This window comes from Rissa tridactyla, chromosome 1, assembly GCF_028500815.1.
Source record: "Rissa tridactyla isolate bRisTri1 chromosome 1, bRisTri1.patW.cur.20221130, whole genome shotgun sequence".
Lineage (NCBI taxonomy): Eukaryota > Metazoa > Chordata > Aves > Charadriiformes > Laridae > Rissa > Rissa tridactyla.
Window position 1 is genome coordinate 141356887 of NC_071466.1, and position 56675 is coordinate 141413561.

At 38.7% G+C, this 56675-nt stretch overlaps 2 protein-coding genes across 7 annotated transcripts; one reads left to right on the forward strand and one right to left on the reverse strand.

Annotated features, from left to right (window-relative positions):
- Positions 1-1938: 1938 nt before the first annotated feature.
- C1H12orf4 (chromosome 1 C12orf4 homolog) lies at positions 1939-25305 on the reverse strand. 2 transcript variants are annotated; one of them, XM_054210206.1, is made up of 14 exons: positions 25150-25305; positions 23667-23861; positions 23243-23388; positions 21660-21841; positions 19870-19969; positions 19654-19775; positions 18682-18788; positions 17773-17970; positions 14235-14363; positions 13041-13109; positions 11277-11479; positions 6349-6406; positions 4978-5045; positions 1939-4011 (listed from the first exon to the last, which is right to left on the reverse strand). In XM_054210206.1, exons 2-14 carry the CDS (start codon positions 23842-23844, stop codon positions 3919-3921), a joined length of 1653 nt encoding a protein of 550 aa, XP_054066181.1. In that variant the 5' UTR covers positions 23845-23861; positions 25150-25305; the 3' UTR covers positions 1939-3918. The 2 variants fall into 2 exon arrangements, with proteins under 2 accessions (XP_054066181.1, XP_054066172.1); XM_054210197.1 differs by having other exon boundaries at positions 14256-14363; positions 25150-25282.
- On the forward strand, positions 25294-35796 carry RAD51AP1 (RAD51 associated protein 1). Of its 5 annotated transcripts, none has more exons than XM_054210216.1 (10): positions 25301-25411; positions 26125-26174; positions 27536-27677; positions 28486-28595; positions 28932-29006; positions 29667-29819; positions 33065-33220; positions 34111-34257; positions 34786-34952; positions 35115-35247. In XM_054210216.1, the coding sequence occupies exons 1-9, from the start codon at positions 25392-25394 to the stop codon at positions 34944-34946; spliced, it is 1014 nt and encodes a 337-aa protein (XP_054066191.1). In that variant the 5' UTR covers positions 25301-25391; the 3' UTR covers positions 34947-34952; positions 35115-35247. The 5 variants fall into 5 exon arrangements, with proteins under 5 accessions (XP_054066219.1, XP_054066227.1, XP_054066191.1 ...); XM_054210226.1 differs by having other exon boundaries at positions 25340-25411; positions 26065-26174; XM_054210244.1 differs by lacking the exon at positions 29667-29819 and having other exon boundaries at positions 25294-25411.
- The last annotated feature ends 20879 nt before the right edge of the window (positions 35797-56675 follow it).

A 56675-nucleotide genomic window follows, 5' to 3' on the forward strand; every position in this document is an offset into this window, starting at 1 on the left:
CAGACGAACGGGTCCCATCTGCTGACCACGCTACCTGTAACCGCTGGACTTCTTTGCCTTCTGGGTTTAGTCCAGCTTTCCAAAGTAATTTTGCTAACGAACAGCTTAAGCTCTTCTAAGGACTCCTTCATGCACGGAATACCTCCCTATTGCTGCAGGCAGTCTCTTTCCCTCAAGCGTAACAAGTTTTACCAGGGTACTCGGTTCATCACTATCTTGCTTCTGATGACTGTTGCGGCTGGTCTCCGTGTGCTGATCCTTGTGATGTGCGCTTTCTTTCTTCCACTTGCTTCTGTGCTTTGGGGTTAGATTAAAACTTAGTGTTTAAACACTATTATAGCATAAAGTCAAGCCCTTGAACTTACACAACCAGAAATGAGGTTGTTTGTATTTGTGCATAATAATATATTCTTGCAATTCCGTGGTCCCATGGGAAAACAATTCTGTGGTTGCTACTGACTTCTACCACATCCAGTATACAGTATGAAGTAATACAGTTATTTTTATGCAGCACTGATGGCCTGTCCTGATACCTCAGTGAGGCAAAGATACAAGAAGAGGGTAGGCATCTCTTTACACTTCTGACCTGGTGTGAATACCAGGGAAGAGCACGTATTTTTGGATACAGTACAGGCAAGAAATAAGAGTAAATGTGGCATGCAAGACTGATGCTCAAAATACTACACAAGCATAAATTAAACTTTCCTCTAATGAGGAGAAAACAAGGTACTGATCAAACGAACTGATCAACTCTTAAGCTCACAGCAATAACAGAACTGGGTTAGAACTCATAATCTTAGTCATAATTTCCTCCTTTAAATTGTATCCCCTCTCCCTAATCACCTCCTGTGACTTCACTCATCTCTCATACAATGGGAAAAGTTAAAAAATAACATCTTTCAGCTGCGCTTCATTAACTTAGATTCTGCTATCCAGGGTGAACTATTGCAGAGGGAAAGACTTGAGATGCGATTATAACCTCTCCAGGCAGAGACGTCTACTAACAGTGAAATTTCTGGAATTACAACAGGGTAAAAGCAGCCTGGCCAGGACGAGGTCTGTAAATCTGTTTCTCAACTGTCTGTATTCTCCTCCTCCTTCTGTTTGTTACCAGTCACCATGTAAGCAAATGGACACAGATGATGTATCTGAAGACAACAGGCCGAAGGTCAGTTAACTATGTCCTTGACAAGATGAGACTCTCTACATTTTTTTTTTTTCTTGTAATAACTTCAGTTCAGATTCTGTAGAGGGCACCTGCGGTTTGTACTGGTCACAAGCAGGTTAAAAAGAAAGCTAAACAGTGACTTTCACTCCTCATTTCTCCTGGTGGCAATAGCAATTTATTCAATGCAAGCCACACATACAATTTTACTCAACATTTTCAAGGCATTAAATACTGTCATCCTTCCAAGGAACGCTGCACTGTATATACAAATAGAAAACCTCATGCCTATTGAGTCATTTTCCTCTTAATCTCAAATAGCTTCTCATGACCCAAACACGATTTCTCACGTGGCTTTACTCCATAAATTGCAGTCTGTAGGCTACCGTTCTGTACGGCTGCCAGGTACAGATCAAACAGAAAGTACAGTTGAGGTCATCCCACCTCTATATTCTGTTTTTCTACAAAGACAGCTAAAAATCCGCTGGTAGCACTACCTCCTCAGGAACAGATATGAAAAATGGGAATAACAGATGTTGTATCAAGTGTCCTTTAGACAACGGTTCAGTTTGGCAGGCCAATTCAGATTTAACAAGGGGCAGGCTTCAGTACGATTTTAAGCAGAACTAATAGTTTTCCCACACCATTCCTACCACTTTGATTTTCCAAAACCTCACCACTAGAGCTTGCTTGTTCTTTTTAGTATCGAAGACCAATTCGTTATTATGCTGAAAAATACATACGTAACCCACTGAGGACTGAAAACACACAGATTCAAAAAATTAATTTTAATTTTTCTCACAAATTACTGGCAGTTTTACACTGGTGGTACTAAATTAAATGGTGTCTTTGGGTTTTGGCAAAATAACAGGAGAATTCAGGCATTATTTTTATTAATAGAGTCTAAAAGTGTAAGCTAGATGATTTGCTCAAGATTTTTTGCTGTTTTACAGGCTACTTCTTGATAGATGTCCTCACTGAAGAAAAAAAATTAAATAAATAGAAATACCAAGTATGTAACACAGAACTCTTTTATAATACAGATAAGTCTTAAGACTTATAAAAACGAATACTTCTGCTACCGCACCTTTCACAAACAGAATAGTGGTTAGAGCATTTGCTTTTCTGGGACCAGAGTTTGATTTCAGCTTAAGGCCAGCAATGTAAAATGAGCTCTAACAAGATTAATCCAGCTCCTTCTAGATGAATTTACATCCTTCTTTTCTAGAACACCAAATTAGGTCACATTACTTGCATGGTTCAGCAATAGATGTTTGCTGGGTCACTTACATAGCTTCTCTACAGCATGCAGGACTCGATAAAAATACTAGGCTAAGAGTTCGTTAATTACGTAGTAACTTTATAAACATCTTGAACTGCTTAATATTCCTTTGATTCTCTGTGAGAATTTTAAATTATGCCGTTTCCCCTGAACAGAGATTTGCAATCTTCACATTTATCAAACTAAATGATAATATTTAAAAAAAAACCAAACTAACACACTGAAAATAGAAAATAATTTGATTTTGAGTTGGCTTCCAGGACCTCCAGTTTTCAAGTGCGGAATTTCAGCAATACATAGAAAGAGACTGCAGATTCTGAGCCAGTTCTGCCAGGATCCCCGAGCTTCCTACAGAACAGAACCGTGGACTTCAGAAAGCTACCTGGGACCTTCACCACCCCAGCTGCTTCGCTGTGAGCCTGACTCTTCCGGCAGCCCTGAGAATCACAGTTTCAGACAGGACTTTCCCTGTGGCCAGTCTCAGCATTGAAGGATCGATCCCAGCCTCCTGCCGGGTCCACAGCTGAGCTTAAAAGGCTTGACTGTCCAACATGGAGGAAAGGTAGTTCCCGACCTCCCCGCTACCCACCATCATGGGGAGGCAGGGGCTTTTTTTTTTTTTGGACTGGATTCGTTTGTCCCAAGAAATTTCAGAGCTGCATCTTGAGCTGCCTCCCCAGCATTTCTGATTAGATTGCTTAGTCATAAAACATTAATAATTAATAAGCAGCAAAATATACCTGTACCACAAAGTAATGAGAACACCATTGTGTTGTTATTAAGTTGTTCACGTGACAGACTTGTCCATGTGAAATCTTGAAATAAAGCAAAAAGTTAACATACTAGATCAAAAAATAAGAAAGGAAAAATAATTAAAAAAAAATTAACAATTCTGTGATTTACAAAGTGCAGCAGGCTAAATGCTTGTTTCATTCATTTTGTAATAGTAAAATGGTAAAATGAGGCAGTGATACATTCTAGTTTGTGGTCACTGTGACCCTGGAAAGACAACTGTGACAAATTACGTCAAAGTTATTCTAAGGAGACACCTGACATTGTTCATAGTTTTTTAAATGTCACTGAGTAAATTCAGAAAATGTTTTTAAAACCCAACAACCTGAAGTCCACCCAGAAGATCCTATTCCTACCATAAGCTCTTATTCCTACTACTTAATTATGGGAATGACTTATATTTCTGTAAATCACATACAATAAGTTACATTGAACATCTTTCAGATAAAGGTGAGGAATTCAACATTAATACTCTGCTGAAACAGAAAGCAAGAGGCAAAAATCAACTGCTAATACCCATGTACAGACAGCTTTTATCTTCTATTATGATGACATGATTCTTGAAGTTGCAACAAATACCATTTCAGGGTCATCATCCCTCAGAAAAGAGACATTCCAATCCAGAATCTCTGTAACCTCATTCTTTGTCAACAGCATGCATCTTACGGATGCAAAAAATTCAGTGCTTAGAGGTCAAAGTCAACGTAGAGGACACTCTGAAGATTTGTGGAAGCATATTACTCAGTTGGTAAAACATTTCCTCAGAAATTGTCTGGAAAAAAGAAATTAAAAAGATACACCAGTAAGCTTTGGCTTTTTGCTGTAGTTTGGAAGAATTAAGTCTCTCTCAATTTTGTTTCTTGACATTTAAGAAAATTGCTGTTTTTCAGGAGAACACAGAGACCATTTTCAAACTATATGTTATAATTCTACTTAGTTTAATCAAAAGAAAAATATTTACCTAAAAATACTGTTTGGCTATTTGTGTGACATATCTGTTTCCAGTAGATTTCTCATTTCAGTAATTGATTACTTCTGCCTAGCACAAGCAGGATGGTGCTGTTTGTTATCTACAGGACTCCTGCTCTCCAAATTCCAGAATCAGATTCAACTTCAGTACTTGGTTTATTCTTGGCTTCCTCCTTGCTCAACCCTTTACTATTTTGTCACGAAATACATGTTATTTCTTTCCTAACATAACTCTGATTTGTATATTACTTCCAGTACCACTTTTTAGAACAAATAAAATTTAGTGCTGGCCACCTTTGGAAAACTTTCTGTTTCTCAAGATCAGCTAGAACACCAAATTAAGTAGTTTCAGAATCTTAATTTCAATTAACTTCAAATAGCTAGAGTCATCAATGAGTCTGTGGAAGCATGACTGAACTCAATGCATTGCAACTTTCCAAGCTGTTAGACAATATAACTAATTCACATCTAAACTTATGTAATGCAGTTAGGCCTTCTCCTCAGAGTAAATAATAGCAGAAAAGTATCTTTTTCAAAGGTCAGATATTCACCATTTGTAAAGGTGAACTTCCCAGTTTGAAATTCTAGCATCCTCAGAAGATACTACAGGATATCCAAAAATATAACCCCCTCTATTGCTGTTTTATAGGCAAGGGACCAAAACCACAGTGATGAATTTAAGCTTACTCGAAAAGAAATCAAAACTGCTAACATTTAACTTCTTGTTCCAACAGTCTCCTAGGCTGGCTATGAACTCGGTTTAACCTACCTGTGGTACCAAGAATTGTACAGTTCGAGAAATTCCTCCATCCCACGAGGCCATTTCCATCATGAACCCTAAAAAACAGCATTCATACTGTATGCAAAACCTACGCAATCTTCCCTGTCAATTACACCATTATCAAGCAGTGAGTGAGTTTTCACATACAATTAGGATTTTAGCTGCCTTAACTAGGGATAGAATCATAGAATCATAGAATGTGTTGGGTTGGAAGGGGCCTTTAAAGGTCATCTAGTCCAACCCCCTTGCAGTAAGCCCGGACATCTTCAACAATGTCATTAATGTCATTAATCACATTTAAATCAGACTTGGCCAATCCCCTGACTGAAATCTGCTTTAACTGGAAAATCTGATGAGTTCTAGAGAAAATCAATATACCATTGAGGAGCAGAATAACCAGTGCTACTGTATGGCACACTGCTAGCCAGCAGAAGCGAGAGATTTCTCCAAATATGACGGTTATGAGTTCTTTCAATGGCTTGCTTTCATTGAGAAATAGCTCTTTCCTTTAGCTCTCACATGATCCCATCCACATGAATAAGTACAAGCCTCTCACCAAAAGTACACTGACAATCTGGCAGCAACAGAAACTACCTGGACTTACTTGTATGGAAAAAGCTCAGCACTCATTTACTGCTCGTTACAATACAGCATTTTTATGCTAGCATTTCCTTACTGTAACAAATGAACTACAAGGTCCACAGGAAAACACTCGTGACAAATATACTCAGAAAAATACCTGTTTAATGAAAATGGCTATGTGGATGATATTTCATTGTGAATTACTAAATGTCACAATAGGAAGAGATTCCTTGAGTAGGTTGTAGAAAGAACATTAACACTACTAACATTTTAAATACTTGAAAAGACCGGTTCAAGTATGTAAGTGCAGCACACAAGAACACAGTAAGTAGTAACACCACTTGGAAAAACAGAAAACCAAGTTGAGTCATGACAACCTTCCAGCAAAGACATTAATTAGGGTATAAATTTGTCTTGGAAAAATGTGGGGAGTCCTCATTGTTTGAGGAAACCAAAATACAAGAGACACCAGAAATTACACTATAGAGAACGACCAGCTTTTGCTCTTCTTCAGAGATGGCTCAAAGCAGCAGTAAGGCAGTTGCTGCTATGTTTAAGTTGAAAAGATACTTTTGAAACATTTTTAGTCTCCATTCTAAGTGTCTGAGACTATTTCCTGGTAGGACAGTTACTAATTTGAAAGAGAAAAATCTAAGTGTATATCTTAACAAGCATTAAATTATTGAAACCACCTTTTTTTTTGTAAAATATACAGCCTGAGCTAAGGCTGGGTGTCACCAGATGCAACACAAACAGCTGAAGCATTCACTAACATACCTTTGACGCACTTGAACACAAGCTCCGCCCTCTTTAAGCACCACGGAATGGTCATTTCCTAAAAATTAATAAAAGAAAAGCCTCAATGCCCAATGGATCTAACCAGCCAGAGTAGCAGGGAAGTTATTAAAAATAATGCATTCTTGCCTTAGAACCACATTTTTCCATCAGGTATTCAGGTAGCATTACAGGCCACGAAGAGGGATTCAGTTTTCCAGACTATTCTAGGCAGGTGGTATATACCTTATAGGTGACCATAAAAGCACTGCCACTGCTTATTGGTAGGAGAGCCCAGCGTCAGAACAGTCTATACTTTTTTAAGCTGAGATCTTGAATAAAAATATTGTTGACGACCCTATTAACGTCACTGGAAATGGGTCCATTCAATTCCCCTGCGGACCTTCTGAAAAATGTGTAACATCCAATGGATAACGGTCAGATTCATGCTTCCGCTAGCCAAAGATAGGCTCCTGACCACATCTTAACAGCAGTAACCAATGATTCCTAGCTGTTCTTGATGATTCTAATTAAGGTTTATTGGCATACCCACTGCCTTCAGTAAAAATCTTTTCTCTAATACTGAAACTGGAAGAAGCCCTTCTCCCCTATAGATGCATATTAACAGACAGCAAATTCTTACCTAAATATCAAGATGGGATACGAAAATCACACTGGTTTAAGATATCTTAAGATATGGCTACAAGCACTGGTCTAAATAATTTAAGTAACAGTTTAAATGCTTCAGTACACCAAACATTCTTTGGCTGTACACTACAAAGTGAATATTCCCAGTCAAGGACAGAATGACTGTCACTGTAAACACTTCTCAGAAAGAAAATAATACCTATTTGTACTCTTCAAAATCAAAATGAGCCCTTCCTAGTCTGAGTACAGGAATATAGACGTGGAAACAAATTTATCATTCTATGTACCTTTTCAAATTTACACTTTATGTAATTTTATATTCAGTAAAGCCAGCCTTTATTTGGCAATGCCAAACACCGTGCAATCTGTCATTTCCAAAGAGCTTAATTTCAGGATGAAAAAAAGTTACTTGAGAACCAAGGTTATTTAAGAATGCAAACTGATAATACTGAAACAGTATATTGAACATGGCTGCATTAAACAACTGCTGAAAGCCAAAGTTCCTACTTAGGTGGGAGTGTCTCCTGCCATGCCCAAAGTATGTAATGTGTTAAAATCAGCATAAGCTAGAAATCAATTTTCAGAAAACTTTCCTTCATGATGTAAAACACTGCATAAATAGATGCTGCTTGTAGAGTCTACAACACAATAATCAGACAGAACAACGCTGGACAAGATTTTTTTTTTTTCCCATTTCTAAGCTTTCTGGAAGAAATATTTGGTCTTTGTTATAATTTATTTGCCTATGTGTGCTTTCTGTCACAAGTAACGTAGGCGTTTACTGTTAGCTTTGATCACTGTTATGGCTTAGGTAAAAGCCAAGTGTCTAAAAAGAAATGTCCTGTTGCTCTGAAGGCAACTCAGGAGTACCTTGCGTAATCAATAAAGGGAACTAAGCCTTAAAAGGACTGATCAAAACAGCAGGATATGACACCATTCCTTGGACTATTTCAGAGGAACATGGATGTTAAATCTTGTGGGCACTCATGGAAATAACAGGTTGAATCCAGAATGTCACTGCGTGCAAGCCACAAGAACTGAAAATGACACAGTAGTGATTCAATTCTAATCCATCTTTAAAAATGCAAGTTCTCACGATTTTGCCATGTTATCAGGATTTTTCTCTATATGCAAATTAAGTAACAGCTAAACGATGAAGGACTGGCTAAGTACCAATTCAAAATACAGCGCCGGGGACAGGAAAAAATAAAGCAAAGACACCCTCTCCTATAGTGAGGTTCGGTTAATAGCATTCAAGCAAGTAAAAAAAAACCACCTGGGACTTTTGGTTTTGTTCACTAGCAGAGAACACACCTCACTCCTTTTTAGGATGCAATGATTTGTTGTCAAATTAAGATTTCTTCTGCTTATTAAAAAAAAAAAAAAGGAAGCCTGATTAGAAAGATATGTTGCAAACCTTTTTATTCAAACAGATCTGACAGACTCCCTACATGGGGCTGCTGCTTTTCTAGAGCTCAGGGCTCATGCCTTTGCAGAACCATGTCATAACCAGGTAATGAAAACACTGAAGTCCATAAATGTCCTGTGGGAAATAGGTTTCAAATCAAATTTCAGTGGTTAATTTTAGTAAGTTAAGAATTAGTAAGATGTTTACTCGAATTATATCTACGCAAATCCTAAACACTGTACGAGCAACTATACATTTAATGGCAGGAAACTCAGACAAATATTTGAGGTTAATATACCATCAATACTCTCTTTACATAAACCATGTTCATAAACATTTGTTACACAGTTTATACTCCCTTCATTTCTACTATTTTTAAAAACATTTTTGTCTCATGGTAATAGAGACAGCTGCCTGAGATCCTTGAAGAGTCAAATTTTTCTCAGTGTTGCTGTGTGGACAGCAGCAATAGCTCCTATGTTGAAACTACCAAGGAAATGTGCCAGCTCTACCACTTCTAGCGATATCATGCCATTAGAGCCATTTCAATCCCCAGTTTATATATCAGTTTATACTAGATTGAGAACAGTGATCAGACAGTAACACTCCAGTTGTCCTGAATTTGAACTTGTCTGCTTTTGCCTTTCTCAAGTACCGAACTCAGTTTCTTTCCTTCATTCAACTTAACAATCAGAACAGAGAAATCAGGTTTTGTTGTTCTCGTCATAAGAAAAACTAAGGAAAACAGAATTCCTAATTTTTTTTTTCACAATAAAGGTCAAATAACAATGAAATATAATGGCTTCATTGAGACTGACACACTCGTTACTTCTGTGAGGTTATAAACACTACTCTTCCATCCATAAAAGAAAACCTTTGGGAAAAGCACAGCCAAAATTCATGATGAATGCCTGTCACAGCATAGCATGCAAACATCTCTGCAGCTGTGCTCCTGGTTAACCACTTTACAAAAATGTTTTTATGTAGGTGGTAAATGCAGATTCAAAACTGGGGCTGCTGAAGGCACCAAGTTCAGGTTAACTTTCAGAAATCTGTTATTATTCACTTTTCCGTCAACAACAAGTTACATATTTGTGTGTTTCAAATTAGGTCAGCCAGCTGCAAAGCACTGTAATAAGCAATGCTGCTAATGCAATTCACACAATGCGGTTTTGGCTAAACATACACTTATCATACAGGTCACCTTCTGCTTACTCTGCAAAGACTTAAAACTTAATATAAAATGTAAATTGTTTTACCAGAACCTTTTAAGAACCCACTGATAGACAAGAAGATAATTCTTCAGTTTCACGCATCCAAGCATCAACACACTCTCAAAGCACGTTGAACACTTGGTCTTGTGCTTTATCAGTATTTTAAAATACAGATATGCAAATGAAGGCTAAGAGTAACAAGGTTTGAGGAAAAAGAAAAGAAAAAGAAAAGAAAAAGAAAAGAAAAATAATATAGTCATATGGAAACTTGATTAAGAAAAAAGGTCAATAAATTTATGAAACACAGTAACTAGGTCCCATGAGTAACCCGGGCTACCGTCCTGCAAGTAGATTACTTGTACCTGTGCCCCAAAAAAAGGACGATACCATAGATGAAAAATTTCAGAAATAATATCATCTGTTCCTAAAAGTATACTTTTATGTATGGAAGTATATCCTTTAGAAGTTCGTTATTGGACATTTTTAACTTTCACAATAATAGACCCTGATCTTGCAAAAGGGGTCACTTCTACGCTGTGTTCCAATCAAATTATGTTAAAAAAGTCACTATTAAAGTTAATCCACTGGTGAGCCTTTATCTTACTATGAGTCAGGCATTTTCAAAGAAGGAAAGGCAGCATAGAAATTTACAACTGAAAAATCAAAGAGTAATTTACAAAAAACCCACAACAGACTATAATTATCTGTGCAAGGGCATCAATAATGGCAGCATTACCTTATTTTTCTCATTTCTTTAAGTTTATAGACTTGTCACCTCCTAAGGAGGTGAGGCATATGGATGTACTGCCTGTACACTGCATCTCTCCCTGCCTCCCCACCCCTTTTTCTTCTCTGCTATTATCTTGTGTGCCAGATGCGACAGAGGAAAAGAAGTTGTCAATGGTATTCATTTACTATGCACTGTGAAAGCTTACAGGTGAGTAAGAGACAAGCTCTACATTAGCATCCCACTGAAGAAAACAATACAAAAGCTCAACACAATAACTAAGCTCACTGTATCTACAAAGAGCCTCAGCAATATGCTGCTTCTTGCCCAGTTAGTATCTGGGGGACTTAGAGAGGAAACAGGGGCAGAAATTAAGGATGCAAGTGATTAGGCAATGAAGAAGGAGACAATTCAGAGCAAAGGTGAAATCTGGTTGCTGCTGTGTAAGGCTGAGGTGGTGTTTAGGGATACAGAACTCTAAGCCAAGCTTTGCTAGTTCTGCTCGTAAAACTTAGTTTTGAGGTTTTCTAACTAGCAACAATCAAAACTGGGGATCTGGTATCACTATCACATCAGCCACTCTGAAGGTTCAGTGTCTAAGCAAGAGCTGTTGCCAGAAGACTTCCAGGCATGTAGTCCCATCTTTCATTAATACTTGTGCAATGAGCTGGATCAAGGAAGTGAGGTGTCCAAAATGAGGGGTGGGAATAAAAAACTAAAGCGATTCACCTGGCTGTAACGCTTTTAACTGGTTCATTTCCTTCATTTGGGTTACCATATAGATACGAGTGCCAGCACAATGATGTGGCAAAAGCATGTGACTGGGATAAACCATCCCATTTGGCTTAAACCAGCATAAAACACACCTTTTGCAAAAAACACTTTCGTTCCATTCTAGAAGATAAAAACAAACCAAATCTTTACATTTACTTACTTCTGACATATCGTGCACCAACAGGAGAGGAATACTAATGGTAGTAATGTCATGTGTGCAGCAAACTTTGAGAATGTTTCTGAGTCCCATGATTGCAGGATCCCGAGCAGTTATGTTCCCAGATCTTACATTATCATCCACACAAAGGTGAAAAGCAACATGAATTTCAGAAAGATTTGAATGGCGTGTAATGTAGAATTCTCCTACAGAATAATATAAACCAAGAAGGCAAGATATCATGGTAGTGATCTGTGCTGAACAACAATTGTTATGCAACGTAAGGACAGGGTCAGTTAAGACAAAAGGCAAATACAAATATACACCGGAGATCAGAACACATACATAATGAGACAAAAAATAGTTAGAAACCAACTGATCTAAAATCTCTTGGAATATCATTGTTTTACATTCATCCTACACTCACTTCCCTGCTTTGATGGGTTTCACTGGCATCACAGACACCTGGTGTAATAAGACATAACAGTGCCAGTACAGGCGGATATGATCTATATATAGCACGAAACAGAAAAACAAACGCAGAGGAGGTGTAATACTCAAAATATACAACGTAATCACTGAATTGCAGACAGATGTGGGAGGCGGAAATATACCAAAAATGGATAGGTTAAAATAAAGGATGTGAAAAGTCTGTGGAAAAAGATAGTGGGTTACGTAACAGCTGAGATATGTACTGGAAGACGAAGGTATCAGTGATCGTTAGAATTTAAAATAATTCATAGTAATGGGAAGATCAGTTACTGAGTTGTTTTCAAAAAGTTACCAAGACATCTTACTGGGTTATTTTTAGACTTGCTATTCATTTATCAAAGGTAAAGAAAGGATAAGGGGCAGTGAAATGCAGGTCTCTCCATCTTACCTTTCTGCTTGAGATAAAAAGTCTATACTAGACTCAACAGAAAAGCTGGTATACAATACTCCTACTGTTTCAGTCAACATCTTTCCTCAAACCTGTTGTCACTGGTCATTTAAGTTAAGATACTACCTTTGTACTGGGACAGCTGAAGCACGGGTAGGTACTCCTTTCTGATGACTGCTAAGGAGGTAGTAATCCCCAGCAATGATCATCTAAGAGTAATAATACACAAGCCACTGCAGCAAGATTCGCTGGGATTTATCTGTTAAGGACCCGAGTTGATTTATAATCCAGTTACATTAACAAGATCTAAGACAATCATGAAAGCGATATTAAGAAGCTCTCTTATTCAGCCATGGGTCGTGTGGATTTAACTCCTCCCTCCTTCAACTGCGTATTCATCTTCAAATTCCACAGAAGCTTTCCTTACTAAAATTCATAATACATATAGAAGATACTTCCTCTCTGAGAGGAATGGATCTGTGCATTCTCAAAGTTAAAAAATACATTCTAAAATGCTTTACTGTATCAGGACAGTGACATATATATAAATATTTTCAAAAATAAAGTTAGTTGCTAGTCTTTAAGTTTCACCTTTTCCCAAGATGCTCAGAGATCCTTTTTTCACCCTCAAATTCTGAAAAGAAATTTTAGGCATAGAGACGTTAAGTGATTTGCCCCAAGTCACATGACGCAGCGGCAAAGCTGGGAATAGAAACCAGATGTCCTGACACCCAGTTCTCTGCCTTAGCCACAAGAACATCCTTCTCCTCTGATTGAGGTCAACTTGGGTTTGGTTTATAATTTATGTTCTGACTTTAGAGCTAAAAATGTACATCTATATAACACAAATTGCTTTAAGAGGAGGGGGAAAATGCAGCGGAACTCACCCGGCAAAATATTTGACTGGTTTCGTTCAATATTCTTTAATTTATCTTCATTTCCACTACTTCTGTTTTCTGTACATAAATACATAGCAAACATATTTAAACATATAATCTATTAATTACACTTTTTCATGAAAGTTTGATGTACTAAGATGATATCTGGCTTGAATTTTTACCATAAAGTTACCATAAAGTCCCCCAAAAGCAGACGGATGGACAGGAAGTGTTTTTGCTGTCTTTAAAAGACACTGAACTGAATCCTATCTCAAATCATCAGCTTTCTTATTTAATCATCTTATGATACCTCTTCATTTGGACAAAAGAAAACACAACATTCTCAAACATAATAAACTTTCTAAATCACCCCCACAGCTACACAGTACCTTGCTATTGCTTTTTAAATAATGTAACTATTTAAAACAAATTTGTTTCTAGTATTACAAGAAAAGAGGTTTACATAAATCAGCAGTATAAAACCAGCTTTCAGTATTTTCCCCAAGCTATAGCAATATGCAGGCTTCTAAGAAAACTTGTTTCTCTATGTACTGTTATGAATCTATTCATGTTACTGACATATTTAAACAACATAAGTAGTTCTCTGCAAGAAAAACAAAGTTTCATGATGTACAAGTACTGCCTTAACACCGTGTGGTAAGAAAATATCACAGCCATTTGTAAATATAACTGCAAAGTAAATCATTCACAAGGATCTGGTCAGCACTAAAAAGTATACACATTTAGTCAATTTATTATTCAGTTTTTAGCATTCACTTTTACAGAAGGGAAAAAGTCATAACTCCTCTTCTGAAATTTTTAAAGCTTTACATTTAAATAAAAATAAAAAAGTCAAGTAAGATAAAGTCTGTGTGGCTGCAGGCAGTTTAAACTGCAGAGGAAAGCACAACAACCCTATACACGTATGCTGTTAAAGAGTGATCAGAACCTAAGGACTCGTACACTTATTTTTTATTTTTTTTGTGGTAAGGTATGTCTGTTATAGCACCAAAGACATCACGTGAACATGCTGTCTGTGAAGAGAGAACTTCATGCAGACTTCTCAGATTTTATTGATAAACTCAAACATTCTGTTTTATAGATCAGGTAACTGAAGAATACTGAAATCAACCTTCCTGTAACAATAATCATTCAGCTGACCACTATTCTATTTCAAGGAAAGTAATTTTGGTTGTCACTGACCATGATGTCTTTTCGACTTACTGCTACGCTGTGCTCTGGCCTTAAGTACAACCTTCTGGACAATTTCAAGCTGTTCTTGAATTCCAGGAAAATGGAAATCCGTGCATTCTTGGCAAACAGTTGCAAAATCTAGGAAAAAAATAAGATCAAAATCCACATCATAAGGCTGTGCTTAGTAACATTACATAATTCTGCTCTACTGTTCAAGCAAGGCCAGTTACAAAGGCAACCCATCCCAAAACTAGACAAAGCCCTGCTGTACGCCACTTCAAATTCTAAAAAATTTATGGCAGAGACAAAACGTTTTTTGAAAGAAATTAATTACTTGAGGGAAAAAAAAAATCCTTGACTGCTGTTGCTCTTCAAACAAAACCCAAAATAACAGCAATAATATATGTGCATTAAATTTATTTGTGCCTTACAAATGATGTCTTATGACCAACAGTCCTTCAATCTGTGATACTTTACTAAAGCATACATAGTAGGTACTTCCAGCAGCAACAACGGCATTCCAATTTGCTTTGAAAAATGAAAACTATTAATGAAATTCATCAACAGTGTATCTGGAAAGCTGGAATTACAGTTCTTTCCTTTTAGTTCTCAAAACACAGATCTGAAAGCTAAAGAAAAGAAAAGTGTCATCAGCTGAAAAGAGCTGCAAGTTTATTTTCCTGATAAGTATTACATCAGATTTGGAAATATTACACTGATAATTAAAATCATAACATACTGCTTCTGTGACTGGTATTCTAAGCTCTTTATTCTGATGTCCAGTCATCTCTCCAAGCAACTCAATGGGAGCCAAAACAAGCTATCATCAAGCTGGACTATACTAAGCAATTGCTACTTATTTCCCATTTTGAGGTACCTGCTCTAATCCTCCTTAAAGTTCTTAATGTACTCTGCCTATCTGCAGAGCACCATATACTCCTGTGAACAAGCTGCAACAGGAACTGGCAGGGTAGAGAGAAAAATCTTAATATATTTTATCTTTTTACAAGAAGTCTTGTCTCCATCATAAAACCTATTTTCAAAAGGCTTTATTAAATTCTAGTGTCCAAAACCAAGGGAAGAAGCAGCTCATGTTCCAACAGATTGTGTCTTCTGTGTGTATCAAGATAAAATATGGTCACAAGACATTTTATTTGAAAGAAACAAATGAAAAATATCTTGTATTTAAATTAAAATTAACTTTAATTATAGTTTATCATTTACCTGAGTGGCTACACCTACTCAAAACCTGACTCACAGTAGCCCTTACGAAGTCCCAATATAAGAGACTTGAGCTAGGAAATATATAAAGTAAATAAAGAAACTATTCACCTTGCTTAGAAAAACAGTCTGAATGAAATGAGCATGTTGAAAGTTCATGTATAAGTTTAACTTTCTGTTCAAGGCTGTTTTCTAGAAAGGCGTCCAAGTCTGATTTCAAAAGGTATTTTTTGCTAGTTGCTCTTTACACATTGCAAGAAATACAGAAAACACTGCAGTCATGGTTTTCGGTCTTGCAAATACCTCTCATACATCCTGAATTTTGAGATAAATGGAACCATTTTTGGATAACAGATTTACCAAAGATGCAACATTAAGATGTTTGCTAGACAAAGCAGAACTAACAAAATACACTAAAAGAAGCATATTCTTAAGCTTCCTCAGGATACAGCTAAACAAACATCAACAACGTAAGTTGCAGGACTTCATGTGCCTGGAGCCCATCTCCGTTTAATACTTGATGAGTGGCTGGTGTTCTCAAAACAATGTCAAATGCTTGGATAAACAGCATGCTTACATGAAGCTCATTTACACCAGCTACCTTTGAAAACCTCAGACGTTCAAGGGAGCTTCTAGCCCATCACAAAATGAGGGCTATTTGTATTTTTCCCCATCTTTAAAATGGAAGCACAAAATTGTTTCTGCACTTTTATAACCCAGAAATTTAGACTTCACAAGTCATTACCTCTCTATTTAAACAATAGCATCAATGTATTATCTAAAGGTCTTCTATAGAGCAATTCTACGAACCTTTGAACCCATAGCATATTTATTTCTTAAAGAGCCTGTTAGGAAGGAGAATTGGTTCTGGCTAGTGCTCTTGCAACAAACAACTTTAACAGTTTAAGAGCAAAGTCTCCTCTCAAAGGTGTTTATTACTACTCTTCCAGCAGAAGCTACCACTTGCACCACAGAGTGGATTTAAAGAAGTGTGCCCAAACCTTAGTTGCTGCCTATAATGATTTGGGGTCTCAGTACAACCAGACATTCACTAATGGCTTAAAGTAATATATCCGACCAGGTCAGAGGAGCTGAGATATGAGACACATTCATTTCTGCAACAATTTTAAAAAGAATGGTGGTGCAGGCAGCTATGGAATGTGCCCACAGTTAAGTTCGCCAAAGTCCCTTCAGAACTCAAAGAAATCAAAATTTATTGAGGATTATACTTTAGATTGTGATACAGTCCCTTATTTTCCCCTCTACTGTGGCTGCAAGATCTAATTGGTGGCTAGAAGATGCAATTTTGTGCTTAACAGTATTACTTAAATGTTTGTCTTTTCTTATCACCTAAGATTTAGTACAAAACCAAATCTTCTCTATTTGTTATTAATTTAAATATTTAAGCAGTAAAAAAAAAAGTAACCAAAAATGAGTACAAGTATGAAATAATACTGTCGGAACAAAGCAACCTGGAAATCATCAACAGCACAAATGCAACTGCAATTTTCACTGGTATACTTCCCCTTCCTTCTTGCAACAAGCCCGATTCCACACTGGTTTTCAGAGAATAGGAACAACCAGAGTCTATTTTTTTTATGGCATGCTAGAATAATGATGAGTAATAGGGGCTCCAGGCAAAAAGACATTTCAAGTGTAAATATTTTGGTATTAAACTTCAAGAGTAAGATGAGAAACTCAATCATGTGGTTCAGAGAAAGCCCCAGTGACCAAAACTGAAATAGGAACAAATACGTTTTATTGGTTAACCTTGATACAAAATGTCATCATAGTGTCCAGTTACTCCAAAAGGCACACACTTAAAATGGCTACTAATCAAGCTTTCCAAGAGTAGGCAATTAATATCCCTATTGTTCATTTTCAATGGAATTCATAATCCTGCAGATACCAAAAACACATGGTATTTTTATATATTTACTTATCAATTTAAAATTTTAGCCTATTTCATTTTCATCTTTGCAAATAGGGTTCAGTATGCTAACCTGACATTAGAGAGTTATAAGCCCCTATAGTAAGTCAGTCTAGGGCAGGGAAATCAACATTGAATGTTCACTCTAACATGTTCCTTACTCAAACACAAAATGTAGGAAAGAGATGAGAGAGAGAACAGCGTATCAGAGCATAACTCTGTCCCCCATCCTTATCCATACCCGTTTTTGCATTTGTTACCCTTTTTGCAATACCACGTTCAAAGCATTAGGGTCTCTAGTAAATTTTAATTCCACAGGGAATATTTTTTGTCAAAGAAGAGTTTTTAAGTGACATTCATTTTCACTGACACAACATACCCCATTAGAGGACTCACCTCTTTTGATGCCGCTATATGAACTGATACGGTTATCTACCAATAAAACCAGGCCACAGAGAGAAGTTGAATAGAGAGACATGGCGGTTTGAAGTCTGTGAAGTTTTACTCCACTTCGATGATTGCGCTTATGTTTACAGAAATCCAGCATATCGGCTCTCAGTAATCTCAAGTTATGCATGGTCTTCAACTGAGCTCCTGTACGGAATATAAATGATTTTAAAACACGCATTAAGAGAGGAAACTCAAAATTGTTACTAAATGCAAGGGATCAAAGTGCTACCCTAAGTTTTGTGAAAAAGGTCTGTCAGGGAAATATAATCAATGATACTCAAAGAAAGTTCTTAACCATATATTCAGTTTTACATGCATATCAGCAATTTACAAAATAAGAGTTAAAATACAGTATTTTCCACATACAAATTTTACAAAGCAATGCTTACCTATACCTGAAATGAGCCTTGTTCCCTATTGTAAGGCTATGGATGAAATACTAATGCAGTCAAAACAGTGTAAGAAGTCTCTATTGCATAAACAAAAAATAAAAGTTTTAAGCATCTATTTTTCTGTTAATTTATTGTGGAGTTGAATTTAATACCCACAGTTTCTTACCAAACATAAGAAAAGTTAAAACATAACCTTTAACTGCTATGTGTTTTGAAGTTAGTATGCTTTTCTACACCAGTCACCTTGCTAGAGTGGATAAAAACTTGCTTCTAGAATGTTTTCCATTAAGTATATTTCAGGTAGCTAGATACTGTTTGATACAGTTTATACCATACTGTACTTCAATTACAAACTGTATATATTATAGACATTAACAGTCAAATACTGTAAATAATAGATGGCTTAGATACATTATTTATTAGCATCTGTTATTATGTTTGGTTTTGGTGTCAGTTTACTTACCCAAGTGAATAGTAAAACTTTCTTCTAACAGCCTTTGCTCTTCATAAATTCTTCCATTTCCTTCTACAGATTCTCTCAGTTGACTGGGCTGAACATTAATTTCATCACTAAAATAATAAGAAACATACTGAAAAGTTTATTGGAATTTTTGTTCAAGACCAGCAATATTTCTGAAAGCTCTCTAAACTATTTTCAGCTACTTTGTGGAAACCAAGGGACTAAGTCTATTTGAATGAATTCCACCCTTATAAGGTTTTGCCTTTCTGGCATGCAATACTCCAGGTGCATACCAGCAGGAAGAGCGGACTCCGCTGTTAGATTTACATTACCAGCTCATTTGTAAAGCATTCTGAGATTGAGAAATAAAAATAAATCATAATACCTAGTTATAATAAGAATATAGGATAAAAGGGGGGAAAAAAAGATTTCTTCTCAGCCTATTTATAATAGCCCAAACCTTATTTATGAAGTTACTAGATAAAAATGTTTCTTCCCCGCCCAAAATGGGAGATTTAAAAAAAGCCAAATCAAATGCTCCACAGTGTTCAAACTAGCCAGAAAGATTTCAGATATCAGTTTTAATTTTTTTCATAAATTCAACTGTCTGGTAGTAAGTGATATGATAAGGACTGTTTCTGCTACATGAAAGAACTTGAACATCTCTCCAATTTGTTTCTGCATTAATACAAACAGTGAAATAGTGTTAAAGACAGACATTGTAAATAAAGGTAAAAACCCCGTTCGGCTCAAGTTGTAGTTCAGTGCATTGCAACACTTTCTAGCACAGAAAACTTACAACATTACACAATGAAGAAACTCTTAAAAATATACATATTTAATTATGATTGTTTATTTGCCTTTGATTTGCTTTGATTATGCTATTTAAATGGCTAATCTGAAATAAAGACTACATAAAAGCAAGTCCTTTGAACTATTACAGATGGAAGTCAGCATCACAGAGGAATTAAATACCTGACTGAGCTGTTGTTTGGATTCTTTAGATCCTGATGAAGCTTTATCACCCATTCCTGATATTCCTGCTTCTGGATAGCAGTAGACTGTTTTAATTCATTTGTCCATTTGTTCTCCAAATCCTAACAAGACAATAGTGATAATTTGAGTGTTTTGGGTTTTCTGTTTAAGACAATTATTTGCATGACATATTCTAGTTCACTGAACTTAGTTTACCTGCTGAGATTCAAAATGCTGAGCCGCTAATGAATTTATATCTTGATCTGTTAGTGATTTCCCTAGCTCCTGCATCACCTTATCCATTTCTGCTCCTTGTCTGAAAGAGAAACAAACATAGATTTACAACAAGCAACACTTCCAAAAAAAATGGCAGAAGAACACCCGTTGTTGTTGATACAGTTACAGATACAATGATCAGTTGTACCAGTCAACTCGTCAATGCTCACCACAAGCAGAAATACAACTGAACACATAGTTGAAAGATACGTCACGTCAGGCAATATTTTGTCCACCTGCTCATATTGGAATTGGAATTCATACACTTAAAGTCTGCCCTCACAGATATTCAAAAGAAGGTACGACAGTATCTCCAGATATGCTAATAATAGCACTTTGTTATCCTTAGCATTAGAACAGTTTTTGAAATGGACCTACTCAAGTCCCTTGCTTTCCTCCCTCCCTAACCACAGTTGATCCAGGCAGGTAAACACCAGGAAGCAGGCTAAATGCACCTATTTTTAATAGTCAGATGAGCTTCCAGCTCAAACTACATTCCGCAAGGGGACATGGAGTTAAAGGGCAGATTGTCCAATACCTACTTCCTCCTTACTCTTCTTAATCCCTGGCTTCACTTAGTCTTTCACATTAAGCCCTTTCTTCAGCAAGGAATTGATTTACCCTAGCACAGATTTAGCAAAGAATATCCACCAAACAAATTTGAGTTGAGGGTCAGGGATTCCAAAGCAGCTCCTGTGTAAACAGAACAACACCTACACTCATCTGGGATAGTTTCAGCTGCCACCAACACATGGAGTTTCTTAATTATGACAAATAGATATGGTAAATTCCACCAGAGTCAACACATAGTTAGATCACAGTAGAGCTCTACAAAATTACTGCTCTTTGGATTAAGTGCTCTTTCTTCCAGATGCATACTTGATAAGAGTCAATAAGCAGAAAAAAGTTTTGCTAGCACAGTATTGGCAACATGTATCCCCAAATTAGAGATATGTAAGATTCAGTCTGGAAGAAACTATATAAACAGGTATGCATTGCATAATGTGAGCTTAAACAAACACAAGTCAAGAGGAATATTGCCACTTAGAATGCTAAAACATACCTACTTAGAATATTCTGGTATCTCACAAGCTTCCCTAGTATTTAGTACCTATACTATATCTATATTTACGTGCATTCATTTTTCTTAACCTAATTAGTCTCGAAAAGAAAACTCTGCATTGTATGTGTTCCCTCTTGTGGGCAGAGCAGTCACCTACAGCTATTCAGGCTTATTTGGAAACTCAGGATCCCACGTAGACTTTCCTAAATTTCAAATTCAACAAGTTTCTGATTTAAAGTTGGTTCAAGCCTTTTGCTCATCTTTTCACCCTGTGGAACTTCCAATTTTTCACTGAAATTACATCATAACAAAGGCAAAATATGGTACATAAATATATTTTATTTTTTAGATATCTTAAGCACTTTACATTGCTATACCACTTACAACATGGACAGAACAGTGGAAATCAAGCCTTGTATTACTTTGATGGCCTTAGCCTACAATATTTTCAGTGACTGAAGATAATATAAGATAACTGACCCTAAAAATATAGGCTACATATTATACAACTTTAAAGAGGGAAACATAAAATTAAAATAGGCGTTACATAGACTAATACAAGTTGACACACATCATTCTATAAGTTGTATGCACCCAGTGGCATGCACCCCTATTTAATAAGATTGGGGGGAAAAAAAAAAGAAAAAAAGAGAAAAGGAAGGAATACCTTTCCCGTAGTTTTTTCAATTCGACATCTCTTTCACTTATTAATTCTGAGATACTAACAAAATAATTGTGTTCCAGGTTTAACAGCATTTCAGAAGCTGGAGAATGTATCAGGTCATGATAAACATCAGCAAAATCTTCATCCCAGCTGGTTTCTTCAGGTTTTGCATATTCTAATGTTGTCTAAAAATAAGAGATTTTAAAGCATATGGTACCTTTAGGACACATAAGGATTCCCCACAATGGTGGGGCAAAACCAACTGGGCACGCACACTGTTGCACAACCTTCAACATACATGAATTATCCTTCCTAATTTGAGCTTTCTATATTCTGATGTAGCTTTAACATTTTCTCCCCTCCCATACTCTTTCTCTTTCAATGCAACTAACAGCAGAAACATTAAGGTTTTGACTACAGTGAGGAATACTAGTTTTCCGCCATCACCAACTTGGAAAGAACAATAATATCTGCAACAATATTTACAATTGGTGAATTTTAGATAGGGCCCAAAACACCAGCTGTGCAAACAAAAATGTTTTGCTAGAAAGGATGACTAACCTCTGATGTTACTAGAAGTTGATCAACAACACTGATTTAAGAAAAGCAATTTTTATTGAAGAAAGAATGGCCCAAAGATGCCAGTTTTGCAAGCTCCTTTATACTGAAACACTCCTTACCTTTGCAATCATTCCCACCAGACTCAGCTGACAAATTGAGATTGTATCATTGAAATGCAGGTTAGAAATGCCAAGAAATGATCTAATCGTAACCCCTACGCTCAGGCTCAGCTATACATAGAAACCGCTAGCACCAGACTGTACACTCTTTCAATGTTTTATCACATTCCCATGTTCACCTAATACAGATTTTTCCTTCTTAAAGGTTAAGTTAACTTCATTTTGTTAATGTTCATTAAGGCAGATGATTTACTTCCAATTCTCTTTATAACAGACATATGTTTCGGAATTTTTCACCACTTTCTTCTATATTCCATGGTAAGCAAATGCAATTCCTATAAACTTTTCCTCAAATGCTGCAGTTTCTATCATTCTTTTTTTGCTAGGACTCTTCCAGTTCTTTTACATTCCACTATTTTTAAGATCACATGCAAAACTGGACACATTATTCCAGCTAAAGCCTCACCATTGCTAAATAATGTAAAATAGTCACATGAACTCAGAAAATGAGCTGAAAAGTCTCTTCCAACTATACACCTTCTCTTTGGAGTTTTCATTGCTGATTTTCAGATCTAGGATAGGAGTGCCACTTTACTATTTCTTGGTTTGATTTCAATGCACTATAACCCTCAGGTCTATTTTTGTTTTAGTATTACTAGCTATTTACCTCTTGATTTTTTATCTTTTAACTCTACTACATTCAGGAAAAACCTGATTGTAGAGAGAACTCATACAATAAAGACTTAGTGATCCCTTTCAGATAAAAAGAAAAAAAATGTAAGAATTGATCAGTAGAAGTGAATTCCAATGCAGTTTTGTGTCTTCACAGATGTGATTCTGCCTGTACACGCACACCCACTCTCACAAAGCAAGTCCTTAATATTAACTTTTCAGCCTTAATCTTACCTCTTTATAAGCTTTAGCCCAAGTATCTGCCAGCTGGTTTATGTCTACTTTTCCTGATTTCACTGCTTCCAGAGCCATTTCAGCTTCTCTATCGTAATCTTTTATCGTTTCCTCTTCTATGAACTTATTAAGAGATTGCTTCAGGTCTATTGTAACAAGAAGAAAATTGTCCATCAACAAAACACATCAGTGGAAGTATCAGCTATCATCTAGGAAGCATACAAATAAAGTTTTTCGGAAAACCTTTTACTTGGCCACCTTACTTGCTGGTGCTGACAGTAATTTTCTTTAATGTTTTGCTGTTTTAAAACCAAAATTTTTAAGACTGTTCTAGTAAATACCCTTCGTTTGGTTTTCTTAAAGCAGGTTGTAAGACACTTATGGACACGGGTATATCACACTAATCTAAGAAATCAATTCTTACCGTTTTCTATAAAGCATGGCAGATTGTGCAGAAGCATTAGACGCCCATGCAAATGACTAATATTCTCTTGCACAGGGAATTTGAGAGGCACAGTAAGCACTAAATGTTGATTTCCTGCACTGAATTTGTACACATAGTCTCTCTCCCTAGTGCAGGTCTTTCCTTTATTAGGCTTCATCTTCTTGAGTTGATTTCCTGCATGAGAAATGAAAATAACGTGAGTTACATTCTTCCAAAATCATAAGCAAAAAATGCTAACTAAAAACCTGGCTTTGTTAATAATTAACAGCTTCCAGCAAGCAAACTTAAACCCCCAAATGTTTCATAGGTACTCATCTCAATTTGACTTCCAAATACATAGGTCGGAAATGAAGCATAAATACCAGTTCCCAAACCACTGAATGCTTCTAAACTGTAACTGGGTGTATCAATATATGAATTTGGGTAATTACTCCTACAAATTACAGTATAGGCCTCTTGACTTAAAGGAAGAACCAGGACAGAAAGAATCCTCATAAATAGCAAACTTTAACTGAAACACTGTAGTTGCTAACACGCATGTCTCAAAATCTGAAATCCTTCACATCGCATTAGGATTTTATTTCTTCCTTTCTGCAGGTGGTAGACTTGAGGGTGGGAGGGGAAGTTTGCAATCATTTTTAGAAAAAGCTTATTTTGTCATTTTATAACCTGCTTAGGATAGACCGTCATTATTTTTAAATGATACCGCTAAAAATAGGCCGAAAGAAAAGCAAGAGAACCGTCTACAGGATGAAAATACAGGACGGGAGCATATACCCGTATCAGTAATTTTTCCCTCCACTAGGGCTCCACTCCATTTGCATCCCTCTTTTCTGAGCTTTACCTGCAAAGCTGGTACCCACTACACCAGCCGACGAAACCTCCCCAGCGCTAAAAACCACTGTCCAAGGCGAAGAAAAGCAGAAAACGAAAGAAAAAACGTGTATTTCCACAGCAAAATTAACGGGACATTTATAGGTTTGGGTGTTGGGTTTTTTTGGTTTTTTGTTTTGTTTTGTTTTTTTTTTTTGTGAACGAAGCCACATGTTGGAAATGGACTAAACAAATCAGTTACGAATCGCCTCAGGACAATAATCCGATGCCTCTGACCCCGGCGCGGCCGAGCAGCCGCCTTGCCCCAGCGGAAGGGGCCAAACACCCTTTCCACAACCGGCGCCGCCGCTGCTGCTGCTGCTGCTCCGTCCCCAGCTCCGGGGTGCCTGACCGGCGGCCCACGCCACGGCGAGCAGGGTTAGCTCCCGTTACTGAAGAAGCCGAAGCAAAGCCGGCGGCGGGCGGGAAGGGCGGGCGGGAAGGGCCTGCGGGATCCCGTCCACCTTCACCACCCCCCCGCCCCCAGGAAGGCACCAAACCCCCAGGGTAAACATGGCCCCGCAGCTGGGATGGGGCAGAGACCGGGGCCGCTTCCTCCGCGGCGAAGAGCGGTGCCCTCGGCGCTCACCTGGGTGCCGGGCGGGCGGCGGCGGCTGCGGCGGGGGGGTACCCGGCCGCTGAGGGAGGCGGCGACACCGGGAGGTTCCCGCCTCCCCGTTAGAACCCGCGCGCCCGGAGCCGCCGATTCGCCACCCGCCCGCTTCCTGGCGAATCTGCCGGCAGCGCTGTCGTCACCGGCACCGTGTGCCCCGTCCCGCCCCCACGGCCCTCGGCCGCCGCGCGCCGCCCGCCCGCCCTCCCGCAGCGGCGATGGCGAGGCCGGTGAGGAGGTGCGGGCGCGCGGCGGCGCGTGGCGGAACGGGGTGGGGTGGGGGGAGCCCCCGTTGCTGCCGCCGGCCGGCCCCGAGGCGCTCGCGGGCGCCGGCAGCTCGCGCTCGGCGGCGCTGAGTGGTGTTTCCTAGAAAGCCTTCAGGCGCGCGCGCTGCCGGTGGCCGTTGCCAGCTGAGGGAGCGCGCGGGTCCCCCTCGTCGGAGCCCCGCGCCGACAAACCTCGGGGGCGGGGGGGACCCGAGGACGGGCCTGCCCCGTCTCCCGTCCCGCTGGAGGGGAGCGCGGGGCCGCTCCCGGGTGCGGGCGGCCTCCCTCGGGCGGGTCGCGGGCTGAGGGGTGGGCTTGGAAGTGCGGCCTGTGCCCTCTCCGGTTAGGATCGCACCTGCGCCGGCGGCGGCCTCGGAGGTGCGCGGGAAACGCGTGTCAAATGCCTGAAAATGACCCAGGGGATAAATAATCACCGTTGCACGGTGGCGGCTCTGGGGCGGCCTGTACATGAGAATACGGTGCTCCCACCAGAGCAGCTGTTTTAATATTTTTTAAAAAATCTAGAACCTAGTCCTAATAACCACGTTGTGTATGGTAGCACTGGTTATACATATGTTTGAATGTGTGCTTTTTTTCTTGTTAAACGATTGACCCAAACCCCAAGTGTTAGCAAGGCAAGATGCTCACTCTGAAAGGATCAATAGTGTATGCTTTTTTGCCCCAGGAACAAGAAAGTTGTCGATTATTCTCAGTTTGGGGATTTGGACGATGATGGTAAGTGGCGTGGTCTTGTACGTAAGAAAAATGCCAAACGTTAATGTAACCACCCAAAACATCTCTAGAGTGTTTTTTATTAATTAATTCATTCATCGAGAAGGTTGTTAACTGTTTTCACTGGAAGTAATCGGTGCATACTCTTAGATACCCTAATTAAAGAAGAATATGATGCCTGTAAACCAGAGTATAACAACAGTATGTCAGGAAACTGGTGGATACATAGTGTCTTGTTGCAGGAAAATCTTATTTCTCTCCCTGCCTCAGTGTCCAGTGGTGATTGGTGGTTCCATGTCCACCTGCTTATAAGGTCACAGGATTGTAAATCAGAATATAACGGAGGTGTGAATCATCTGTACATAGGTCTAATGTTTCTCCTACACCTCTGTGTCTTGATGGGTTTTGGTTAAGGACATGGCAGTCAAATTTTGAGTTCGTTGATAAGAAGACTAGATTGCAGGCTATTTGTTTTCATGACAGGCCTCCCTTTCTTCTAAGCCCTAATGGGTGCTATGCATTTTTCTTACAGAATTTGGTTGCTCTGTTGGGTTTTGGAGGGGCTTTTCCCATGCTGTTTGCAGGATCTAGGGGACAGTTTGAATTGGTGGGAAGGGGAGGGCAAAAGTAAATAATTTTTATTTTTGCTGTGAATCATGTGGATTAGTGGAGCATCTTAGTTTCAGGAGTTTAAATGTGGTGCATGACTTTTCTTGATTTACTAGTGACCACATGTGATATTAAAGAAAAGTGTAAATTCTCAGAAACATTAGTGATCTTGTCTAAGGTTCTCCATCATTTAGAGAATACTGAAAATTATTATTTTTTTCCTTATTTTGCACTGTGATGTGCAGTGTCTTCAGTTGGAAGAAAGGCAGCTTTCATGCCTTCTAATTTTCTTTGAAAATTGGAGAAATGCATTGTATTTGGTAAGAGCCAATATGAAAATGGTAGAAAAAAGGGAGCAGGCAACATTTTTTAAGACAGGGAGCGGTTCCCAAAGCACCAGGAACTCTAAAACTGTTTAATGACATTGATTGCTATTATAAGTGATTGCTCTTCAGCATATCAAAAGGTGAACTTCTAGTTATTGAAAAGCGGGTAACACATTGGACATTGAAGCTTTATTGACATATTGGTACTAAAAATTGAAATAATTACCTCTTGAATAAAAGTATATGCAAAAGTGGTCTTGTTAGATTTTAATTTAAAATATATTTAAGAATAGTATAGTTGTGTTCTTTTAAAATAGAAATAATTTCAAAAAGTTTATCTTTGTTATATTTTCATTGTGACTTACTTCTTTTGGTCACATGGAAGAGTACAGCAAAACTCATTAAAGCTTATTGCTGTTTCTCAAACAGATGAAGACTTTGCATGTATAGCTGCACCTTCAAGCAAAAAATCCAGAACACAGCTCAAGGATCCAAAGAAGGACAAAAAAGAGAAGCAAAAAAAGCCACACATAGAATTGACTTTGTCACAAAAGCAGACACCTTGTAAAAGGTAAGAAATGTTGAAATGCGGTCAATTCTGTATAAAGCCAGATATCAATAATAGTATTTGTTTTTTCCTTTTTTTCCACCCCCTGGAGTTTTAAGCAGCTGAGAATAAACAACTAACTTATTAGTGTGATAAAGATTTTCAGCCTTATTGGTATCGTTGCAAACCAGGGATCATGTAATTATGCATAAAGTCAGGAAAACTTTCCTGGGTTTGGTAGTGGGCTATGTCTATTTTGTTACTTCTCTAAAAAACTCCAGCAAGTGGCCTGCATAGATGCAGAAACAGGTTTGCATGTCTGATCTTCTCTTGACATCTCTAGGGTGCAAAGAAACTGTAACAATTCTGAGTTACTTAAGAACTCCTAAAACTGAGAAATATAAAGCCAAGTTGGACTCCTTAAAAAAAATATATTTAAAGCTTGATAGAAAATACAAAGCCAGTGACAATGAGAAAAGAAATCTGATTATTTTGGTAGTAAAGTTGTGTATAAATATTACATTTCAGTGTGGTATTTCAGGCAAACATAATCACTTCTTTCTGGGATAATACCAGTCACTAGTTCATATATATACATACAATGTTTTGCAATCATAATACTTCTAAGTATAGTGTGGTTTAATTATTAGTGTGTACTTTGTCTAAATTATTTTAGGCAGTAATTTTCATAATATGATATGCTATAAGTATGTATTGAAATGTTAATCTCTGTACAAGTATATGAATTTTTAGAAGTTCAGTGAGTCAGAAATAGATCTGTAACACTCATGTCATCATTTTATTATTTAGCATGTTTGGGGTTTTTTTCCAGGATATCCTTGGATGACAAACTTTATCAAAGGGATTTGGAAGTTGCCTTAGCCTTATCCGTCAAAGAAAAATCTGCAAATATCCTTGAGGTGCAAAATTCAGAAGAACAAGGTTATTTTACAGTTCAATGCAACATTATATTTATATGTAGTGAATTCAAACATGACAATTAATTTTACAGTGAAATAGGTTGGAAGTTGTGTTTTATTTCAAGATATCATGGTAAGGAAATGAGAATTTGTAGGTAGTGCCTGTGTTCTTGTGTTCTTATATTTTTCTGTGAGAAAAATAACTCTTCTGTAAGATCTTCCAAGCATAGTTTCTTTAGAGAGAGACAGATAAAAATGTTAGTTATTTTCATTTCTTAACATCTTGACTTTTTATAATGTTTTTTTGTATAATAATATTTTGTATTATTTATTGTTTGTTTTCTGAATTCTAAAACAGGTAAGAATATTGAATCAGAAAATGTACACAGGAGACTCCCTTTTTCCAACTGCAGTGTAGACAGTGAACTTTTAGGTAAGTTGTTCTCATACTCTGTCTTTTCAGAAACAGCATTTCAAGATACATTATAATAGCTTACCTCTTCCTTGTTTCCATTGTTTTCTGTTTTTCACTTATGTGAAAAAAAGAGTATCTTAAATAAAGACTGAAGGATGAAGGACGCGTTAATTTTTTCATTAAAAACTTGGTCCTGGTCTTAAAATGGGAAAACCTGTGGATTGTTGAATGAGATTGTTACAGATCATTAAAAGTTAGTTGGAAAAAGCAACAGATGTGATGTTTTTAGATGCTGAGTTTGCTTCTTCGAGAAGCTACACTTACCTTACTCTGCTTCATGGATCATTAATGCCTAAGCATCAAATAAACGTGACCAGAAACACTTGCTGCGCCACTGGAAACTTTTTCAGTTTTCCAATTTTATTTTTGGTTATCTGTCTGTTTGTTAGCTTGATTACAAATAAATATTGATAACTTTCACAACCAGAAAGTAGAGTTTGGTCAGTTAATAGAGTAAAATGAGAATCACCCGAAAACAAGTGCCAATGATGTTCTTGTGTATAGTATACTTCAGAATCACAAAAATGAATTCTGAGGAGTTAAATACCTGCTTCTTTTTGAGAAGGAGAATAGATTTACTGTGAATTTGAATTCGTTAGACCACCGTCTCTTTTCTAGGTCTCAATCAGGTTATGGATGACGATGTACCCAGGGGTGATGGTAGGCAAGGGATAGCAGCATCTAAAGTCTCAGCACATCAGAAGAAGTTACTGACCATTGACAGTGATGATGAAGGGCATGCTACTGACTCTGAGCCAGAGTCTGTACCTAGTAAGTTCTTCTCTATAAAACCCCTCTCCTTTAAATGTGATGCCTTACATTTAGTTTATATTTTCAGTGAAATGCATACTGCTTCTATTGTATCTTTCCTCCTCCCCCTTACTGAAGCGTTATCTTTTAATACTAGTGGCATCTCAATTGCACTTTGACATTAAATCTAAACATTGGAGCTTATTCATACACATTCGCCAAACTGGCAAAAATGATACTGCTTCTCTGCATTTGCTGCAGTATGTCAGAACAAATTTCTTCTACCCGCTTTCTCTAGGAAAGTTTCATCTCTTTAAATAGCCTCTATTCTCTTTCCCAGTTGTTTGGGGTTTTCATCAAAACAGTGGCTTTGGAGTAGTGTCATGTGTTAGTGCTTTCACTATTGTCTTTGTTTAAGCTTATTTAAAAAAATAAGTAGCCACCCTTCTTTCCTTCCTCCAATTCTCAACTCTTAGAATACCATGCTGCATCTGATTGGAGGTCAGCCTAGACTTGTACTCTGCTTCTGGTAGCAGCCTAGTAGCCTAGTATTGAATGCAGAGTATGATCACAGAATCATAGAATGGTTTGGGTTGGAAGGGACTTTAAAGATATCTAGTTTCAAGCCCCCTGCCATGGGTAGGGACACCTCCCACTAGACCAGGTTACTTAAAGCCCCATCCAGTCTGGTTGTGAACACTTTGAGGGATGAGGCATCCACAACTTCCCTGGGCAACCTGTTCCAGTGTCTCACCAGCCTCATAGTGAAAAACTTCCTAATATCTAATCTAAATCTCCCCTTTTTCAGTTTAAAACTGTTACACTTCATCCTATTGCTACACTCCCTCATAAAGAGTCCCTCCCCATCTTTCCTGTAGGCCCCCTTTAAGTACTGGAAGGCTCCTGTAAATACTTTTAAGTACTGGAGAACTCCCTGGAGCTTTCTCTTCTCCAGACTGAATGACGCCAACTCTCCTCCTAGCAGAGGTGCTCCAGCCCTCGGATCATCTTCGTGGCCCTTTTCTGGACCTGCTCCAATAGGCCCATGTCCTTATGTTGGGGGCTCCAGAGCTGGACGCAGTACTCCAGGTGGGGTCTCACCAGAGCAGAGTAGAAGGGCAGAATCACCTCCCTCAACCTGCTGGCCACGCTTCTTTTGATGCAGCCCAGGATGTGGTTGGCTTTCTGGGCTGCAAGTGCGCATTGCCTCCTCATGTTGAGCTTCTCGTCCACCAGCACCCCCAAGTCCTTCTCCTCAGAGCTGTTCTCAATTCATTCTCTGCCCAGCCTGTATTTGTGCCTGGGATTGTCATGACCCATATGCAGGACCTTGGCACTTGGCGTTGTTGAACTTCATGAGGTTTGCATGGGCCCATTCTCAAGCCTGTCCAGGTCCCTCTGGATGGCATCCCTTCCCCGCAGCATGTGGACTGCACCACACAGCTTGGTGTCATTGGCAAACTTGCTGAGGGTGCACTAAATCCCGCTGTCGATGTTGCCAGCGAAGATGCTAAACAGCACCAGTCCCAGTACCAGCCCCTGAGGAACACTGCTCATCCCTGGTCTCCACTTGGACATTGAGCCATTGACTGCAACTCTTTGAGTGTGACCATACAGCCAATTCCTTATGCACTGAGTGGTCCATCTGTCAAATCCATGTCTCCAGTTAGAGACAAGGATGTCATGTGGCACAGTGTCAAATGCTTCGCACAAGCCCAGGTAGGTGATGTCAGTTGCTCTTCCCTTAGCCACCAACACTATAACCCCATCATAGAAGGCCACCAAATTTGTCAAACAGATTTTGCCTTTAGTGAAGCCACATTGGCTGTCACCGATCACCTCCTTATTTTCCATGTATCTTAGCATAGTTTCCAGGAGGATCTGCTCCATAATCTTGCTGGGTTCAGAGGTGAGATTCACTGGCCTGTAGTTCCACGGCTTTTCCTTTTTTCCATTTTTAAAAACGGGGGTTATGTTTCCCTTTTTCCAGTCAGCAGGAGCTTCACCGAACTGCCATGACTTCTCAAGTATGATGGCTAGTGGCTTGGCAACTTCATCTGCCAATTCCCTTAGGACCCGTGGATGCATCTCATCAGGTCCCATGGATTTGTGCACCTTCAGGTTCCTTAGATGGTCTTGAACCTGATCTTCTCCTACAGTGGGCTTTTCTTTATTCTCCCAGTCCCTGCCTTTGCTTCCTGCAACTTGTACGGTATGGCTATAGCACTTGCTGGTGAAGACTGAGGCAAAAAAGTCAATGATTATCTCAACCTTCTCCATATCCCCAGGTAACCAGGTCCCCTGTTTCCTTCCAGAGAGGGCGCACATTTTCCCTAGTTTCCTTTTATCACTGACGTACCTGTAGAAGCTTTTCCTGTTGCCCTTGACACCCCTGTCCATATTTAGTTCTGTCTGGGTTTTAGCTTTCCTATCCTGATCCCTGGCTGCTTGGACAATTTCTCTGTGTTCCTCCCAGGCTACCTGTCCTTGCTTCCACCCTCTGTAGGCTTCCTGTTGCTGTTTGAGATTGTCCAGGAGCTCCTTGTTCGTCCATGCAGGCCTCCTTATATTTTTGCCTGACTTCCTCTTTGTTGGGATGCATCACTCCTGAGCTTGGAGGAGGTGGTCCTTGAATAATAACCAGCTTTCTTGGGCCCCTCTTCCTTCCAGGGCTTGTTCCCATGGTACTCTGCCAAGCAGATCCCTGAAGAGGCCCCTGAAGTCCAGGGCAGTGAGCTTGCTGTGCACCCTCCTCACTGCCTTCGGAATCTTGAACTGCACCATTTCTTGGTCACTGCAGCCAAGGTTGCCCTTGAACTGGACATTCCCCACCAGCCCTTCCTTGTTGGTGAGAACAAGGTCCAGCATAGCACCTCTCCTCATTGTCTCTTCCATCACTTGGAAGTTATCATCCTGGATTGCCTATGCCCTGCTGTGTTGTCTCTCCAACAGATACCAGTGTGTTTGAAGTCCCCCCTGAGGACCAGGGAATACCTGTAATTCTGCTGTTAAAATCATTATTCTATGCAGTTTATACCAGGGTGTTCAATTATTAAAGTGCAAAGCAAGAATTCTGTAAATACATAATGATTTACATGTTTTATTTCTGTTTCTTTCTCGGTTCAGTATATAGATACGTGCAGATTTGCTTTACTATATTCTTAAGACATTTTGGTTCTTTATGTCCAGAATGTGATTAGAAGGCCCTGAAGTAATAGTAAATTGCATTTCCTGTAAAGAGATGACGTCCCTTTTCCTTGCTGTAGGTGAGGATTCAGAAGAAGATTCAGATTATAGTGAAGGTGGTGATGAAGACTTTGCTATGGAAAAGAAAAAAGCCAAAGGAAATAAAAAGAAAACCAGACAAAAGATGCCAGCTGAAAGAGAGAAGAAAAATCTGAAGTCCAAGATTAATACTACAGGTACCATGAATTTGAAATAGACCTCTTTATAATAAAAGTTCCTTTTATTTTGACTGAAGGAATAGATAAATTTGGCTGACAAACTGACTGTAGAGGTTTATGATGAAAATTACTATTTGCAGAGGAAAGGGAAGAGAGTAGAAAAAAATCCTGAAAGAAAAAACCTTTTCTAGTAAACTAAAACCCCTTACTATAAAAGCAGACAAAACTGAACAGACTGAGTTAATTTATTTTTATATAACTGTACCTAGCTTTTAAGAAAAGGCCAAATAACAATCAGTGATCTGAGGATTATTCTTTTAAAAATTAAAATCTCAGAGCCTCCTCTTGCAGTTGCATTTATAAATTGTTAGTTCAAGGACAGCTAAACAATGCTAGTTCTGCCAACCACTTGGTGAAAAAGATTAAATATCCATGCGCTTCAGGGTTAAATGTTCACTGTGTTGCTAACGCAATTTACCTGCGTAGCTTAAGAAAATTCTTACCATGGTGTTAAATCTTGTGCCTGACTTGGTAATGTGTTTTAATTTCGTGCCCGAATTTACAACATGTAATTTAGTTTAAAACTAGTTTTAGTTATGACAAGGAATTTGCTTTGTGTAGCTGACAGAGGAATCTTCTGTCTTGGAAATTCGGTATCTGGCTTGTTTCAAGAAGAAATTGTACTGCGTATTTTCAAACTAGAATTGAAATTCCAGAGTATAACAGGACTGACTGTATAAATATATGCTGTTAAAGATGTGACAATCTAGTGACATACTCATTATTTCACTCAGAAATTATTTCACGCAGAGAGCTTGTGCTGTACAATGATCTATCATCTTACACATGTGCGATGATTTCTCTACTAAAGAGTATCTTTCTAAGGTTGTTTTTATTTTCCAACTAAGCGTCACCTGTAGTTTCTCCTTCACGGATAATGGAACAAAAATCTGAGCCAACACAAAGAAAGATGTCCAGTTCTTCAGCACCAGTTGGGAGGCCTTTACATACATCGAGTCCTGTAACAGACAAGAAACCTAAATGGATACCACCAGGTACCTCTAAGATTGTATCTATAAACAGTTACATTAGTTGACTTAAGTTTTTAGCAATCTCTCCTAAAGCAAACAAAAAAATAAACACTATTTCAGAAAAATTACTGCCCTCGTACTGACAGGTATTCTTTTGACCTTAGGTTTTCTTTTTTTTTTTTTTTTTTAATCTATCTCCCTGCGTCTTTCCCTCTTACAGAATTATCCTTACTTTATGTGGGGAGGTTAATAAAATATTTTCCAGAGCATGCATCAAATCTTAATCAAGAGATTGCCTTGTGGCCATTTCTCTTTTATTAACAGCTTGCTTTATCTCTGGTATGTGCTGCATTGTTATCTATTCTAAAGAAATAATATTAGAAAAATGTTGGAGTGTTTTAACTGCTTTAGTAAAGCAAATGCTTATAAGCTTTATTTTCTTAAAGTGTTGGAGCATGCTGCTGCTGACTCCTGCCTCTTACTTAGATTTTCCTTCATATTTACTATTCTTTTCTGTACACATTTCTTTCTGTTTGGCTCCTTTCTCTCGAGCCTTATTTTCCCCACTTGGAATTGTGTTCAACTGGGTGATTCTCTGGGGAGCACCTGAAAATGCACAGTACTCTGGGAACAGTTTTTATGTGCTTGTCCATTGTGTTGCTGGTTACTTAAAACTGCACCATACCTGCTGCATTGGCTTCCAAATAGATTGATTCCCGGTGAGTATGCTGATTTTCACGTGCTTCTGTGGTATGTTGTTCAGACCTTTTTGCAGTATCTTTAGAGTACTTTTTTGTTCTACAAAAAGACAACAGGTTTATGATTATTCTTTTCCCCTCTTAACTTCTTGCACCTTCTTTTTGTTTTAAAATTATTTTCAGCTGCATCGGGAAGCAGTAATAACTCCACGAAGTATGTTTCGCTTAAGTCACCTACTCAGTGTCTTAGACTCGGCCTCTCCAGACTAGCAAGAGTCAAACCACTGCATCCCAGTGCTACCAGCAGTTAAGTGGTCAGTGACAAGGTGCCACGTGAAGGAAGAGACTTTGGAAAGTGTTTTGCTTATAAATACACGGTGGGCAGCAAAAGCTTCTGTTTTGGAGGACTCTTGTTTATGCACATGTCTAATACTATAATGAGTTTTTATTCTGCAGAATGCTAGGCATCTTTAAGTGCTACCGAATAATAGTGTTATTTAATCGAGGTCACCAGCTCTTCAATTTATTATATTCAGAGATGTGGGTTTGTGATAATTTTAATTCTCTGATATCTAAACTCTTCTCATTAAAATAGTCTAGACAGCACTATGTCAGTTACAGAATTTGATATCTCAAATGGTTTCTCAACACAAGTGAAAGTCACAGTTTAAAAAATAATTCTTGGAAGTGTTAAGTTATCACTTTCCACCCCCTTCTTGGAAAGTTTGTCACCACTCTCAAAATCTGTTAATGTTTGCATATTTTATTTGTGGATTTTAATGGATTTTTATGTATTATAGATAAAAATGTTTTTTAGAATGTTGTATTTTTTAAAAGCTAAAATAAAATACTTTATATAATCTAATTAATCATATTAATTGACTTTATTAATTTTGAAAATCACTTCTAAATTTTGGCTACAGTCTGGCAAATATTTCTGCATGTGCATACTCTTGTTAGAAGTCAGCAGCGTTAGTTGGGCTCAGACAGTGAGGATTTTGCTTTGAGCACCTTGGTTTTCATTGAAGACCACGATACTGTGTATAGTTAGTGGATTTTATAAAGCGTTGAAGTGATAGTTACTGAGTAATGAGACTGAGCTTTCAAGCTTATTAGTCCACAATGTAAATAATCTCCTATTTAAGCATATTGACTATGTGAGATGACACAGCGGGTGCATTTGTCCCTGTATTACTTAAAGGATCTGGTCATGACTGAGTGAATTGCATTAACAAAGGAATATATAGCCCTATTCAGAGTAATTACACAGACAAAAGCATGGTCCTGCCTAAAGTAAAACTACAGTATGACAAATTACTTCTTAACTTTATAGCACTTACATTGTTAAAACATGATACTAATAAATGCCTGTTTATTCAAAGCAATATGCATATTACCTTATGGAAGGAATGAGAAGAAATCTGTGGCTGAAAATCTGTTTCTCAGAAACAAAGAAACATCAGCATTGTGACATACAATCTCACATCATCCACATTTTGGATGCCTGACTCCTGGCATGGAATCACATAGCCCTGAGTGAATTGTGTGCTCCAGTGAGCTGGGCTAAGTGCGTTTAGGAGAGGAGGCACGTGCCTGCTGTCTCTGGTGCTCGTCTGACTCATTCGTGAGTTGTCTTAGCTTGCTAGAATGCCACATCAAAAAAACAGAAGTTTGCAGCAGGTTGCCATCAGACGAGCTTGAAACTGCTCCCAAACAAGGGTAAAGCACGAGTACCCACCGGAGGAAAGGTAGGTATCCAAGCATAACGTTTGTGACAACTAGTATGTAATATGTATGCTATGTTCTTTCCTTAATTCCTTTTCTTTGTGCTTACATAGCCCCTTTCTGAGGTGTACAGTGGATAAGCAGCTGCAGCAAAATGGGAAGCGCAGAGAGCCTTGGGTTTACATAATTTTCAGTCCATCACTGTCCTTGAGCCCCTCCTTAAGTTTGTACGGATTTCCAGTTCATGAGGATTTTCCAGTATTTCTCTACCTTTTTTTTTTTTTTTCCTGAGTGAAGATTCCGGATAGGCAGTTAGAAAAAATGTCTTTGAAAGGGAAGTAGTAAATATTCTTGATTGTATGTTTCAAAGCTACTCTGTACCTGACCTGAAGAAAATAGGTTTTGCTGGTAGATGCAGATTATTTTTATAAAACAACTTCTTTTGTGTCCTAGATTATTAAAGGACATGGTGCAAAGCATCCAAATTGATTTAGGGGCTGTAATTGTTACAGTAATTATTCTGCTAGTAACAGAGAGGTTGTCTGTGTTATTCCAGCTGCTTTCAACATTGGAAAATTAATTTTTTGCTGAAAATAACATTTACAGTACTCTTATTCCTCTAAACTTGAAGCAATGCTACGCAGAATTGTCCATGCATCTTTTCTCCAATAGTTGCAAATGGTATGATGTGAAATGCATTTTGATTTCCATTTGTAAAGCAATAAGAAAGTGTGTGTCAGAGTTTACAGTTTTCACACACTTGCTGCTTTAGAGCTGCGTCTGTAATTACTAAAAAAGAACAAGATCATTAAAGAAGAGATTGCTATTTGTAGATGTAAACTTTGCTGCCAATGCCCTCAAAGTCACGGCTGTGAGTAGGTAGAGGAGGTACCCTGTCCGATCTAGAGATCACCTCTTGCTTCAGAGCAGCAGAGGAGTTTTCCAGCATTGATTGTGGCTGCGGATATTCCTAGAGATGGAACCAACAGCATGGTAGTTGAAAGCTGTCTTAGCACAGCTGTGTGAGCTGTGCCCATGGGGACACGGCTTGGTCGCACAGAACGGGGCTGCATCACAAAAACACTCCGCAGAATTCCACCAGCCTGAAGGCACTGTGCTCCAAGACTGATGCATAGGCTTGGTCTGAGACGAGCTTAAAAAAAAACAGTTAAAAATGGCTAAAATTTAAGGACACAGCAGTGTGAAATTGCTTCATAAAGCAAGTTTTACGTACCTCCAGACACTCAGTGTCATCGGTGCATCTCTCACTTCCTACTCTCTTTGACAGTACTGACAATGCCCCAAAAAAAGAGGAAATCGCCAGACAAGCAAGACCAGCAGAAACCTACAATGCGAAAGTACGGTGGACTGGTGGGATAAATCTGTGTGTCTGGGGGGACACCTGCGGCACCTCTTCACGCTCCGTGCCACAGAGACTCTCTTTTACAGAACGGTGATTGACTGGGCATTTCACAGAATATTAAGATCCATGAATGACAGCTTGGCAGTTGATCGGTTTGGCACAGCAATTTCTAAGAACTGCTGGTTTAACAGTACCTTTTAATGCATTAAGGTTTAGACTTTAAATTTGCTATTTCTAATACTAAATGCAGAGCATTATTTAAAGCAGAATATTTACACAGAATATAAAGCAAGGGCAGAGCTTGGCCTTCCTGAGTTGGTTGAACACAGGGTTTCAGAAGATGCTGAACAGACGTGGATTTGGTACCTCCAGCGTCACAATTAATAGAGTAGAACCAAATAGACTATTTCAGTTGGAAGGGACCTACAACGATCATCTAGTCCAGTTGCCTGACAGCTTCAAGGCTGACCAAAAGTTAAAGCGTATTGTTAAGGGCGTTGTCCAAATGCCTCTTAAACACTGCCAGGCATGGGGCTAAGGAAATGGGCACTGTATTTATGAAGGCTGGATTTTGCAGTGGCTTTGTGGTGTTCAGAGAGCAGCTGAGATAACATGGTCACAGATGAGTATTTCTATGGTGTTGAAATCTCACAGTGGGATAAAGGAGTTAAGATATTTTGATTTGGAAGAATAAGAAACCATCTTCAAAATAGAGTTTTATCATTGTTGTGAATATGATTTTTTTTTTCTTCATCCTGGTTTTCTAGCCTACATACAAAGGGAAATAATTTAATGGCATAAAACAACAAACATAACATTAAGAAAAATAAATAAAATCATTGTATAAAATCATAATTGAGGGCAGTTGGGGATAGATGAATAATTGGTTGTAGTGACTGGTGAGTTGTAAATTAGTGCAATAGATTATATAATGCGCGAGTAACCTTTGTGATAAAAGCTGGTTTTGAGTGTTTGAGGTGCTTATATTTTTCTACTTATTTGTAAGTTCTGGAAAATAATTTGTTTAGGCTTTTTTTTCTATGCTCAGACTCAGCCCTGCACTGAATTTCAACAAGAGAGATCTAAAAACTTGTAACGGAAACTACCCATAAAATTTCCTTCCCTGGGGATTAGACAAAGTAAGTGTTAAAGAGACCCTGAGCAGTTGATATCCCCAGCATGGAGGCAGGATCTCTTAGTCCTGTCCTGACCGAGGCTTGTCTAAATCTTCTCTGAGTGGTGGAGAGTCCCACCTTCCTTGGGTGATGTGTTCCAGAACTTGAGCCTAACAGAGCACGCTGTTAGAAAGCTTTTCTGTCGTGGTAACAAGATGAGATCCTTTAGTTTTTCGTGTAGCTGGTAGGCTTGTCGCACTCTCCTGCATCTCCAGGTATAAACCGATCTCTTCAGGCTTGGTAGAGCTTGAGTCTAATCAAAGTCTAATGCTGACATGTTGTCACATTGTTTGAATCTCTCTATGCAGTGTAATTATTCCTCTTCTGCAAAATTTTGTTAACTAACTCATGGGTATTGTCTTAATACAGTTTTGTCAGTCTGAGTTTTTCCTTTGGGTTTCTCTGTCTTGTCCTCCTGTTTCTGGTAACGTATCTGGGAAGCAACATGTGAGAATATCAGAATTTTGCTGCTAAGAAATTAATGCAACTTAACCGACCGACAATTCTTACTGAGCAGCCACTTCTGTTCTTTAGCTTTATCTTATAGAATATGATATGTGCAGAGGATGATATGTGTCAAATCTCTATGAAATATGAAGAATCACTAACTACCACTAAATACTTAGACAAAGACATGTGCTGTTACCATCATCTTTAATCCATGCCTTTGCAAATCATTCCATTAATGGCTTCACTGATTTTTTGCTTGCAGCTTTGTTGTTTATATATTTCCTATATATTTCTTGATATGTTACCAATCGTGTTACCATCGTAAGACAAAAATCACTATTTCAACTTCAGTTATTTCTAAAAAAAAAAAAAAAAAAGAATTTACTTTTGATTCAGAAGCTCTCGTCTCTCATCTTGTGAATAATTAATTACATGATTGAAAAGGTCTGAAACCCAGTCCTCATTTCCCTGGTCTGTATTGGTATTCTCAGATATTCTGGTAATGAGGAATTCTGTTATCTTTTGAATAGCTAAATAATAAAGGTGTAACTTAATGCTTGCTCAGAGCCATGGGTTTTAATAAGGGAAACAAACCTTTTCCCATTACTTTTGTAATAGGAACAAGAATGCCCAAATGCCATTTCCTGAGATCAATTGCATCAGGAATTCCGTGCAGCTCTGAGGGCTGCCCTTCCCTAAACTGCTCTTTAATTTTTGACAGAGGGGTTGGGTGTAAGTTACCAGATGCACCATCTCTGGGCACATAAATGTCATCTGTCTTTCATGTTTGATCACTTCAGTTGTCTCAGCTTTCTTTTACCCAACAGACTAGTAACCTATCAGTGCAAACCACGAAGATGAAAAACCAGTGTTACCGCTTCCTGTAATCCTCTGTGCAGAAACCAGCTCTTTGCATTTTAAAACAGTTTGTCCTGCTACTTCAAAGAATTATTGGTCTGTCTCCACTCATGTGTGGCATCGGTCTTTTGAGAGGAAGCCAAAAAGCTGTGAAAAAACCCACATCTTTTAATTAAGGCTGTTTCTGCTGTGCTGAATCTTTCACTCTTCACACAGTCAGTATTCACGATGCTTGTGTACATTTTAAACAAAGACTTTAGGCATGCATTGAAAATCTGAAATTTCATTTTCTTAACTTTCTTTTTCCCACTGTTTGTTTTTTATTTTGAGTTTTTTATTTTAATTGCTTTTGACTATATCTCATCTCTAAAAAGCTAAAGATGAGCCTTCCCTAGCCTTGACTGAATAAGAGCACAAAAGGATCTGAAGCTTGACTAATTGGCATTGAGTATAAAGGACAGAATCTACATGTTCCGTAGTGTATTTAAGCTTCTGTCTGTTTAATGCTCAGGCATCTCAATTCTTCTCACCAAATTCTTTTTCATAATTACAGTCCTTGGGGCCAAGGCAATCATATATATGGTGTCATTAAAAATTATCAGACTGGTGAACAAAGAAGTCATCTGAAATACGAGACAATAGAACTGATCAAACATGGAAGACAGATGATATTTAACTGCTTGGAGAAACACCATCTTGTAAAGTAAAGCCAGAGATGACAGGTTATCTTTCTGTTTCTGTCCTTGAACAGATGAGAGATCTTTCCTGGGTATGTCATGTTTTTTTTTAAATCCACTAAATCTGTGTAAATCTTGTGTAAATCTAATTCTGTTAAATTTGTAGGATTCATTAAACTAAAGGATTCTAAAAAGTTATAATCAGGTAGTCCTTTTAGAAACTCCCTGTGAACCCCATCTCAGCGGAAATGTTAAGATAGGCGCACATTTTTTAGAAAGCGAACAGAAGCTTGCATCTATGTCAAAAATCAACATTAGAGGGCAGTACATTGAGTTATTATTCCAGTACAGTAGAGCTATGTGTTTAACATTTGTATTTGTAAAGTGTATGCGTATCAAAGAGTTGGATGACATATGTGAGTATTAGAGGATGTAAATAGAAATAATGCACTACAATGAAATTGGGAAACAAAGGTTAAAACAGACAGTGGGACTATTAGGTGGTAGCTGCCAGTGTAGTTAGCTGTTCGTCAGGTCTGCTGTAGATTTTTTGAATGTACGCAGTATTTTGGCAGAAGGCAAAATAAGAACAAAGACATTCAGGTATCGATACTGTACTTGCATCGGCAGTGACTGGTGCTTCTCAGTTATCAACAGCCTAGCATTTGATTATCCAGTGACAGTGAGTCTTAGAAAAGTGCGATTTGCCTCTAATTCCTATAGAAAACAAATATGCACTGATTTGAGGATGATCTTATAAATCTTTTCCATATTTGATGTCTATTGTTATTTGAACACAACTCTTTTATAAAAAATGCAATTATCACTTAATAAATAAAATATTACATTACATTACAGTACTAGTGCCCTAACGTAGCCCAGCTTTAAACACCTAGTATGTTTTGACGAACAGGAAAAAAAAATAACCAGAAGGTGTTCTAGTTATCTAAGTATTTTCCAACTATCTTTTTTGAGTCTAAAACATCTAGTATAGAAAAACAAATGGAAATGTAATAAGCATTAATTGTCTTACCTTTTGTCAAAGTATATCAGCAACACAATTTTACTCTAATACACTTTTCGTAGAGGAAGTAATAATGTTAGTAGGTATTTCCTGCATTATTTCATTTGGTTATCAGCTTTAATGTATAATGTTTGCTATAATTTTTCTCAAGCATTTTTACCTACCCCTACCCGGCTAAAAATCTTATTGATGTAATTTGTGAGTGCGGTCCCGCTGATTCAGTTTCTCTGTCACCATTTCGTAGGAACGAAGTTACCAAGTCAGAAAACATAAGAATAGGCAGATCTGTCATCTTCCCCAGCATAGCTGAGTCAGGAAAGGGGATGCATTCAGCACCACGAAAGGTAAGAGAACTGTGTAGACCTCAAAAGTTGGAAGCATAGATTTATCTTACCAATAATTCAGAATGCCATAGTGCTACCCTTTATTGAAACTAGCTAGCAATTGGCAGCTATTGTCCAGGTCCAGATGGTAGGTAATCACTCAAATCCTTCTTCGTTCTCTGTGCTCCTCTCGCAAAGGCCAGCTGCAATTATGAACTTGTACTTGAAGCACTGGATGGAAATCTGTCTTCTTGTGCCTTAAGACAAACATCCCTCTAAGGAGTCAGAGAGGACCAAGGCCCCTACGGTGGCAGAGTAGACTATGTCTTAGCTTGGCTTGCTCCTTTCCCTTTACACATTTGATTGCTGTCTCAGAAAGGCACTTCTCTCCTGATTTTGCCTGTGTAGGATGTTCAGAAGAGCATAGCAGGTGGCTCTGACCCTCCTTCACGGCCTGGCACCCCATGTTCTTCAGTGGATTGCACCTCCCAGCTTCCTCTGTGACAAAGCCAATGTGTTCTTGACCACCTTCTACCATTGTTGCCCAAAGATTGTGCAAAGTTTTCAAAGATGTGTTGATCTGTCTCCTTGACGACTGAAGGAGACCCAGAGGTCCATTGACTGGGGGAACTGCTAACTGTGGCTTCCCTGTGTGAAAACAAAAAGTGATACCAATAATGGAAGATTTTCAAATAATCGTCTCTTCTCTTCCAAAACTGGTATTTTTTTCTAACTCAGGGTTGCACAAGTAACAGAAAAATAAAGTCGCAGCTCTACACAATCATTATATATGTTAACCTATGCTAGCAAGTGAGGCATGCTGTGCCACACATGTTACATGCCTTGGATTATTATAAAGGGGATGGGAAGGATTGTGTTTTGCTGGAGGACCACGAGCAGAGTGATGATCCATGTGCAACATGGGGAAAGTAGTCTTTTTTTTTCTTCTAAATGTCAATGAAAGTGAGGGAATCGGCCACTGGGAGACTCATGGAGGTAGCAATAGAACAACAATGAGGAAAAAAAATCAAAATTGTATCTTTTTTTGGATTAAATATTTCTTACAATCAACTTTGACATAAGGGGCAACTTCCATATATCAATGGTTTCACAGGTGTCTAGAACACTCAGACTGCAGAATAGCTGCCTTGCTCTTAGAAGAACTCAAGTAATCACATCACTCATGATGCTGTCGGTTCATTCTCAATAATAAGTCATTAAATGCGGAATTCATAGCTGATTTCATGATACTGTGATTTCTTTTGGTTGCTACTTGTGTTTTTCACTTTTGCAGGATTAGTCAAATCCTGATTAATTATTAAAATTCTGATTATGTTGATTCTCAACAATAAAAGTAATCTCTGCTGAAGTGTTGACAATTATTCTTTTAATTATCACTAACATTTTGGCATACATTTTGATCTGTTACTTTGATGCTTCCAGGGAAAATCCGTGATCCAATGAACTGACTGCTGGAAATAGGAATTCTTGTGTAGAACTTGCTATTGAATAGCTATGCTTTATGGAATATGAAAGGAACAAAACATAAGAAACTACAAGCTAAACAAGTTCCTGCTATATATAACATGCTGTACAGTAATTTCAAAATTAAGTAAGAATGAAGATTGTTAACACTGCCTTAGATAATTTATTCTGGGCATAACAGCTCTACAGAGCAGGGACACAAGCTTTTACTTCCTTCCAAACATAATCACAAGAGTGATAGAATTTCAATATTCAATAAAAGTCTATTTTAAAATAATGAAGTGGTGAAAGTTTTTAGGTTAACACAGAATTCATGGCTAAGAATTATTCACAAGCTATAAGACAGCATGTCTCTTCTCTTTTCCTCCTGACATCTGTCTTTTTCGCCTGGTATGGCTGCCTTTGAGACCATGAGCAGTTAGGAATTGACAATATTAATTATTCTACTTTTAAAAATCCCAGCAAACAAGGCCACAATTTGCTGAGGTATTTCTGTGCTCCCAGTTTAAATGTCAGACAGTAACGGCAGCATCAAAGCACGGCAGAGGTGCTACCAACAGGGTAGTTCCATCAGCATGACGAGGCAGCATAGACTGACAACCACTGCTGAAAAAGGTACCCTGACCCTGGTCACTTGTCCTTACCTGCAGAGAATGTTTCTGCTGCTGTATGGTGAATTGGAAGAGGGATGATGCAGGTTAAAACTAAGCTGATTTTGCTTTGCTGGTTTAATTTTAACCCGAGTTATTTTTTGAACCAATTTATTGTAAGACTTCATGAACATTTGTGCTGGCATGAAGAAGGGGACAGCTGAGGATTAAGAATAAATAGCAAAGGGAGAAGCAGACTTCTCCCCCCGGCTCCCCAGCCCCCTTTTAGCAACAGTGCTGGTTTAAAATGCTCATGAAAGTACGGTGCTCTTCTTTGTCCCGCTGTAGTCTGTCTCAGTGTGCATGAAGAAACGTCTTGGACATCTTGTTCTCAATAGTTGTCAGTCTGGACCTATCCATAATGCTGTTATTAATTCTAAATATTAGTTTGGTGTATGAAAGAGTAATGTTTTTTGAAGTGTGTGTTAATTAAAACAATGATGGGGGAGAGCAGACAATAGCAATGTTGGATATATACAGTTTCTTCTATATTTGGCATTTTATTTGTGATAACACAGCCCAATAGGAAAAGATGTGAGGAATATGTGCCAATTACACAGAATCCCAGAATGGTAGGGGTTGGAAGGGACCTCTGGAGATCACCTAGTCCAACCCCCTGCCAGAGCAGGGTCACCTAGAGCAGGTTGCACAGGAACGTGTCCAGGCGGGTTTTGAACGTCTCCAGAGTTGGAGGCTCCACCACCTCTCTGGGCAGCCTGTGCCAGTGCTCTGCCACGCTCAAAGTAAAGAAGTTCCTCCTCATGTTGAGGTGGAATTTCCTGTGTTCCAGTTTGTGCCTGTTGCCCCTTGTCCTGTCGCTGGGCACCACTGAGGAGAGCCTGGCCCCATCCTCCTGATACCCATCCTTTAAGTATTTATAAGGGTTGATAAGATCCCCCTCAGTCTTCTCTTCTCCAGACTGAAGAGACCCAAATCCCTCAGCCTTTCTTCATAAGAGAGGTGTTCCAGTCCCCTAATCATCTTGGTAGCCCTTTGCTGCACCCTCTCCAGCAGTTCCCCGTCCTTCTTGAACCGGGGAGCCCAGAACTGGACACAGTACTCCAGATGCAGCCTCACCAAGGCAGAGTAGATGGGGAGGATGACCTCCCTCGACCTGCTGGCCACACTCTTCTTGATGCACCCCAGCATGCCATTGGCCTTCTTGGCCACAAGGGCACATTGCTGGCTCATGGTCATCCTGTTGTCCACCAGGACTCCCAGGTCTCTTTCCACAGAGCTGCTCTCCAGCAGGTCAGCCCCCAACCTGTACTGGTGCATGGGGTTATTCCTCCCCAGGTGCAGCACCCTACACTTGCCCTTGTTGAACTTTATAAGGTTTCTCTCAAAGAGTTTGACCGAGCATTAAACATGTCTTTATTTAATCAGGTTATGGCAAGAGGACACAAGGGCTTTTGACACTGGGGACTGACTTAGTCTCAAATGTAGCAGGGCAATGGAATTATACTACTTTAAGGTGCAGAGTTTCTCACTTCCTGCGCTGGTGTCCAGATAGTATTGTTAAAATAACCTTTAAGGACCATCAGCTGAAGACTCACAGGCATTTTTCTTTCACCATTTTCCATTTGTAGTGACAATTCGTACTTAGTTATGCTTGGTCATAAGATTTCAAACTTCAAAAAAGAGCAATTTTGGTAATCGTCTTTCTTTTCCCAGACCCCTATTTCAGTCCCATAAGCTGTAGAACTCCACAGAAAATGCTTATATTCTGAAATCTTTAAGCTGTTTTTGAAATATAGTTAAATATTAGAATTTTGTCTCTAGAAATTCTACTGAAATTCATCACATTCACTCCCTCTAGTGTACACATTGCATGATTATGGGTTATTCTGGCCTTACGAAATCTTTGAATATTGCTAGTTAAATGTTATAACTTTTTCAGGAAATAAAAGATGTAAATCATAATGATAGTTTTATGTAATTTGTAACCATCAGATTTTTAAAATTCTCCTTGTCCCTGACTATTTTAACATTCGTTGAATTTAGTCGTATCTTATGCCAATCAAAGGCATTAACTTTCTGCAGAATGTGATGTATGCTAAAGCTCTCTGTCTGCGTACATGAAAACCCAGCAGCTTGATCATAATAATTTTACTAACATCTAATTATTTTGTAGTGGTTTTAGGTAGAACTCAAATCCCTTATCAAAGATGCTCTCTTTGGCTGTGTTCACATGGCTGTGCAGAAGTAACCATGAAGCCACTGCCAGCCTGCAGGTTTTGGAGAGGGAGGCCAGCTGGTATGATTGAGAGACAGATCCTTAAATGAACGCTTCTGAGCTCATTTTCCTGCCACGTGGATGGGTCTTAGTGCTCTCGTGCCTTGCCTGGCTGCCCCCACCCATTCCATCTGCCCTTCTGACAGATCCCTGCAGCCAGTGCTGGGCAGACACAATGGCCCAAAGCCTTTTTTAGGAAGGTTTAAGTGTGCCCATAAAGCAAAGGCAGATGAGATATTTTTACTAAGAGCTGACTGAATTTAGGCTACCTGCAAAGGAACTTAAAATGTGAAGTGGAGAGCTGCCAAAGTTCCTGGGAACATTTAAATCAGCAAGATATAGACATAGCACTGCATAGTTTTGAAAGCATCATTTAAAGAAAAATCATGGTCTGTATGGGATATGTTTTCCACCTCTAATTTATGCAATTGCATATAGAAAGTCTGATTCTTCTCATTTATCACCTTTGTGCACTCTATCTTCATTAGCCCCAGTGAGGTTGTAATAAAAATTAAGTGATAATAGAGTGTGTGTTTTCCGCAGAACTGTGTACACTTTGGAACATGAGTGAGCTTGTCTTCGCTGAGATCAGCTCCTGCTTCCCTTTTTTTCATTTACTTTGATTCATCTTTCTTGCCAAATGAATTTGGAGGCAGATTTTTCCAGCTGCTCCTGAAAGAGTGGGAAGTATGTTACTAAAGTGATGTGAAGCATTCTGTCCTCCGCGCATCACAGCCAGGCTGTTCCTAAGCAGGAGCTGTGCCTAACTCCCAAATTTTGATCTGTGTCATTCCCGAGACATGTTACCCAGCACATACTGCAGTAGCTCCGCTGTAGGGTCTTCATGCTTTCTGCGCATCTCTCTGTAAGGGAAAAAGTATTTATGAGCAAACTTCGGTTTTGTTAACATGATATAATTTATTACTATTCTGATTGTGACATTATTTTACACTCTGTAGTTGAACAGACAGGGGGTGTCTTTGACAGAGGGTAGGAAAATGAGTGTTATTGTCCAAAGTGTGAGACGACTGTGGTAATAACACCAGCAAAAAGACAGGTCGGCACAACCTTTCTGTGTATGGTAAGCAGTGATACTGCAGTACTACAGTGACAGAACTGCTTAGGGTGGAAGGTGCCTCCTGAGATCATCTACTTCAGGCCCCAATTATTCTTTGTACAATAATATGTAGTGGTTAAAGAAATAGTTCTCCTTTGAAATCTGTCTATTTATAATGCATGTCAAGAGAGTATTACTAAAGTAGTTTCACCAAATAATAGGAAAGCTCCTTTATTAAATGCATATTTCTCCCCGAATCCTACCGGGGCATGATTTGTAACACATTCCTCCTCTCCAAAGAGAAAGTGAGGCAAAATATATACTTAAAATCTTTTATTTAAATTAACGGTAGCAATACACATGTGCCAGGTATGGACTTTTTGGCACATCCATCTTTAACACAGGGATTAATATATTAAAATTGTATTAAATGATATTAAATCGTGTTATATTAAAATATATTAAAATGTGTACTGAGATTGTGTCAGTACCTGGATCTAGCAAAGACTGTAAGCACTCACCTTTGACGTTCACGGAACCTCTTGCGTACTTCAAATTGACTGCGTGCTGAAATACCTTACTGAATCAGTGCCTCAGACTGCTAATTAACTCAGGTCTCCCCCACAGAGGTGTTGCCTTAACCGCGTGTTATTCAAGTCATAGTTGACGGCTCAGTTTAATCACAGCACGCAAAATGCAGACTGCAGCCTGAATCCCAGGGGTTTCCTGTGGCGTCCAGGTACCGAGAGGTATCTCACCAGACCAGTGGTCGCCAGCCGGTGGTGCACATCAGCATCAGAGGTGAATCCAGGAGGCCTGCCAGGCTTGCTTACTTGACCCCTTTGCCGCACACAGCAGCTGCCAGGAGCTGTTAACACCCGGAGGAGGCTGCAGCGGGAACGGTAGTGCTGGTAGTATGGGAGGCAGTGCAGACCCTTCTCGTGCCTGGTGGCCCTTCCTCCTCATACTGCAGCACTTCTGTACCTCTGGCTGCAGCCATAGCACTGTGCCTCTACGGAGGCTCAGCGCTGCCACAGGTCTGCAGGAAGAGGTGGACGTGGGCTCCTAAATGAGGCACTGGATGAGAGTGGGAGGAAGAGGCCAGCAGTGAACCACTGCACTCAGCATACACCTGCATTTCTGGTATGCCAACGCGCCTACAGCATTTCTCAAAATTGTTTTTTTGGCTACTAGAACCCTCATAGCTAAATATAGGTATCTTGCAATAGCTAAAAGTAGATACCTGCAGTAGACAGTCCAGCCTCCCTAAATAAGGTCCATGGGCTTCACATCTAGCCCTTGCAGGGAGGCAGAACCATTCGAAATACCCAGAGGGAGTCACCCAGAGCTAGTCAAAAGCAAAATGTAGGCAGAGGGATGTGCCTGGAAGTTATATCCTGACTTTACATACTTCCACCTAATCATTAGATCTGGTTTTATTCCTAATCAAAAAAATATGGATAGGGCTGCCTTTATTTTTTAGTAGGAACCATGTTATTGCAATTGTGATGACTAGTGATGTAAGCGAAGTAGGATTTGGAGAGAGGCGTAATTTCTTTCACTGGCCTGATTCAAAATATTGGAAAGTCACAGACCTACTCCTTTTTATGGCTGTTGTTATTGTTTGGGGTGTTTTTTTCTTTTAATCTGGGTTCTGTTTTCTGATAATGATTAGACAGTTCATCTGCAGAGCCAAAGTTTGTTCCTGTACTTATCCACTCACTCTGATTACATTTTCCATATACTTTTTCTGTTAAATTGTTCACTGGCAACCATGATGCAGTTGCCCAGAAAAAAATGTGGCTTTCTATTTTGTTGACAGAGACTAGGTTTCTCTCAGCTTCAGAGTCATACAAAGTTATGAAGTTTCACATTTTCAGGTGACTGCATATACAGGTGCCCATGTTTTATTGTATTCAGTTATCTGCTTTACTTGCATTTTGCATTCAGAATTGAACTGTCCAGTTTTGAAAGTGTTTTTTCTTTTCCTTAAATTGTCCCTTCTTCCAACATTCTTCACACATTACCTACTATCACCCTCTGCTATGTAGCTGCAAAAGCCTGTGATTGTCTCTTCGCTGTAAAACTTCATTGTACTGCTGTGATCTTTTCTTCTTCCTCCTCCTCTTCTACCTCCCCCTTGGCCATGACCACTGGTGTCACCTTTACATGAGACCACAGTCTGTGGGTCCGTCCCTGCCCAGCAGTGTTAAGTATCATTAACAGCACAAAGATGTCCTGAGACCTGACTGATAACTCCAGTCAAATAGTGTATAAAGACATTAACCAAAAAGATTCATCAAATAGAAACTCCTCAAGAAACCCCAAACCTGGTCAGCAAACAAATGTTATTCATTACATCTATATTGACTAGTATTCATTAATTTGCTTTGTAATTTTTTTATTTAAGCTTCTGTCTAGCAAAGAGTTTTGCTCCGTACAGGGAGCTGCAAGAATCAGAGGTGTAGTGAAGCAGTGTGGAAGCATAGAGGAGCGTGTTGAATTGTTATATGCATGGTTTTAATAAACCAATTATTTTATTTTACTTGAGCACTCTGTATAAAGAAGTGAAGTGATTCACTCTGATGACAGAAGAGACATGGCCTATGATAAGGAGCAGTTCTCTAGAAACTTCTAGGGAAATGCAGCAGTAAATTATTTGCAAGACCGACATGGAAATACTAGTGTAATGTAAATGGAAAAAGTATGGGAAGACACATGTCAGCGGCATTGTTGCTTGATGAGGCCTGAGGTCCATTCAGCAGAGAGTGAGGAGATATCTGCTGTAAGGTAGGCAAACGTTTAATCGCTGAAGTAGATGCTGCAATGATAGAGAGCACTGTGAATTTTAATTTCCAGGGAGGTGGTTCAACTCTCACGGGTCTGGGACGTGCCTGGTTGGGAGATCCTCGCTGGGATCTAGACTGTGCCCTGCTCAAACTCCCATTTGCAGTGCATACCCATTCATTTTTCCACAAACGCAGATCAAATTATGCTCTTGCAGGAGATACAAGTTAGATTTACACCCAGGTTCGACACCTCTTACTGTTGTTTTCCAAATGTCAATTATATGTGCTCTAGCAGTATACTGATGTCAAGTCAATGCCGTGCACCACACTTGTTGAGCTCTAAAAGGAGCTGGTGCAGATTCATTTAGTTGTCTCTCCTCTCCTCCCAAATCAATTTAGCTTCTCCAAGTAGCTGAAACCAGAGTCAATTCGCCCGCTCCTGGCACCTCCACATTAATTTGTTATGTATTGTAACCTACACTCAAATGATCAGAATTATTTGGCACCTTTAGATTGTCATGGTCACTAATATTGGTTTTGTGAAAATTAGGGTAGTCGTGACAGGCTTCTCAATGCTTGAACGAAAGCTCATGTTTCTCTTGTTGACCTGCTCAGTTCATAGTGACTGTGGTTCGGGATCTGGGGAATGCTCCATCTTCCGCTAGAGTTCTCAAAAAACTTACTTGATTTCATACAGTTTCTCCATTTTCCATCACTTTCCTTGTCTCCTTTCAAGATCTAAATTTGACTCCTGGAAACAGAAGAACACTTCACTGATGTGAATTGGAGCAGGATATAAAGGCAAAGGCAGAATATGTTCGTTATAGACTTTATAGTGCAAGTCCTTCCATTTATTATTTTTATTGCTGTATGTCCTGCCATGTGAAACAAACTCTTTGCTGATTCTCTGAAATCTTTCTCAAGTTTTGAGATTCTATTTGGTTTGTAACAAAAGTTAGTCTTCAGATTTTATAGTTTGTTTCTTTGTTGTTTTTTTTTTTTTTTAAGTTAAAACAGTTTGGGTTTTGGACCTCTTGGCATTTATGTTTTGTCATCCAATTGTCTTTTTTCTCATCCTTCTCTTTCCTTCCCTCCCATTTTTTTTTAAATTTCCAAAGGAAATAAAAATTGAATAAGGAGAGACTATAATTTCAATGTCTCTGTGGTCCTGAATCTTTTTTGCATGAAAATATTTTGAAATAAGAATCATATAATATTAGTGTTTGTAAAATTATTTTTTAACATTACAAATATAAGAAATATAACTGGTATTAATTTCAGTCTTTTCTAAAAGCAGATTTGGAGATTTCTCTTTTTTGTTCCAAACCCACTATGGCTTTATTGTCATAAGGCTTGTGTTGCTCTTCTGCTTTTTTAAATCTTCCACATTGACAAAAATTTTGTCTGCATTTTTTCTGCTCTTTATGAAACATGAATTGCTTTATCGTTCTCAGCAGAAAAGTAAAGAAAATAATGAATTGAGACTAAGTGTTAGCTATTCCCCCGTGGAGCCTGTCAGGATTACAAAAATAGATTACAGCATGCTGAATAAAAGATCACTGAAGTCTGTTCCCTCAATATTCCAAGCTAAAGCTGCTCCTTCTGCAAGCATTTGTTTTGCTGATGGAATATCTAAAAGGCTGTCAGGGGGCATAGAGATTAAAATTTAAGCAGAGGCAGGACTACCTAGAAACATTCACTCCAAGACTGTAAGTAGTTTTGAGGGCTAAGAGGAAGCTGTGAGTGAAATGCTTGGAGGCACTCTTCAGATTCTCACTAAAACGCTGAATTACCTTCGAATTACCTTCATTAAACAGTTCATGTTTATAGCAGGAGAGCTAAAGCTATGGCTGTGTCTTTGAAAAAGGAAAAAAAAAAAGAAGAGAGGAAAGCAAATGATGGCACCTTGTGGTGCCTCAAGGGATGGTTTTGCAGTCATGCTGAGCCTAATTGACGAACCTGTTGTGCTTGCGCTAAGTCCTCAAAGATTTCATAGCACGTCAGCAAATATGCTACTATTCGCAGTTCGGTTTGATATTATTTGGTTTGTGTCAATGCTGTAGAACTGTGCTAAAACAACATGTGATCTGATCCCAGCCAGCTCACCCATAAAAATCATCGATGAGCCCATGCTGTTATTCATAGAAGAGCACCTGTGGGGCTGGGTTGGATTAGTTGAACAGTAGCGTCAGGTTTAAATTACAAGGAGAACAATTTAATGGAGAGAGATTTAGAACATGGAGCTTTGTCATTATGGGGAAAGAAAGAAGCAGCGAGAGCTGCTGTGATTTCAGCTTCTTCAATAACTCTTGTTTACGAATGAGAAGAAATAGAAGAATCCAGCCTAAGGTAATAGTGGTTGGCATTTGTTTTTATTGTTTGATGATATACCTATTGTGAGGAATGGAAAATAACTATTAGAAAACAGAAAGAAGACAGTTTGATTAGTTGTACCATGAATTCCATATGATGTTTTTATTGCATTAATCATTACTTAAATTTGTTTGCACAAGAGGAATTAAGATTACAATTTTTAATGAAAACATTAACATTATTAATGCTGCAAAATTAAGAACTGTTAACATTTTTAAGTTACAGGAGTATTTTATAGGTTGCTGCACAAACGGTGAGCACAGGATTAGTTTGTAGAATCCCAGAGTGCCTAGGGTTCTACAAAAGGTTTCAGAATGACCTTTTGGTTTATGTGAAAGCCTTTTTAGTGTAATAAAAATATAAGTATATTCTAGACGGCCAGTCTATTTTTTATTTTAGAGAAAAAAGATACTCTATAGAAATCTCAGTGAGTTACACTAATCTGAAATCAAAAGTTCTGCCTTTTAAAAAATGTGTGTTTCTAAGTTTAAACCTAACATTTGATCATTTTGTTTAAACCGACCTTCTACAGGAAAATCAATGTGAGGGTTCATTCACTGATGTGATACTGATTTTATACTTGTACAACAGCTTCACAATGAAGTTGTGAAATGATGCCCCTGGTTTTCCTTCCCAGATGGCACTATTTAGGAAGTCATCTGAATGTATAGGTGAGTATCTGAAGTCAGTAGTATTTGGGAAGATATTTAGTAAGTGTAGTTATGAACTACACAGTGACTGAGAGGCCTTGATTCTTCTGGGTTAGCCATTCCAGCTTCCACTTCCATTCATCACAGGGGTGACACAGATGTTTCCCAAGTTTTACCTGCAGATTGGCAGAAACAGCTGGAGCTCTTTCAAGAAAGGAAGACCTGGCAAGGCTTTCAGGGCTTGATAGGAAATTTTTTTTTTTTTTTTTGCCATCATGATAATGATCTTATTTGCCTGTCCTCTTTTTGTTTGCCTATGACTTTTCAACGTATCTAAAGCTACATTTCATCTGTGCACCCCACTCGCTTTAAATCAGCTTATCTGGTCCATGTCCAATTCCTGCTTCTCATGTGATTCCTCTTCAGTTTGTCAGTCCAGGAATAACCATATTTTCTGTTCTTGGAATAGTCCTAAGAACAGATTGATGTGTTAAAAAAACCAGTTTCAATGTACTGATTTCTAGGCTATGTCCTTTGTTTGCCCAGTCTGTTTCCTAGAAATGATGATGTTGCTAGGGCCCTGATGGCTTCGTACAGTCAAACAGCTCTTTGGAAAATCCCCACATACCCAAATTCTATTTGAATTCCATCATGGACCCCTGCTCAGATATTAGGAATTATCTCCCAAGGTTATGATAATTATGTCCTTAGCTAGACAATGCCTTAATTTCCTCCTATGTAAAACTGCATTCGTGATTCTTATCTAGCCCTTTTAGAACTGAACAGCATTATTAATTTGTTTTTCTTGTTTACTAGGAGCAAGAGCAGATCCTAACCATGATAGGAATTGTTAATAAACTAAAAAGCCAACTTCATAGCAAATAATTTAAATGTTAGAAACTTGACTTTATCACTCTTTTGTGGAAGACACATTCTAAAGAAGTCAGAAACTGTGTGACTGGCTTTTGCATTTCCAGCAGACTTGGACTAGTTGGTACATCTGGTGGGATCTTTGCCCAAGTAAATGTATGCAAAACCTTAAATCACCCATCCCTTTTGCACTGATTTTGCAACAATCTTATTGACATAGTTCATGTGGTTTATTACAGCAAATAGAACAGGAGTGATTTAAGAAGTTTTCTGGCAACTCCACTCACATTATTCTTTAGGGACTTTTGGTATTCACCTTTGTATTTGACTTTCTCTATGGCACTGGCCAAGCCTGTATGTATGCCACAGCACAAGGCTGGAGACAAAGTGTTCACTTTGTTGTTCTTCTGTATCTTCTGTCCTCACTCAAATCAGAGGGATAACTGTGTAGGGGGACTAAAATGTTTTCAAGTCAAATTTTGCATTTGATATACATTTTGCATTAGAGGAAGCGCTCTGCAAGGTGCATTGCAGTGCAGGAAGACCACAGTAAAGTAGAATTAATCTAATCTGATTTTAGGGATATAAAAATTCTGGATAGCTAGTCTACATTATTTGCATATCCTTCTCAGGCCAAGCCAGTTCACTTCTACAGGGAAATTTGTTTAAATTGAACCTTTAGGTTAAGATGAAATGAATCCTCTTCCCACTCCAGAATGCCTGTTCCTTTGCAAGAGAAGTTCTTTAATGTCCTTTACCTCTAATACTATTCTACTTCACAGAGATGTTACCAAACTTAATAAATTTGTAGTTAAGGTTTTGTCTACGTGATGATCACAGCCAGTGATTGCATCCACGAGGAACTTATCCACCATTGCACTTAGCTCCTTTAATTAAATATCTTTCAGAAATGGGTATTTTTTAAAAAATGAGTGGCAACGACCGTAAATATTTCCTTCAAATTTAACCAAGCTGCTTTGTAATTTATAGCTGAAACATTTTATGCACTGCTTTTTACTTCAGTGTATAATGACTGAAACTTTGTAGTAATCCTGGCAGGTTTATTTTGCTCTGAGACTATTGTTGAGAAATGTAGGAAAAAACTTTATACACTTTCTTGCATTGTCAAAAATTCATTGCTCCTCTTCAGATATGAGAAAAGAATCATCCTAAAGATTGTTTTTATACCTGCATGACTTAGCACACCAAATTTGAATATACTTTCGAGAATGTAATCAAATGAGAATAGAAAGCATTACAAAGAACAGAAATAAATCAAAGAAAATAAAGTAGTAGACATTCTTCTTAATGGGAGACAGTTGAATGAATGGTCAGATCTGTCCTTCACTCCTTTCTATGTAGGCTGTCCTGGGAATATTAATAGTTTCTCAACAGGAGTCAAAACCTTAGATGGAAAGGTATAGCCCAGAGGGTTGTGGAGCTACATAAAGCTGTATTATAAATCTCATTAAGAGAACGGCTGCGCCGGAGGGAATGCAGTGTGCAGCTTTCTGCCACATACCCCACCTCATATACCCAGGGGAGCTGGTCAAAAGAAGACCATTGCGTGCTATTAGCAAGTGGCAGTAGCGATCGCAGTACTTCCTCATCTAGGTAGTACATAAACATGATATCAACAGTGGACTGCGCTGGTAATTTCCAGTATCACAAATCTATATTTTCACAGTTCGAATATACGTCACACACTACATTAGTTAAATCCCTTCGTGTAAGCCTTGGTGAAAATTGCTCAGAAACGCTTAATATACCTGTGAGATAGAAGAGCTGGAGCGTAACTAGCTGTATGCGCTCGCACGTGCTTGTTTGTATACATTTGTGTGGGAGTGATTTAACTTAGGTACAAGTGATGTGTGTTTGTGCCGTTTAGTTTGTATTCCAGCACATGGCAACTCCATGCATTCCCAGGGCTGAACCAGTTCTGCTGGCACGACAGTCAGTGTGATTATTTGGCTAGAGAATGAGACGGTTCTCTTGTATGTGAGGTGTAATACTGGGGAGGATTTGTTGACTAGAGAGTT

Bases quoted from the DNA above. Each gene is read 5' to 3' on its own strand.
- C1H12orf4 (XM_054210206.1), bottom strand. From the start codon at position 23,844: ATGAAGCCTAATAAAGGAAAGACCTGCACTAGGGAGAGAGACTATGTG. The intron at 19,970-21,659 runs GTATTCCTTCCT...TTTCTCTTTCAG, and splicing joins TTGAAAAAACTACGGGAAAG to ACAAGGAGCAGAAATGGATA. The intron at 19,776-19,869 runs GTAAACTAAGTT...TTGTCTTGTTAG, and splicing joins AGCATTTTGAATCTCAGCAG to GATTTGGAGAACAAATGGAC.
- RAD51AP1 (XM_054210216.1), top strand. From the start codon at position 25,392: ATGGCGAGGCCGGTGAGGAG. The intron at 28,596-28,931 runs GTTATTTTACAG...ATTCTAAAACAG, and splicing joins GCAAAATTCAGAAGAACAAG to GTAAGAATATTGAATCAGAA. The intron at 34,258-34,785 runs GTACCTCTAAGA...CTTTCTCTCGAG, and splicing joins ACCTAAATGGATACCACCAG to CCTTATTTTCCCCACTTGGA.